This window comes from Nicotiana sylvestris, chromosome 2 (assembly GCF_000393655.2).
Source record: "Nicotiana sylvestris chromosome 2, ASM39365v2, whole genome shotgun sequence".
Lineage (NCBI taxonomy): Eukaryota > Viridiplantae > Streptophyta > Magnoliopsida > Solanales > Solanaceae > Nicotiana > Nicotiana sylvestris.
The window spans coordinates 67,772,094-67,844,182 of NC_091058.1; the positions used below are offsets into that span (position 1 = coordinate 67,772,094).

The window sequence follows — 72,089 nt, forward strand, 5'->3', positions numbered from 1 at the left end:
AGGGGTGCCACACGTGAAGAGCATTAAATGGAAGTGACAAATGAAGCGTTGATTTTGCTATAGCATTAGTGGCGACAAAAATTCCCGTTTTAATGAATTCCACTTCCCAAATATTCAATTGATGAATAAATGGCAAGTGGGGGGACTATCTATATTGGGACAAATTGAGTTTACATATTAAAGTGATTGGAAGATGACGTGTCATGACACGTAGACTGGTTAACGAGTTATGATTGGCAAAGAGGCACGAGTTGCAACAAATACGAGCAGAGGTATAAGAGGAGGCACGAGTGGATACTCAAAAGATTCAACGCCCGTACCTATTTAAGTCCAAGAATTAAGGAGAATGAATCTGACAGCACAAGAGAGTATAGATACAGTATTTAATGAGCATTAAATACGAAAAACGTTAGAGAATCTACATTAAAATACAATGATTATGTAACGTAGCATTTAATGTTTTTAATTGTCTATAATGACCTTATTATGACAAAGGCAAAACGCATATTTCCAAGATAGCTATAAAAGAGAAAGAATGGGTCAATTATAAACACACGAAGTACAATCTGAATATATTGGTTTTACTTTGTTATCTTATTGTTGGCAAAAATCACTTTCTTTTAGATTCTCAGCAACTCGAGTTTTTCTAAATTAAGACTTTAACCGAAATTCCACTTTTTGGTTAAACAGGAATCTCAATGGAAACATCAACCCTCAATCATCCCTTCCTTAAAAAGCTGAAGGAGTCCAATGGATTTGATGAGTAATTCAGAGAAGTATACATTTGTTGGAACATAATTATAGGATACTAGAATATTATGGTAGGGTATGGTCCTAGTAACCAACAATCAAATTATACAAACTACATGCTACCCAATAACCTTAGGTCCCAGCTAATGGTGCAAAGTCTCAATCCGATATGTCCAGTGCTTGTACTTCTTTAATAGGATTGGGTAATATGCTTCAAACCTTACAGCTGAGGGCAAGAATCTTTCTTTGATTTTTCATTTCTTTTGCCCCCACAGTTTTTTGTACTTTACCCTGGAAATTTCTTTGATCCCTTTAGTCACATCCAATGAATTTTTATTTTCTCGATATCAAACCCAACATTTGCAAATTTTTTCCGTTTCATTTTTTCCTCCATCGGGGTAGAAGACATATGAACGAAAATAGGAATAAGGAAGGGTTTTAGTGCTAATACGATAATGACTTTTTCACATATTCAAGACAACAAAACACGTATAAAGTTAATAACAGAGAGGGTCATTGATCTCTATTTATAAAGAATGCTAATCAGTTATGTAATTTTTTTTTTCTTTCTCAATAACGGATGACTAGATATGTAATACTACAACAACAATAACATAAACAATATACTATTATCACAGTGTAGGTCTGTATAGGTTTGTGGAGGGTAATGTGTACGCAAACCTTATTCCAAACCTTGTGGAGGTAGAAAGATTGTTTCCTATAGACTCTTATTTCAAGAAAGCAATTCATAGCAGATTTGAAAAAGAGAAAAACAGTAGTGAAAAAACCATGTTAAAAATAATAAAGATAATTTACCCCGTGGACTATAAATTTAAGATTTTACCACAGTAACTTTCACAAATTTGGTTCAATAGCTTTTGTTTCTTATTTAAATTTTCACTTTTAGCTTATTAGTTTCTCCTGATCTCCTTTCATTTGGATGCATGCATAATTTATTCATTTTAGAAAATTGAGTAATTGAACTGACGAGAAGCTGAAGCAACACTGACATTATGGTAGCACAAAGTAGTAACGTAAATGCTATTCTACGCTTAAGACTAGTTTTCTAGTCTGATGGTAAATCAAAACATTAATTAATTACTTAATGTGACGACCCAAAAGGTCATCTGTGTTCTTATCTATTATGTGCTTCCGAGGCCTTGAAAACCTCATTTAGAGTCGCCTCGATTTGCGTGCGCAGTCCGGGCGCGTAGACGGAAAGCTTAAATATGAAATTCTGTGAAAAATGCTAAGTTTTAAGTTTAAAATGAATAAATTTGACTTCGGTCAACATTTTGGGTAAACGGACCTGGTCCCAAGCACGAGAAATGAATTTTTGAGTAAAATTGTTTTTCTGAAAATGTTAAGGAATTTTGAAATGAAAATTGATTAGAACGTGTTGGTATCGGGCCCGTATTTTGGTTTCGGCGCCCGGTACGGGTCTTATATATGATTTAAGATGTTTTTATTAAGTTTGATTAAAATCGGACGTCGATTGACGTGTTTCGAGCTTAAAGTTCTAAATTTGAAACTTAATGAAGTTTGAAGAAAAACTCTTGATTTGAGGTTTGATTCATTATTTTTGATGTTATTTGGGCGATTTAATCGCATGGTTAAGTTGGTAGGATGTTGTTGAGTTAGTGCATGTGTTTAGTTAAGAGCCCCGAGGGCTCGGGAGTGTTTCGGAGTGGTTTTGGACTTATGAAAAATTGCAGATTTTGCTTCAGTTGTTGCAGACCCCATTCCTTATTCGCGTTCGCGTCCCATCTCCAATGTTCGCGAAGCTTTAAATTTTTCTTTCTTCGCGTTCGCATCCCAGCCCTCGCGTTCGCGTAGTATTAGTTGACGCTGAGGGCTGAGTCTTCTTTTCCTCATCGCGTTCGCGTGTATATACTCGCGTTCGCGTAGCCTTGCAGGATTCTCTCATCGCGTTCGCGTAGGACAATTTCTGGGCCACAACATTTTACTCTCCGCACTCGCATTCCTCATCTCGCGATCGCAATGGCCTGCTAAGTGTTACCCATCGCGAACGCGACCAGCCTGTCGCGAACGCGATGAGTAATTTCGCCCAGTTTAATTTTAAAATTCCAGAACAGTGTCATTACGGGATTCACCAAAAATTTCACAAAACATTTCTTCTCCAAGCTCTTGGGCGATCATTGAAGCAATTCTTCATCAAAACCTCTTGGGTTAGTAATTCTTAGCTTATTTTCTTCCATTTTCTTCAATATCTATTGAAATCCTAAGCCTAAAACATGTAATTAAGGGTAAGAATTAGAGAATTGGGTAGAGTTAGGGTTTTTTGATTTTTTTCTCGATTTAAACCTGGTTTTGGAGTCGGATTTGAAAACAAATTATATATTCGGGCTCGTGGGCGAATCAGTGATATGATTTTGGTCCGAACCTCGTGTTTTGACCAAGCGGGCCCGGGGTCGATTTTTGGGATTTTGGGAAGAATGCTTGGAAAGCTATAATTAGGCATTTGGTTCGCATTATTTAGCATTTATTGATGTATTGAAGTCATTATCGTATAGATACAAACGATTTGGAGCCGAATTCGAGAGGGAAAACGGTAATTGAGGATTGATTTGGCCGTGGAAGTTTGAGGTAAGTGTTTGGTCTAACCTTAGCTTGAGGGATTAGGAGCCGAGTCTTAATTGCTACTTGCTAATTGTCGAGTACGACGTATAGGCATGGTGACGAGTATCTATACGTTGGTGTCTAGCATGATCGTGAGTCCCTATATTGCCGATATTCTGATTTTATTATATCTTTCATGCCTAAATGATGATTTCTATATGTTGTAAAGAGCATGTGAAAGAAATTGTGATCTTTGAACTTTGAGGAGCATTGGCTCGAGTGGTAATACGAATTGTGAAAGTATATGAGATAATTGAACCCTTTGGAGCATTGGCTCAAGTGGTAAAGTGAGTTATGAAGTAAGAAGTGAAAGAAAGAGAAAGAGTTATCGATTTGTTCCCTTGCCGGGATGTTTGTTGCTTTGCTGATTATCTCCCTTGCCGGGATATTGAGATTTATTGATATTGTTCCCTTGTCGGGATTTAGCTGTTTAATTGTATTCCTTTGCAAGGACTTCTATTATTATTTGTTTACTCCCTTGCCCCTTGTTTGTGATTGTTGTTTGGGTGAGGAAGAGCGATAAAGCTCGAAAGGTGATGTCGTGCATTGTTTGCTATTGTGAGGAAAGAGTGTAAATGCACGAAGGGTGATGCCGTGCCGCACAATGTACCATTCCGTGCCGATTTTATTGATTATATGGTGAGGAAAGAGAATAAAAGCACGAAGGACGATGACGTGCACATCTTTATGATACGATTGATTTGGTGAGGACGAGAGTAAAAGCACGAAGGGTGATGCCGTGCATTTGTTGATTTCTGATTCTTTGTTGATATCCGAGTTATGTTTCTTTTACTACTTGTTGTTATTTGATTTACTTCGAGATTTTAGATTCCCTTACCCTGTTTGCCTTGTGATTGTTGTTTGAGTAAGGAAGAGCGTAAAGCACGAAGGGTGATGCCGTGCAAATTGTTGATTTCTGCTTCCTTGTTGATATTCTAGTTATGTTGATTCTTTCCTTGCTTGATGCCTTTCTATTCGGAACTATTATCTCCCCCACAACATGTTTCCCCCTCCCACATTGACTGGTTATTTCTATATCTCTTTTCCGCATATATATATATATATATATATATATATATATATATATATATATATATATATATATATATATATATATATATATATATATATATGTGTGTGTGTGTGTGTGTGTGTGTGTGTGTGTGTGAACTGCACATGTTTATTTGGAGTCTGGTCCTAGCCTCGTCACTACTTCTGCACATGGGGTCGGTTGTGCTGATACTATACTCTGTGCTCTTTTGCACAGATCCAGGTCTTGGACATCAGCAGTAGCGCGTGAACCAACCTTCAGTCCAGTAAGACACCGAGGTAGCCTTGCAGGCGTTCGCAAGCCCGGCGTCTTCTCTATCTTTTATTTCCGTATGTTATCTCATGTTTCCGAGACAAACAGTTTATATTTTTCTTTCAAACGGTTGTATTTAGTACTCTTAGAAGTTCGTGAGTAATGTGACACCAGTTCTTGGGTAGAGGCACATGTTAATTTCCGCATTATTGTTCAGTTTCTTTAATTTAAGTCTTCCGCACATTTAATTAGTTCCGTTATTTTCATGATATTACTGCTAATTGGTAAAAGAAGTAATTTGTTAATGAAGTAAGCAGTTAAGGATTGGCTTGCCTAGCTCACATTAGTAGGCGCCATCACTAGTCCCGAGGGTGAGAAATCCGAGTCGTGACACTTAAAACGTCTTTCTTTTGTATAATTTAGGAAAATTCTTCAAATTTCGTTTATATCAAATTCTGTGAAGATTTAATTTGGCTTGATCCTTATATACTCTAATTTAGATTAAGATGTTCTACTACGTGTCTCAAATTGTCCAATTTTCTTCGTGTAACAAAAGGTAAAATTTGGAAACCCAAAAAATAAACCTAGAAAAGAAAAAGAGAAATCTAGAGTTATGCCTCTTATCAAATACAAGATATAGTCTATCTTTGTTAATTTTTATCACGAATAAAATAATACACAAATTTTTACATATTAGAAGTGTATATAGTTTAATAAGGTTTATCAAATGCTATACCCCGAATTAAATATAGGATTTATTTTTGTACAATCAAGCATTATATTACTAATGTGAAATTTTATGAGTTGGGATTAATTTAGGCAAAAGGAAAAATGCAAGTTTTTCTAAAATTCCGGAGGAAGAAAAAAACAGAAAGAAAATAGTTTGCTATGAAAATAAAAAACTTTATTCACTTCATTTAACAAAATCAGGACCAAATGTAATAAGCAGACAATTCTGATATTTTATATGGTAGTATAACTATATCCAAGTTATTGGAACACCATTTCTAATTTTCGTTGTACATTTTGCCCAAATAAGAGCTTTGAAATTATTTAAAAAACTCTCGTGACCCTCCACACCATCTTCTTTCTCCCTCCTTCACTCCACCACCATTACATCTCTCTTTCTATTTTTCTCTCTCTGGTGGTGGCGATCTTTCATTCTAAGGAAAGCATAATCCCAAAGCTTCTTTTTTTCATCATTTTTTACTTTGGTATTCTCATATATCCTTCACTTACTTACCCTTTTCTAATTTATGAGCTTCTCTAAGTGTGAACAGCATTTCTGCTTAGGAGGTACACAAAGTTCGAAAAAGAAAGGCACTTACCCAGAAGTTTTTATGCTTTTATTTCTGAGCTACAACTGATGTTATGCTGTTTTGTCTACTGGATTTTTGCGCTTTTGATTTGTCATTGTGGGTTTTCGATCTACTTCAGTGGTTATGACTTGTTGTCTTTTCCCCCAATGTGTAATCTTATTCCAAAGTTTGAAATTTTCTAACATTTTCTGCAGTTTTTTGCTTTTGATTCAGTGGATCTCGGTGTAAAGAATTAGTCGGTTCTTTGTTTTAGGAGAAAAATTTGTTGGTTATTTGGTGGCTGCTAGGTAGCTTGCTACTTATCTAATCTTTTGAGTTTTTCTGTGAAGTTTATAGCATATGGTGCAATGCTGATAGTATTTTGTGATTCTGTTATGGTTTGCTCCGGTTAATGATGCTTATGTTTTTGGACTTATGTTGACTATTTGTTGAAATTGGCACCTTCTCTAATGTGTGGATATATTTTTTTGGAATCTGATTCAAAATTGGTGGATCAAGTTATGCTTTTGGGCTTCTTTGATTTCTAATAATCATGGTGTTATTAATTTGGTCAGGTAACTGAGGAAGCTATTGAAGATTAAGGGTCAGCAAAATATTGCTTAATTGAGAAGTTGGATGGTCTTTCTAATAGTTGTATAGAGTTGAGACTATAATTTTGGAACATGACTTCTGATATGCCACCAGTTAGCATGAGGTCAAGCAGGTCTTCTTTTGGCTCAAGTAACGGATATGAAACACCTTCACACTATTCTTTTGCAACCTCAAATGGGGATGATTATGATAGTGATGGTTCCAATTTTGCTCCACCGTAAGTCTCTCCCTTCATTTTTTCCATTTTGATTTACTTTGGTGTTATTTTACATGTTGATGAAATGGGTAGTGTTGTTTGATACTATATAACTTACAAGTTACAATTACCAACTGTGTTTTGCCTTGTGCAATGTGTAGCACCCCAACTACTCTCTCATCAGTTCTGTCACCCGAACTTGCTGGCGCGATACCATATATTGACAGATTCCAGGTGAGACATGTCTTTCCGAAAAAAAGAAAATCATTTCAATCTGTATGCACACAACAAAGAGTCGAAGACTGGAGTGACTTTTTTTTTCTTTTCTGAATTCTATTAAGAATGACGTGACAGACCTCAATTCTGTTTTCCTTTTACTTTAGAGAGGTGATAGAGATTCTTTGTGGTTATAGGTTGAGGGTTTTTTGAAAGCTATGCAAAAGCAGCTTCAATCTGCTGGCAAACGTGGGTTCTTTTTAAAAAAATCCGTTGGGCCACAAGTTCGGGAAAAGTTCACATTTGAGGATATGTTGTGTTTCCAAAGGGTAAGATTAAGCTCTTTAGCTGTTTACACTTTTAATTTCTTTGGCATGTACAAACTAAAAACAACTCCCATCCTGACAGGAACCCATTCCAACATCAATTCTGAAAATAAATGGCGATCTCGTTGGCAGGACAGTTAAGTTATTTCAGTCCATTCTGAAGTATATGGGTATTGATTCCTATGATAGAGCAGCTCCAATCAGCTTGGATGAGCGAATCGAGCTTGTTGGCAAGCTATTTAAGCAGGCGTTGAAGCGGTCTGAGCTTCGTGATGAAATGTTTGCCCAAATTTCAAAGCAAACAAGGAATAATCCGGAGAGGTACTTTTGACATCAAGCTTATTAATTGAGAAATGGGAAGCTGATATTCTCTTCTTCCTGTTCATTCTATTGCTTTTTACTTGACAATGTTCCTCACATGCTTGCTTCGTAAATACAGGCATTCTTTGATTAAAGCATGGGAGCTAATGTACTTGTGTGCATCTTGCATGCCTCCGAGCAAGGAAATTGGTGGATACTTGTCAGAATATATTCATACTGTTGCACATGGAATTAATACTGATTCTGAGGTTCAAGTTTATGCAATAAATACTCTAAATGCGTTGAAACGTTCTATTAAGGCTGGACCTAGGCACACGATACCTGGTCGTGAGGAGATTGAAGCTCTCTTAACTGGTAAAAAGCTTACTACAATAGTGTTTTTCTTGGATGAAACGTTCGAAGAAATTACATATGACATGGCCACAACGGTAGCTGATGCTATTGAGGTATTGCTGAATTTCCATACAGTATACATACGACAAAATGTGCACGGTATTTATAATGTGGTAGAGCTTAGCAAGAGTTAGGAGATCCTTGTTTTTATTCATCACTCTTTTATCCAAAAAGCTAATGGCTATGTCTGACTCAACATGAACTTTACATGACAGTTGGAAAATCTCTAGGCATACGAGGAACATGTAGGGCTCACTAGTTATCCTTTGGTATTTAGGTAAAGTTTAACGAAAAATATTGCACAGGAAAGTGGGACAAGTGTAACTTTTTTGGTGTAGGACAATCTGAATATCCAAGCTAAAACCATAAGATAATATTGGAGTATCCTAGGCTGTTATAAACCCTTTGGACTTATACAACCCATGTGGGATATGTTCTTTAACACCAAAACTTGCATTGCTTGTTTCTCTCTTTTATCTCTTCCTTTCTTCTTTGTTTATGGTTTCTTTATCAGTCTTGTGCTTCCTTCCAGCATACATCTCATGTTATTGTGGATTTGTTATTTGCTTGGTTAATGTTTAAGGAGTAACTACTAAATCAAAAAATGCTTAAGAAGTAACAAATGGCTTCTGATCAGTCAAATGAACAGCTTCTTATAATCTTCTGGAACCTTAATTTTTGTGCTATCTGTCTGTTACTTCTTTTTCTTTTCTCCTTTTTTTCCCTTCTCTTAGACTCAAGAATTTCAAAGTCTGATTTATGTATAGATGGCTTAGTCCCTCTAACTCTGATTTTAGAAAGGTTCTAAGATCATTTGACATGGTTATTTATCACTTTTTAAATTTGACGGTCTTGATTTAAGAAGTTTCTCTTACCGCATTCTAGTTTCTTTGGGAAGCAGATAAATTTAACAGTGGATATGATGGTGATATTTTCCTTTGTAATTTTTGTGTGACATACTTGCTCTTTCAGGAGGTTGCAGGGATAATCAAATTGTCTGCTCATGCAAGCTTCAGTCTGTTCGAGTGCCGTAAGGTTGTTACTGGGTCTAAATCTCCAGATCCTGGAAATGGTACTGATTCCTTTCCACTTCATAAATTCTTTTAAGGTCAAATGTTTTGCATTTTAAGCATGTATGTTTTCTGTAGAGGAGTACATTTGTTTGGATGAAAATAAGTATATTGGAGATCTGTTGGCGGACTTTAAGGCATCAAAAGACCGAAGTAAAGGGGAGATTTTGCATTGTAAACTAAGTTTCAAAAAGAAGTTGTTTCGGGAGTCAGATGAAGCTGTTACAGAACCAATGTTCGTGCAATTGTCATATGTTCAAGTATGTCAGTTTGCTTATAGTGAATTGATATGCTAAATGTTTAAGCTCATTCGTGTACCTTCAAGTCAAAGTTGATTCTACTTTGTTATAATATTTGTTCTGTGGTCACAGTTACAACATGATTACATAATGGGCAATTATCCTGTTGGCAAGGATGATGCAGCACAGATGTCTGCTCTTCAGATACTGGTTGACATTGGATATGTTGATGGCCCTGAATCTTGCACGTCAGTAGTTTTTTATTAACTTTTCTTCCTTTCAAATTATGCCTCATTACTTTTTTCCCATATTGGACTTGTCCCCAGTTTCTTATTCCACTTTACTAGTACTATTTCTTTCAAAGACTGAACGTGCTGTAGTATTTATGCCTGTCCTATATGCTAAGTTGTTTATTTCAGTGACTGGACATCACTGCTGGAGCGTTTTCTACCCAGACAAATTGCAATGACACGGGCAAAGAGGGAATGGGAATTGGATATACTTTCTCGTTACAAATTGATGGTAAGAGCTTTATCTGGGTTTCCTTGGTCTAGGAATCATGTTCTAAGAAACTGAATAGAAGTTGTTTTATCTACATTTTCCTTAATGATGTTTCTTTATGCTTAATATACATTTTCATTCATAATATAAGGTGTTCTCCAATCAATATTAGATGATTTGTGCCTCCTGTATTTCTCAAGGCCACTTTTTGTGTGCAGGAAAAGAGAACTAACAGCAGTGCTTGGCTTTTGTCCTTGAGTTCCTTTCCAGTCGCTCATTTTCTTTCTATTTGTTTTTTTTCTTTTCACTGTGGCAAGTTTACCAATCAGCATTCCATGATTTATGTTGAAATTCCTTAGATTACTTTATGCATGAATTTCCTTTGTGTTTGTGAACTGATACCATGTCAACATAAGGTTCATTCTTTTAATCTCTCTAGGAAAATCTGACAAAAGATGATGCCAAACAACAATTTTTGCGGATTCTGAGGACACTTCCTTATGGAAATTCAGTTTTCTTTGCTGTTCGAAAGATTGATGATCCTATTGGACTTTTGCCTGGGAAAATCATATTGGGCATTAATAAACGTGGGGTAAGATGTAATTCATAGTGATGCTTATCAGGTTGAGAAGATGGATCTGTATTTACTTTACGCATTTCTTCAGTTTTCAAGTATGATCTTTTGTTCCCCACAGGTTCATTTTTTCCGTCCAGTTCCAAAGGAGTATTTGCACTCAGCTGAGTTGAGGGACATAATGCAATTTGGTAGCAGCAACACTGCTGTGTTCTTTAAGATGAGAGTTGCTGGTGTCTTGCATATCTTTCAGTTCGAAACAAAACAGGTTCAAAGCTGGTCTATTATGGAACATGCTTATCTTATTGTGTTTATAGATGGTTGATTCAATCTGGCTCACTATTTTACATATCTTGACATCTTCATTCTATGCAGGGAGAGGAAATTTGTGTTGCTCTACAGACACATATTAATGATGTGATGTTACGCCGCTACTCAAAAGCCCGTTCTGCAGCTAATGGTTGCGTTAATGCAGATGTTCCAAATAATCTCAAAACTGCAAACACTGACATTAATGAAAGACGCATTCAGGATTTGTCTCGCGCCCTTGAAGAATCTCAGAAGAAAGTCAATGATGTGAGTGGTATTTGTTGTTGTAGAAGAAACTTTTATGCTTTATGAGAAGTTCGAACAAAAATGTTTAACATGCAAGGTATATGCTGCTGGTAATATGTAAACATGGACTGTTCTTTTCTGTTACCATAAGTTGAAATACTGGAATTCCCAACTCCTTCTATCAGTTGTGTCTGTGCTGAAGTGTACAGGTCACCCATTTGCTCTACCCGCTATGCATATATCTATCTATCATTTCAATCACAATACAAAGATACAATGTGATGTATTTTTGGCACACATTTGCTTTGATAGCTCATGGTGGTTGTATTGATAAGCAGTTACTGGAAGATTTACATGAAAGGCAAAGAGAAGAATCGAAGATGCAAGAAGAATTGGATAGCTTAAAAGATAACTTGAGATCAGAGAAGCAAAATTTAGCAGCTGCTGCTTATGATTGTGAAAAATTTAGATCTCTATGCAATGAAAAAGATGCAGAGCTTCAGGTGTTTGTTAAATGTGCTTAAATTTGGTGTATTGAGGCGGCAATCATCTCATTATATTAGTGCCTTCTTTACAGGCTGCACTAACGGAGAAGCAGAACTTGGAAATGCGACTTTCAAAATTAAGTTCTAAAGGTTTGGAGAAAAATATTACAAAGGAGTTGGTTGAAGCGAATAACCAGGTAGCTATAAATATGTGTTTGGCCTTAGTTATCTGTCCAAATTAGTTAGTTAGTTTGATCAACCTAAAAAAACACAAACTTATGTGGCTTTACATGCAGGTCTTACAGAAGATCCAGGAAGAGTTGAGAGCTCGTACTATGGAGTTGCGCGCTGCAGAAGAAACAAAGAGGAAGCTTTTGAGTGAAAGAACATCACTTGAGGAAAAAATCATAGGGCTAGAAAAGAAGAAATCAAGTGAGGTATGTTGCATTCCATGTCTTTGTGTTTAACATGCATTCTGCATTTATATTGATTTTTTGTTGATTTGCTCTGATATTTTGGGTATAGATGGAAAACCTTCAGAAAGATTTTGAAAAAGAATGCAAGGCGCTGAGGCTCCAAGTCTCTGAACTTCAAAGGAAACTGGAAGAGGCCAAACATGATTTGGTTGTCGCACGGTCAGGGCTTGAAGCTAAAGACAGGGAACTAGAAATGCTACAGAATAATTTAAAGGAGCTCGAGGAGCTAAGAGAAATGAAAGAGGTGAATATCTTGTACAAAGTATTTACAACTATAACTATACCTTCTTCCCAAGCTAGTTGTGATCGCCTATATGATCCTCAATATCTATTGGTTCATTATTGTGAGGATTCATTTTAAATTAACTAATTTTATGTTGATAGTGAACTTACAAAATCCTCCTCCTTTATATGTGCTTGGAACTAGCAATGTGGACAAGCTCTCATAGGCAGAGTTTACAAATATTTGTGTCAAAAAATGTATTTATCATGCTGCATGGAATATTGTATTTTCTTTTTTATTTGACACTTACTTTACTCAGGACATTGATCGAAAAAATGAACAAACTGCCACCATCTTGAAAATGCAAGGGGCTCAATTAGCTGAAATGGAAGCGCTTTACCGAGAGGAACAAGTTCTAAGGAAAAAGTACTTCAACACAATAGAAGGTATAATTACCTGCCTTTTTTATTTTGTGCTACTGACATTGCAATTTTGAAGGTCCTTGTTTATTTTTTATTTGAAATTTCTTTTTAAAGTGTAATACTATGGACCATACTCATGTCTCAGATATGAAAGGCAAGATCAGAGTCTACTGCAGATTAAGACCTCTTTGTGAAAAGGAAATTATAGCGAAGGAAAGAAATGTAATGAGAAGTGTTGATGAGTTTACTATTGAACATATATGGAAAGATGATAAAGCAAAACAACACATGTATGATCGTGTCTTTGACGGAAATTCCACTCAAGATGATGTGTTCGAAGACACTAAGGCAAGCAAAAAGTCAATTGTCCTCTTATAGAACTTTGCTAGGATCTAATATATGCATATTGCCTAGCAGCTTCTAAGTTAGACGTGTTGTTGTTGCAGTATTTGGTGCAGTCAGCTGCTGATGGATATAATGTTTGCATATTTGCATATGGACAAACTGGATCTGGCAAGACATTCACAATCTATGGAGCGGATAGTAATCCAGGACTGACACCAAGAGCTATATCTGAACTCTTTAGAATTATGAAGCGAGATAGTAATAAGTTTTCTTTCTCTTTAAAGGTAAACTCTTCTAATGCTTTAAAGGTTATGGTAGGCTTTTATTCCGGCTTCAGATAATATAGTTAGTGCATTAATTATGCTTCAACTTTCTAAATTCCGATTCTCCGGTGGAACATCTAATTATAAAAACTGTCAAACTATGAGTAATACCATGTTGTCACCTTCCTTTTTTCTTTTCATATGATTTCTCTCCTTATCCAGTGCTTGTGAAGTGAATAGATGTACGTCCTGAAGGCCCATTATAAACCATTGTAAACTTATGACTGATGTGAACTTGATCAGGCATACATGGTAGAGTTGTATCAGGATACATTGGTGGACCTCTTATTGCCAAAGAATGCAAAGCGCTTGAGATTGGATATAAAAAAAGATTCAAAGGTGATTGCTATTTAGAGCCTCACAAATTATCAATACTTCTTTAGTCAATAATTCTTTTGCACTTCTCTTTTCATTATGTCCAAGCTTGAACGAGCTTATGTATATCTTTTTATTTTGGCTGTAACAATTAGCAAAATTTGGCATAAACAGGGCATGGTTTCTGTGGAAAATGTGACAGTGGTGTCTATTTCAACGTATGAGGAACTTAAGACAATAATCCAAAGAGGATCTGAACAACGTCATACGACTGGAACCTTGATGAATGAGCAGAGTTCAAGGTCTCATCTTATAGTTTCAGTTATTATTGAGAGTACCAATCTTCAAACGCAGGCAATTGCCAGAGGGAAGGTGCGTGCATCACACTTTCTACTTTCTTGCGACAATGTGAACTTGCACGACTTATATGATATTGGCATGGGTGGCTCAATAAAATGTGGCCTAAAACCAAATTTTAATAAGAGGCCTTAAACTTTTTTAACTGAACTTATATATATACACACATGCACAAAAAATACTGTTGTGTTCTTTTTAACTTGTTATTTATATTGTAGTATTCTTATAACACGTAAAGCCTAATTCCACAACAAACATATGATAATAATATTATTATTTGTATTGGTAAGCACTAATTCACGTTAATAAGATGTTAGCCATGTGTATTACTAAGATGTTAGCAATTAGGGTGTTCGTCGGTTGGTACGGTTCGATATTTAGACATTTCGATTTGGTATATTCGGTTCCTTAAAATGCTATACCAATACCGCACCTAATTAAATTTGGTATGTTTCGATTTTTCTCCTTTCGGTTTCGGTTTATTCGGTTCGGTAACTTCGGTAACTAGTGTATAGAGCCATAAACTGTAATATTCTTAATTAAAGTACTCAAAAACAAATATAAAAATCTTTCTTGATAAAATCTTTGTCCAAAATCAGCAAGTATCAACTCAATGAGAGAAAATGACACATAAAGGAATATTTGAGCATTGAAAATGTCTTGTTACTTGTTTAGAATCAATTGCTGAACTTAGAGAATAAAGGAAAGTATTTAGAATTTTTATATTTATGTTATAATTAATAATATGTGTATACATACCCCCTCCGTCCCAATTTATGTGAAGGTGTTTGACTGGGCACAGGGTTTAAGAAATAAAGGAAGACTTTTGAAACTTGTGGTCTAAGATAAACCACAGAAATTTGTGTGGCTAGAAATCATCTCATTAAGGGTAAAAAAGAAAATTTAAAGTTGAATTGTTACTAAATATTATTTAGAAATGTGTCATTCTCTTTGGAACCGACTAAAAAGGAAAGAATGTCACATAAATTGGAATAGAGGGTGTTATATATATTTCGATATGGTATCGGTATTTCGGCAGTTCTTTTTTGAAATATTGAATACCGTACCTAATACCAAATTTTTTAAAAACTTAAACCAAATACCATACAAGATACCAAATTTTTCGGTTTTGGTACAGTAATTCAGTGTTTACCAAATTATTCACAACCCTATTTGCAACACATTAGCTTGGATCTTGGTATTTTAACTTCATTTACTGTTGGTGCGGTATCTATTTGAGTACGGTAGTCAGTCCCTCCGAAATACCTAAATCTTGTTATTTACCAATAAGTGTATAATGTTCAGGAACTTTACCAATATAGAATCACCAAAAGTTTTGCTTTGTTTCTTTAGTTTCTGCTTTATTCTTTTCTATGTGTGTGCAGCTAAGTTTTGTGGATCTTGCTGGCTCAGAAAGAGTTAAGAAATCTGGCTCAGCTGGCAATCAATTAAAAGAAGCTCAAAGCATTAACAAGTCACTGTCAGCACTTGGTGATGTGATAAGTGCATTATCTTCAGGAAATCAACACATTCCTTATCGGAATCACAAGCTAACCATGTTGATGAGCGACTCGTTAGGTGGAAATGCTAAAACTCTTATGTTTGTAAACATCTCTCCAGCAGAATCAAACTTGGATGAGACTCACAACTCCTTGACGTATGTTCTTACTTGTGCATATGTTCTTTATCGTTGAAATAGGTCATATTGTTTTATTTTTCGATCCTGTTATTCTTATAATTTTCCTTTCTTAAATTGAAATGCTCTCTTTTAAGCCTTATTTGATCATACGATGGAGCCGACTTGTAATCAAGGTATAACATAAGTATAAATTTGGTTTCCAGGTATGCATCAAGAGTCCGTTCCATTGTAAATGATCCCAGCAAAAATGTTTCATCTAAGGAAGTCGCTCGGTTAAAGAAGCTAGTGGGATATTGGAAGGAACAAGCTGGTAGAAAAGGGGATGATGAGGATTTAGAGGAAATCCAAGATGAACGGCCAACTAAAGACAAGACTGATGGTCGTCATTCGATGTAAAACATCTAGAATTGAATGCGAAGAACGAGTGAATCAAGTTGAGCATCTTGTTTAGTTGCCTCCAAAATATGAGGAGGAATGGTGAACATTTGAACTGCTTGTTCAGCTGGTTTGTACTGCAGCTAAATGGTTGAGATTTTCCTTCCCAGAATTTTGTTGTCATATAGGGAGGCTTAAAGTATTTAGCTTAGGGAGTCCTCAATCCTCATGTTGTATAGAGCTATATGTGTATATTGTACTTTACAATCAATCAATGTTTACTTCATTCTTTCTCCCCCAAAAACTTGTTATCTTTGCTTCAGATGTGTGAAATTTCTTCTTGTTGATAAATAGGCAAAGCAGCCCCACTTACCAACTGTATTAATCTGAAGTATTTCTTTTCTAATTTCGTTTATAAATGTTTGGATCTGAATAAAGTCACCTAGTCCTCGTTAGATACTTACTGATCTCAATATGTAACTGAAGTCTATACTTAGCTAATTTATATTGGTCATTTAACAAATAGGATTGTTAATCTGTCCCTTTCGCTTTCTGTTTTACATAATCAAAACTCATCCTCAATTAGCAACTTTCCTTAATTTCAGCAGAATGGTCCACTTCCCTAATCCCTATCAAATTCTCAACGTTCTTTCTAACTTGCTTAAGTTCATGCACTCTGATAAAAAGTTCCCCTAAAAGGGTCAGCCGAATAAGAAATCACTTCGATTGAGGGCTTTTCCTTAATTGTTTTATGACCTATAATAGCAGCGTTAGATAGTCCTAGTACACCCTAGTAAACTTTTTTATATATTGTAAGTGAGCGGAAACTTCTCTATTTTCATTTCTTGATTTTTGTCTCACCAAAAAGATAATTTTATGTTTTACAAAAACAAGCTTAATAATGTGATAACAAAGACATAATCAAGCACGGGATTGACCTCTAACGGTAAGGGCAACTTGTGATCGTTTCTAATAAAGGGAAGGGTTGTAACCTATTTAGTTATTATGTATAACAATTTATATCTATATTATATTAAAAGGAGAGTAGTATGCATTGTGGTTAAGCCAAGTGGCAAGCTAAATGGAAGCCACTTGGCAATTTTAAGATAATATTAATAATTAGAAATTATATATAGAAACATAATTAATGGAAGTAGTTTAATGAATCTTATACATAATCTAAATAGATCTTAGACAAATCTAATCTATATATCTATAATTAAATTTATATGTGTATTTGTATCTATATCTATATTTATATTTATATATTGATCTACTCATAGATTTTTTTCTATATTAGCTAGAAATATAGAGGTGAAAAATTAATTAAAAACTATAATAAAAAAATAAAAATATATAAAGACGTAAATTGAGTATACTTTGGAGTAAGTTAAAATATAGAATTAAACTAAAATTTACTTAAGATATTAATGATTTATTGAGTTTAAAAATTAAATAATTTCAAGCAGCAAAATAAGATCTTACATAAAGTATACAAATTATTTATAAGGTAAGAGAAAAATTAAATAATCAATAAAAGATATTTTAATAACAGGAATAACAAATTCATATTAATACTGATAAATCGTGCAAACGAATATTTTATACGTAAATATTACTACAACATTTAAATATAATGTGTTCGAACAATTAAGAAAAATATTTTTCTATGATTATATTTGAATTAAGTTCAGTTAGTTTAAATTTGAAAGCATAACATAATTTTTTAAAAATATGGTCCAATTAAAAAAATAGAATGATAAAGATTATTTGAATTTGAGATGAGAAAGTTTTTAAATTTTTATCTATATTATATTTAGAATGAGTGTGGCAAAAATAAATACTAAATTCAAACAGGCTAATAAAAATTCATATGACAATGTAATAATATTAGGTATTGAATAATATAAAATCAAAAATAATGAATAAATAAAGAAAAAATAAAAATTCAGATTTTTTATCATAGGAAAAAGGGTCAAACTTATTTAAATTTCAGATGAGAAAGTTTTTTATATTATACTAAGAAAAGTCATAATATAAGTCCATTTAACTCAAGTCTAATAGTTAAAGTCAAAAACTAAAAAAATTAAACAATAAAAATAAATTAGAGATAATGTAAGGACATTTATAAATCATAAGTTTAGAAAATAAAATAAAATAAATGTACAATACTTAAAAATATTATTAAATTTTAAATAATTTAAAATTTTCGAGCAATGTTTTTAAAACAAAACAAATATTTATTTCATAATTAAAAAAATTATATATTTATCTTATGTTATTAAAGAAAAGTAGTTGATAATGATATTAAATAAATTTACAAGTTAATGAAAAGCCACATAAAATATAATAAGACTATATATTAGATTAAAAAATAGCAAAATTATGTTAATTATTTGAAATTTACTATTAGAAATTAAAAGAAAAGGCTATTTGAATTTGAGATTAGAAAGTTCTTAAAACTATGATGCGAATGCTCAAATTATGGATAATACCAGGAAATTGAAGTCTTACTTATGAAAAATAAAACAATAATAAAAAATAAAAATTTTAAATGACAAAATAAATTTCTAATATAGGTTATTTTACAAAAATTAAATTTGTATCTTAAAACTAAAAAAGAAAGAAAATTTATGTAAAGAAATAAAATGATAGTTAAAATACTATTATAATATTTAGATATGTTAAACAATTACGAAAATATTTTTCTATGATTAATATCTGAATCGAGTGCAGTTAGTTTGAGTTTGAATACATAGCATACTTTTTTAAAAATGCGGTCCATTTTAGAAAATAGAATGATAAGAATTATTTGAATTTGAGATGAGATTATTTTTTTGTTTTTTAAAATATTATGTAAAGAACTAAAATGATAGTAAAAATATTACTACAATATTTAGAAATATTGTGTTCAAACAATTAAGAATTTTTTTCTATGATTAAATAAAATTTTAAAAATACAACATAAATTTCTAATATTGGTAATCTTACTAATGAAAATTAAAAATTAAATTGTATCTTATAGCTAAAAAAGGAAGAAAATTTAACTGCATCTAATACAAAATTAATTATAAGTTAACTCAATACATTTGGAACATGATAATCAAATAACTTATGTATTAATATTTTAAACTAATTAAAAGTTACAATTTAAAACAAAATATGACATTATTTTGGCTCTAGGTAAAACATTAATATAAAAACTAATTAACATTTGTAGTAGGAAGAGAATGTACATAAAAAAAATAGAGGTAATGTGAGGATACTTATACTTTAAATTAATTTAAAAATAGATAAAATAAAATAATTAAATTATATTTAAAAATATTATTGATAAATTTAAATGATTAAAATATTATGAATAAGAGGATAAAAGCATAAAAATATACCGAATTTCAAGAAAAAAATATTTATTTTTATTAAATACTATTAAAAGGATAAAAAGTAAGACATTAATTTAATTATAAGATAATAAACAAATTATATGATTGTATAATAATATTAAATATTAAATGATACAATAACTATAAGAAAAGAACAAAAAAAAAAAAAAATTATGTAAAAGTGATGTGATGAATAAGATATATTTGACTTCTAGATAAAAATAGAGTTATAATAAGAATTTTGTTAAGATAATATGATATATTGTGCTCGAACAAGATAGATCACAATATGGCATATTTAGTATTCTTTAATATCGACAGCGGAACGAAATATAAGTACCAAAATCAAGGGTTAGGTTGTATATATTAAAAAGATTGGTTGTTCACTACGTGATTTGAACAATAATATCATATCATGTTTCATAATTAAATTCTCATGTTATATAATTTTTATCTGAGAGGTTTATATTTTAAGGTTATTTGTACATGATTCAAACAACCTACATCGCAATTTGAAATAATTTGTCCGTGCATAGCGTGGGTACTGATACTAGTTATATTAAAAGGAGAGTAGTATACATTGTGGTTAAGCCAAGTGGCAAGCTAAAATGAAGCCACTTGACAATTTTTATGACAACTTTAATAATTAGAAATTATATATGGAAACATAATTAATGGAAGTAGTTTAATGAATCCTATACATAATCAAAATAGATCTTAGACAAATCTAATCTATATATTTATATTTATATCTATATATTGATCCACTCATAGATTTTCTTCTATATTAGCTAGAAATATAGAGGTAAAAAATTAATTAAATAAATATAATAGAAAAAATAAAAAATATAGAGATACGTAAATTGAGATAACCTATGACTATGTATATTTTGGAGTAAGTTAAAAGATAAAATAAAACTAGAATTTATTTAAGATATTAAAGATTTATTGAGTTTAAAATTTTTAAAAATTCAAGCAGCAAAATAAGATCTTATATAAAGTATACAAATTATTTATAAGGCAAGAAAAAAAATTTAAAGAATCAGTAAAAAATATTTTAATAACAAGAATAATAAAGTCATATTAATATTGATAAATCGAGCAAACAAATATTTTATACATAAATATTACTATATTATTTAGATATAATGGGTTCGAACAATTAAGAAAATATTTTTATATAATTAATATTTGAATTGAGTGTAGTTAATTTAAGTTTGAAAGCATAACATAAATTTTTAAACATGCGGTCCAATTTAAAAAATAGAATGATAAAAAAAATATATGAATTTGAGATGAGAAAGTTATTTAATTTTTATCTATATTATATTAGAATGATGTGACAGAAATATATATTAAATTCAAGCAAGCTAATAAAAATTCACATGACAATGTAATAATATTAGGAATTGAATAATATAATATCAAAAATAAAGACTAAATAGAGAAAAAATATAAATTCAAATTTTTTATAATAGAGAAGAAGGGTAAAACTAATTTAAATTTGAGATAAGAAAGTCTTTTATATTGTGATAAGAAAAGTCATAATATGGGTAAGTCCACGTAACTCAAGTCTAATATACAAAATCAAAAACTAATAATATTGAATAATAAAAATAAATTAGAGATAATGTGTGGATATTTATAAATCATAAGTTTAGAAAATAAAATAAAGTAAATATACAATACTTAAAAATATTATTAAAATTTAAATAATTTAAAATTTTCAAGCAATATTTTTAAATCAAAATAAATATTTATTTTATGATTAAAAAATTATATATTTATCTATCTATATATATATTAAAGGAATAAAGTTACCATAAATAATTGGTATTGTGGTTAAGCCAAGTGGCAAGCCAATAAATGTCAATATTATATGGTAACTTTATTCTATATTTTACTATGTTAATCAAATAGAAATACATATATATATATATATATATATATATATATATATATATATATATATATATATATATATACACACACACACACACATATATATATATAGAGAGAGAGATAAAGTTTTAAAATTTATATTCTTCTATATTTTACTATGTTAATCAAATAGAAATACAAATATATATATTTGTATATTTGAAAAAATACAATTTTAAATTTATAGATAAAGTTTTAAAATCTATATATATATATTAAAGGAATAAAATTACCACATATAATTGACATTGTGGTTAAGCCAAGTGGCAAGTCAATATTATATGGTAACTTTATTCTATATTTTACTATGGTTTTATTATTTGTTGCAAATATATATATATATATATATATATATATATATATATATATATATATATATATATATATATATATATATATATATATATATATATATTTGTATATTTGAAAAAGACAATTTTAAATTTATAGATAAAGTTTTAAAATTTTGAATTGAAATTAAAAAAAATTATCTTTTGTTATCATGTTATCATACTTAATTCGGTTAATGATCATGTGCAATCATGTTAGGAACTTTTGTTATCTTTTCTAATTATTTAAATGCTACTTTGCCTTTGGTAAAAAAAAAGGTAATTGCATATAACTATAAAATTCTTTAACATTTAAAGCCTTATAATTGTAGTTCTCTAAAACACATAGCTATATTTGAATAAAGTAAATTTCTTTTAAAATAATATAATATATATGGTACATGTCTATATTTATGCAGATGAAAAAAGAGAGTTTAAAATCGTCTATATATATATAGGGTTGCACGCCGGGTGGGAGCGGGTGGTACGCCTACCCACAAGATAATGGGAGAGGGTGGTACGCCTACCACAAGATAATGAATTGGATCGGGTTGCACGCCGCAACTGCTATATATATATTGGATCGGGTTGCACGTCACAACAGATATTATATTGGTTCGGGTTGCGCGCCGCAACAGCTATATATATGTGGATCGGGTTGCACGCCGCAACAATGTTAAATGATAAGGGATCGGGTTGCGCGCCGCAACATTATTTTTATTGTATCGTTGTAGGTATTGAGCTGTCCTTTCATATTTTAACAAGTTTCTTTTGTTGGTCTCGATATGTTTCCCCGAAGCATGTACCCCTTCCATTTTAAACTGCTTATTCCTGTTTATTTTCCACAACATATTATATATCTGCTCAGGTTTATCTGGAGTCTGGTCCTAGCCTCGTCACTATCTCGCCGGGGTTAGTCCAGACACTTACTAACACATGGGGTCGGTTGTGCTGATGCTACACTTCTGTGCTTTTTGCACAGATTACAGTACCAGAGCAGCTTTAGGACCGAAGCAGTAGCGTATTGATCGGGAGCTGACTTCAGTCCAGAGACTTCAAGGTAGCCTAGCTGACGTTCGCAGGCCGAAGTCCTTATCCATGTTTAGTTTGTCTTCATTGTACCGAGACAGATATTTTGTATTTCCATTCAGACTTGTGTGTAGCACTCTTTAGCAGTCCGTGAGTTAGTGACACCAGATTTTGGGTAGAGATTTGTCTTAAACTTCCGCATTTGAATTTCAGTTTTATAAACTTAAAGTCTTCGGTTTCTTTTATTTAATTGCTTTCGTATATGGTTATTGTTGAGAAGTTATCAGAGAATGTTTAAAGTTTGGCTGGCCTAGCTCCGTTAGTAAGCGCCATCACAACTCCCGATGGTGGGGAAATCCGGGTCATGACAATATATGCAATGTTATATTATAACAATTAACTAATTTAACATTTAATGATTCAAAGAACAAAAAATATGTATATAGAGTATTCAGAATTCAAAATATGTGGTTAGAGATATCAATAAACTAAAAATGGAGTCATATTGAAATAAGTTTCATCGGCTAAAGAATAATTTAAATTTTTAGATAGCTGATTAAAGTGAATTTCAAATTAAGGATAATATTTTCACTTGCATCATTATAAACATAATCATTATTGAAATATATATAATATTTTAGAAATTGAAATTTCAAAATAGAAATACTTTTAAAAAAAAATAATAACATACCAAATAAAAGTTCAAGTCGTAGTAAAAGAGTAGCGTCGTAACCAAAGAATCGTTCATATAGTGCCAACCTTTGTGCTTTTCCATAAATACAAGTTATTATTTCGCTTTGTGACTATTTTTAGGTTCCAATGAAACCAATAAGAATGGTGCAAAAATAAAATTATCATTAAGAGATTTGAGAAAATGTTAGTTTTGAATTAAAGGATAATTTTTAATTCATAGATAAAGTTTTTAAATTTAAATTAAAATAAAAAAAATTATCTTTTGTTATCATGTTATCATACTTAATTTGGTTAATGATCATGTGCAATCATGTTAGAAATTTTGTTATCTTTTCTAATTATTTAAATACTACTTTGCCGCTGGCCAAAAAAAAAAAAAAAACAACAACTGCATATAACTATAAAATCCTTTCACATTTAAAACCCTATAATTATAGTTCTTTAAAACACTATAGCTAGATTTGAATTTGAATAAAACGAATTTATTTTAAAATAAATGTAATATATAGGGCACACGTCTATGTTTATCCAAATAACAAAAAAGAGTTTAAAAATCGAATAAAAGCTTACTTACATATATATAATGAAGTAAACTTACATGTTGGAGAAAAAAACATCACAAAAATCATCCAATATTCAATTTTTTTTTTCCTTTTTGAAGAATGTTTGTTTGAAGAGTCAATTTATATAAATGGACATCAAACAAATAACAAACTTTGGCTATACAATGCTATCATTAATTTCAATTTAGCACCTTCAAGGAATTAAAAGATATAAGCTGAAACCTCTTCAAGCCAACATTGCAAGGGTATAATATTTTTTTTTGTTGAAGAATATTAAGTTTGAATCATTTAATTATGTGAAAGGTTTTTTTTTCTCGACTTCAACAAGAGGGATATTTATTTCTATTTGATAGTTTCTATAGCGATTTTCAAGCGTAACAAAAAGTATATTTTAAAATCTATATATATAGGGTATTCAATATTCAAAATTCAAAATCCGTGTGGCTAGAGATATCGATAAACTCAAAATGGAATCATAGCGAAATAAAGATTCACCGGCTAAAAAATCATTTAAATTTTTAGATAGTCAATTAAAGTGAATTTTAAATTAAGGATAATATCTTCACTTGCATCATTATAAAGATAATCATTATTGAAAATATATAAAGTTTTAGAAATTGAAATTTCAAAATAGAAATACCTTTTTTTTAAATAATAACATACAAAATAAGAGTTCAAGTCGTAGTAAAAGAGTCGTATCCAAAGAAGCTTTCATATTGTGTCAACCTTTGTGCTTTGCCATAAATACGAGCTATTATTCCGCTTTATGAAATTTTTAGGTTCCAGTGACAACAATGAAAATGGTGCAAAAATAAAATTATCAAAACGAGATTTGAAAAAATATTAGTCTTTTTTCATGTAATGTTTCTTAATTAATATCTAACAATTATCTATAATTATCTAGAAGGTTTAAATTTTAATGTTATTTACATATAATCCAAATAACTCAGATACTTAACATGGTTAATATCAAATATAAAAATGGAGTCATACTGGGAAAAACATTCACTGGCTAAATTTTTTTTTAAATTTTTTTAGATAGCCGACTAAAATGAGTTTTGAATTAAGGATAATATTTTTTACTTACATTATTATTAAAAAATTATTATTTACTAATAAAGTTTTAGAAACTGAAATTTTAAAATATAAATATTTTTTAAAAGATACCAACACACCAAATAAGAGATCAAGTAGTACTAAAAGAGTCAAGTCGTATCCAAAGCGTCCTTCATAGTCTCAACCTTTGATCGTTTTGTCATAAGTATGAGTTATTATTTTGCTTCCTGAATATTTTTAGGATCCAATGACATCAGCAAGAATTATACCCAAAAAGAAAAATAGAATTATAACTAGGAGATTTGAGAAATGGTTAATTGTTTTCATGTAGTATTTTTTAATTAATATTCAATGATTATCTATATTTATCGAGAAAGTTTAAATTTTAAAATTATTTGCATATAATCCAAATAACACAAATATTTGACATAATTAATGTCCGTGCATCCGTGCGGGTGCTAATAATAGTATTACATTAAAGAATAGTAGTTGATAATGATATTAAATAAAGTTACAAGTTAATGAAAAACCACACAAAACATAATAAGACTATATATCAGATTAAAAAATAGCAAAATTACGTTAAATTATTAAAAATTTACTAATCGAAATGAAAGGGAAAGATTATTTGAGATTAGAAAGTTCTTAAAACTATGATGAGAATGCTCAAACTATAGATAATACCACAAAATTGAAGTCTTATTTATGAAAAATAAAATAAAATAAATAAAAATTTAAAAATAAAAAATAAATTTCTATATAGGTAATTTTACTAATAAAAATTAAAAATTAACTTTGTATCTTAAAACTAAAAAGGAAAGAAAATTTACACAAAGAAATAATATGACAATGAAAATATTGCTACAACATTCAGATATAATATGTTCAAAATAATTAAGAAACATATTTTTATGATTAAAATGAAAATTTAAAAATACAAATTAAAATTCTAATATAGGTAATTTTACTAATAAAATTAAAAATTAAATTTGCATCTTAACGCTAAAGAAGAAAGAAAATTTAACTGCATCTAATACAAAAATAATTATAAGATAACTCAATACACTTGGAACATAATAATCAAATAAATTAATTCAAAGTTATAATTTAAAATAAAATATAATATTATTTTTGTTATAGGCGAAACATTAATATAAAAACTAATTAAAATATTGTAGTAGGGAAGAGAATGCATAAAAAATAGAGGCAGTGTGAGGATACTTATACTTTAAATTAATTTTAAAAATAAATAATTAAATAATTAAATTATATTTTAAAATATTACTTTAAATTTAAATGATTAAAATATTCCGAATAAGAGGTTACAAGCGTAAAAATATACCAAATTTCAAGAATAAAATATTTATATTTATTAAAGACTATTAAAGGATAATAAGCAATACATTAATTTAATTATTAAGCTAATAAAAAAATTAGATGATAGTATAATAATATTAAATAATAAATAATACAATAACTATAAGAAAAGAACAAAAAAGAGAATTTGCATAAAAATGATGTGATAAATAAGACATATTTGACTTTCAGATAAAAATAAAGTGGTAATAAGAATTTTATTAAATAATATTATCTAATGTGCTCAAACAAGACAGATTATAACATGACATGTTTAGTATCCTTTAATATTGACAGCAAAACGAAATGCAAGTACTAAAAATAAGGGTTATGCTACTACACATATATATTAAAAAAAATAGGTTGTCCACTACGAGATTTAAACAATAATTTCATATCCTTCTTCATAATTAATATCTAATGTTATATAATTTTTATCTCAGAGGTTTATATTTTAAGGTTATTCACACATGATTTAAACAACCTACATCATAATTTGACATGATTTTTGTCCGCGTATCGTGCAGGTACTAATACTAGTAACTATTAGTAGCACATAATGTAGCTTGAAAAACAGATTAATAATTTGATATAGCTGGTTATTGTTGTTTTAAAATATAAGGGGCTGTTTGGTTCACAGACAAAGTTATCCTGAAATTATAATCTTTGGTTCATTGGACTAAAAATGGGATAACACTGTATACAATCCAAAGCATGTGTTTGGTTTGAAGGTGGATAATCTTGGATAATATTTTGTTTCCTATTTTAGCCTTGATTCAAAAAACAAAAAGGTTACGGTGAGAAGGGAAGAAGGATAAGCTCATTATTTCATAACTTCATATTAGTTATCTAACTTACAAGATGGGATAATTTAAGGGAAATTTTCGTTCCTATACCATATAAGAAACTATATTACCAAATATGTTCATAGTTTGCATATTACCCTTCATGCTAATAATATTTCTACATAATATATACAATGCATTAAATAAGGAAATATTATAGTTGTAGGATTCCTTATTTAGGCGCGCTAAAAAAGGGGAATTAAATATTTTCCAGATCTTTCAACGCAGATCACGCACAGTAATCACTATCGTCGACTTCTTTACAAAATTTTCGTACTCTGTTTTTGCGCTAAACTCTGTTTCAACATTTTCTCTGATTTCACAAATCAAAATCGACAAAATCTTCTACAATTCTTCTGCAACAAAAGCAATTATGGCAAAAATACAAAGCAAAGGAAAAGAGAGCAGCAATTCCACCATTGACAATCATTAAAAAGCTTTGAATTCAAATTTGGGTTTTTTAAAAATCATTATTTGTTTGGATTGGGTGTTGTTGAAAATAATTGGGAATATGGTTTGGAGTTTATATCTCAATTTTGAGGGGTTTGGTAAAGATTAGACTTGGTTTTGACTGAATTTCAAATTGAAACTCCTCGAAGAAGAAGAAGACGTATATTGCAGAAATTATAGAAAAATTGTAGATAGTTGTTTATTTATTTTTCTTTTATTCATTTACCTATTGTATGAAAGTTGAACAACATTGCATAAAAATTGTATTTAAGTGGATGATTTAGTACTATTTTGGACAAAAATATGTATAAAAAATGTGAAACATATATTTCAGGGGAAGCATTTCGAGTCCAAATATGTACCCAATTTGTAGATATTTTGTAGATAAATTATAGATTATTTATATTCTGATTGTAGATGCTTTATTTTATGTTTTAACAAATAAAAAAGTGACTAAAACTTCTACAAATCTTCTGAAAAAACGCAATTATGTCAAAAATCCCAATTATGCTACAATTGAATGAGAATTGGGATAATAAAATTCAATGTACCCAGTTTGTAGATATTTTGTAGATAAATTGTAGATTATTTGTATTCTGATTGTAGATGCTTTATTTTATGTTTTCACAAATAAAAAATAACTAAAACTTCTACAAATCTTCTAAAAAAATGCAATTATATCAAAAATTCCAATTATGCTACAATTGAATGAGAATTGAGATATTAAAATTCAATGTACCCAGTTTGTAGATATTTTGTAGATAAATTGTAGATTATTTGTATTCTGATTGTAGATGCTTTATTTTCTGTTTTCACAAATCAAAAACGACTAAAACTTCTACAAATCTTCTGCACAAAACACAATTATGTCTGTAAGCACGTGATTTTTGCCCTATGAAAGAATTACTCCCAAAAAATTCAAAATAAAATGATTTTCCTTTGTGTGCAATTTTGAGAATTTTTGTGACATTTTAGATAATCATTTGTATTTGTCTGTGTATGTTTATTTGTTAAATTAATAAAAAAAACAAAAAAACAAAAATATGTCGCATTTGCATTTAGGATTTAATTCTACAATTAGGAATAATTAAGTTTATTTTACAAGAATGAAAATTACAAAAAAATATGCATCGTTTGCATTTTTAGCATTTAATGTCCAATTGTACAATTTTATGCTTAATTATTACTTAATTATGTGTTAATTGTTATTGGGAGTTAATTTGCGCTTATATAATTTAATTTAGTTCTATTGGATAATTTAAGGATTTTAGAATTTAGTTTCAGTTTAAGGAAAATAAAAGAAGAAAAGAGAGCAAAAATATAAAGAAAATCGGAATTGGGCTCTTCTTCAAATTCAAACCACAGGCCCAAAAAATACCCAACCTTCCCATGACCCGGTCCATTTCAACCCGGGTCAACCCGGTCCGCCCCATAACTAAACCACCCGCCCAACCCCTTTTCTTGATTTTCATTTTTGTATCCCCCCAAACCCTAAAAAACCTATCCGCCCCACCCTCTCTTCTTCTTCTCCAAGACAACACCCCAAAACCCCAAGCAGCCATGGCTGCTGCCCTTTCCCCCTCACGCCTCACCCTCAACACACACACACACACGTCGTTCTTCATCACCCTCACGACCCCAGCTCGAACAAACAACCAACACCATCTCCATCGTCGTCCTCAAGCTATGAACGACCAAACGACCACCTTCGAGCTCCGTCTCGACATCCATGGCAGATATGAACCAGCTACTGCTTCACCACTGTTGCTTATGCTACATCCAAACGGACCCGGCTGCCACTGTTTCATCTTCTTCGTCAAGCTCGAGCTTGAGCTCGACACCCATGGCTGCTGCTGCGTCTTCGTCGTCAACCCGTCACCATGGCTGCCATGGATAGCTCCCTGCTGCTTCATCTTCTGCTACGTCCAAACAAACGTCGTCGACCACTCGTTGCCAGCATCTGTTTCTACTGCTTCTACTACGTCCAAACAAACCTCGTCGCTGCTGCTCCAAAACCAAGCTCTTTCTGCTGCGTTGCTGCTGCCTTAGCCCGTCCAACGTCTGCTTCTGCTGCGTTGTTGCTGCCACGACGAGCAGCTGTTTTAAAACCAAACTCCATCGCAGATTGCAGCTGCTTCACTTTTGTTTTCGTCGCCTTCAGTCCAAAACCAAAACGAGACCACACCATTTTGTTTATTCGAGCTTTGCTCGGGGTCGTCGAAACAGTTCATACGAAGTCGAGGTCCGGATTGTTAAAGGTTTTAAGGTCCGTCTCATCTTCCTTTATCATTTTTATGATCTGTATGTGAGTAAGATAAGAGCCGCTAAAATCTGTTTAAATATTATGAGTTAAGGAGTTTGAATCGTTCTTGGATTGAATCTTGGTTGTAAGAAATTCGTTGAATTCTGTTTAGTCGAATTTAAGTTTGATTGGTTTGTCATTCGTGGTTATTAAGTTGTAGAATGTATAGTATCTTTGCTAATATTGAGTTGGTTCGGATAATTTCATTTTGTGTATTGTTTGGTTTCCTGCTTTTTGTTGTTCATCATATGATTTCAGTTTGCATTTTGTTTCCGTTAATTGTGATTCATGTTGTTTCATGTATCTTTGTTGTTAATATTGTTGTCTCCTTGCTCATTCATTTTTGTCTAAGTTAACCAGGATTGGTTCCCAATATGGTTAACTTATTCCCATTAATTTGATGTTGTTCAATCTGTGTTCATGTGATTTGTTGTTTGAATTTGTTTAGAAATTGGTTATATTTGCTATATTTTGGTTGGAATTGATTAGGTGAATTGGTTATAGCTGATGGGGGTAGATTGGTAAATTGGAGTACGTTCAGGGGGTAAAATGGTAATTTCAGTAAGGTCGGAGGGGTATTTTTGGAATTGAACATTTGAACAATTATTTAATCTGAGTGCTCTGTTCACTAGGCATTAACAATATTAAAATAATACATTGTGGGAGACAAGACATAAATTAGTGGGGAGATGATATAATTGTTTAATATAGGGGGGACAAGACATAATGTAGCGGGGGGAATAATGTAATTATTTAAGTTAAGCATGCGGGACAAGATATAATGGGGTGGAGTTGATATATTTATTTAATGTAGTGGGGGACAAAACATGTGGGCATGGGGGACAAGGGTTTAAAATAAAGAAGACATAGGGTAATGGGGAACAAAGCATGCAATTAGGGGAATATTTCGGGTTGGGGATTCAAGACAAGAGTCTTGTTATAAATAGAGTCATTTGACACATTTTAAGGAGGACATTTTTTAGGAGAGAACATTTTGGGGAGGACTTGGACTTGGAGAGAAAAAAGGAAGAGATTTTAGAAGAAGAAACAAAAAAGAAAGTTGAGAGTGTTGACTGAATTTTGAGAAATCAGAACTGGAGAGCAAAAGAGAAAAACAAGTTGAACTTTTACTTGAATAATTTCCGTTTGCCTTTCCTTGAGTGTTATTTAAAATCAGTAAACTACTGCATCTTGTATTCGTCTCTCTTCTGCTTTGACTGCGATTGCATTCCGGTACTACTGGTTTTTCAATCTATTACTGGGTTATTCTACTGGTCGTTACTGGTTTTGCTGTGTTGCTAAACCTGTTGTTGCTGTGTATTTACACTACTGCTGCTTCTACTGATCTTCATCTTCTTTCCTTGCTTTCCAAATACCAGGTACACAAACTGATACACTGGTTCATCTTGTAAGCTACTCGAAGCATGAATGCAAAAATGAGAAAGATTTGAAGTTGTAGTTTAATGTAGTTTTTTCTTTCTTTTACTGTCTGTATGTAGAACATTCTATGCGCTGCCCATGTAAACTCTTTAAGCGACTCACTTTCGAAACTTAACTATAATAACTCGAAAGTATGTAAATAAAGTAGGACCTTTTCTTCATTTATTTTAGAGAAAAACAAAAAATAGAAAATGTAGTCATTCTAAGATTATCATTTTTTTAAAAAAAAAAATAATCAGACGAGCCTCGCCAAGTAAAAATGCAAATTGCGGGGACCTCAATAATTGGTCATAATAAATACTTAGAATTTGGGATGGACTGTTTAGTGAATTTCACTGCCTTCCCCAAAGATAATAACACGTTAGACTCTTTAGACGTGATTTAATTAAATTACATTCTTAAACTCGGGTGCACATTTATGTGACCCAAATCCAAATCTCAACGGAGTCTAAATGTGACTCTAATCACGGGTACATTGATTGTGACGTGGTCCGAGATGTATGTCCATGACGTTGCAAATCCCTTTAAAAAATAAGAATGAGATGAGCCTCGCCGAATAAAAATACAAAATTGCGGGGCCCTCGGTAAATATTTGCTTTAAAATTGCTTAGACTTCGGGATAGGCCGCTTAGCGAACTCCATGGCCTTACCCAAAATAATAATACGCTAATCGCTTTAGGCGCGCATTTTAATAATCTTACCTTCTTAAACTCGGGTGCACATTTATGTGACCCAAATCCAAATCTCAACAGAGTTGAAATGCGCCAACAACCACGGGTGCATTGATGTGACGTGGTTCGAGATGTATTTCCACGATGTTGCAATTCTTGATAAAAATAATAATAATGACAAAAGCGGTTAAAAGTTAAAATTCGCATATAGGTTCAACATGTATTAAATCAGATAATCAAGCCGAATATGACAGTTGAGCGACCGTGCTAGAACCACGGAATTCGGGAATGCCTAACACCTTCTCCCGGGTTAACAGAATTCCTTATCCGGATTTCTGGTTCGCGGACTGTTAAACAGAGTCATTCTTTTCCTCGATTCGGGATTAAACCGGTGACTTGGGACACCCTAAATCTCCCAAGTGGCGACTCTGAAATAAATAAACAAATCCCGTTTCGATTGTCCTTTAATTGGAAAAACTCCTTCACCCCTCGCGGGGACGGAAAAAGGAGGTGTGACAATGTCGAAAATCTCAATTATGCTACAATTGAATGAGAATTGGGATATTAAAATTCAATGTACCCAATTTGTAGATATTTTATCGATAAATTGTAGATTGTTTGTATTCTGATTGTAGATGCTTTGTTTTCTGTTTTCATAAATCAAAAGCGACTAAAATTTTTACAAATCTTCTGCAAAAAACGCGATTATGTCGAAAATCCCGATTATGCTACAATTATGTGATTCTCCTATAAGCTCTTGTTACTCCTTACGAAACTGCTATGCTAAATATGGAATCCAAAAAAATATTTCTACAATTTTTCTTCAAGAAAAATAAATAAACAATAGTCTACAATTTTTCTTCAATTTATCTACAATTTTTCTATAATTTCTACAATATACGTCTTCTTCTTCTTCTTCTTCTTCAAATTTCAATATGAAATTCAGCCAAAACCAAGTCTAATCTTTATCAAAACCCCTCAAAAATTGAGATATAAACTCCAAACCATATTCCCAATTATTTACAACAACACCCAATCCAAATAAATAATGATTTTTGAAAACCTAAATTTGAATTCAAAGCTTCAAAGCTTTTTAATGGATGTCAATGGTGGAATTGCTGCTCTCTTTTCCTTTCCTCTTATATTACTGAAGGAACCCGAAATCATAACCATCCAAAGTTATTGCTGTGTATGAAACTTTGAAGATTTGACTTCAATTTTGACTGGTTGTAGAAGAAAAAACATTAATTTTGGACGTTAATGGTAGAGGGTTTCAATTGTTTTTCTGGTTTTTCTGTTTCTGGGTGTTTGGTGATACGTGGGTGAGGATGCGGGGTTGGGAGAGAGAAACGTGGGGGGGGGGGAATTTGGAGGAATATGCGGTACCATAAATGTAGGAGTGATATAAGGTACAATTAATGTACAGTTAAAATATCTTATGGTATAGAATTGGTAATTAGGTATACTAAATGTAATTATATCAAACCTTAAACATTGAGGGTAATATAGTTTCCTATATGGCATAGGAATGTAAAAATTCCTTCCCAATTTTATACCACCTTATCCCATGGTCCAAATGACTCCTCAATATACAAGGGTGCCACCAGAATATTTCATACGGGTTCGGCGGAACCCAATAGCTTTGGTTCAAACTTTATATCTATCTTTAAGAATTTATTGAAGATGTACAAATTATTCATGTAGAACCCATTAACTTAAAAGGATTAGAAAATTTTCATAAATCACTATCTTTTAGTGGTAATTAACTATCTATAGATAACATTTACTATATTACGGATTGTAGATATATTTTCTGCTGTTATAAGATGTATTAGATGTATTTAAGCTACTGTATTCATGAATACAGTAGGAAAAATAGGCGTGAATCAGGGAAGTCCAACTAATCAGTTGTTGTATTCAAGTGTATTCGACTATATTCATGGCGTGAAACATGGGATTACAGCTGGACAAATTATTGTATTCGACTGTACGTATTCACGGCGTAAAACAGGGGATTACACTGTTTTTAAATGGAAAATGAATCAATTAACATAAAACCCTTCGTGTTTCCGAACAAAGAGGGGCAGCTGTGAGCACGTGATTTTTGCTTCACACGACAATCGCTCCAAAAAGAAATAAAAAAATATATAATTGGCCCCGCTGTACAATTTCGGATTTCTGTGCGGCACCTTGTGGATTTATTTGTGATTTTGGCCCATTCTTATTTATTTACTTTATTAAAATAAAATTCAAAAAATATATATGTGTCCTGCGTAATTCAAACCGTAATTCGGTCGTTAAATAGAAAATCGTGAATAGGCATTTTTCGTCCGTGATTTTGTTTGGTTTGACTTTACCGGTTTTGAAATATTTTAGTATGTGTGCAAATAATTGTATTTGAGTGTGTATTTAATTTTAATTTGATTTTTTTGGCTTAGTTTTGTTTTAAAATAAATAAGAAAAGAAATAAAAATAAAAAATAAAAAAAAGAGAAAGAAAAGGCCCTTTCCGGACTTGGGCCAATTTGTTAAAATTGGCCCAACAAACTCAGCCCAAACGGACAGCCCAAGCCACCAGTCCAAACAGCCCACCCCCCAGGCCATGAAACGACGTAGCTTAACACCAAAACTACGTCGTTTCGATGCCAACCCATCACAACCGTTTAAACCAAGCCGATCCAACGGTCCAAGATCAATCCCCATAACCCACCAATAAACCCGACCCGTCTCACCCGGACCGACCCTAACCCTTCACCCTTGGAACGACGTCGTTCCCTGTTAGCCGAAGGATCCTGGCCCTTCATCTCGTCTCATCCAACGGCCAGGATCCACTTGCCCACTAACTATATAAGTGCATAACACTACCCTACCCCCCTATCCAATACCCCAGCTGCGTCGTCTTCACCCAAACCCATCCCCTTCAAACCCTAGCCGCCCCTGCACACCTTCACCAGAAACCCGGCGGCCTGAACGCCGGTGACCTTCCCCTTAACACCCTAGAAACCCCTTGCCATCCTGAACATGGATCTGCTAACCATGTAGTTCGAATCATCCCCTAGGTCCTCGAATCTTCGTTTGAAGATTCGAGTCAAAACTCGATCCACACGGTTCAACCCCAGCTTCACACCAGATACTCCCCAGACCCCCCTCGTGACCAAACCATACTTGGTTTGGTCCGAATCTGATCAGGGAAGCCTGAATCCCAGATCTAAGTCTGAAGGTTTCGTGTCCTTCATCACTGGTTCATACCGGTTCAACCGAAGAGATTAAGGTCTAATGGACTTCAATCAAAGTGTTTCTCATCTGAGAAACACTTCGATTAAAGTCCATTCAGCCTTAAGAAAAGTTTGTCCAAATCCGAGTTCAAACTGTTAAACTTTTCAAGTTTTAAGGTAAGTCTGCCTTCTTTTCCTTTGTTTGTTTTTAGTCCGTGTGATTTGTTCTAAAAAGTTTGTTCATATTTGTTTTAATTTTACCAACTTCTGTTTATCCATTTTGCCTGAACTTCTGTTTGTTTGAATGAGTCTTTCTATTTGCCCTGATAATGTGTATGTTAAGTGGTGTGCAATTAGCTGATTCTCTACATTGAACTGATCAAATGGCTTCCCGAGCACCATTTTGTTTATCCAGTACAATTCAAATCATATGTCGATACTGTTGAATGTTTGATTTTTGGTTACAGTTGTATGTGTTATGATTAATATAGTCGAGTCGACATATGTCGTCAATTAGTTTCAACTGTCCGAACAATAACAAATTGACTTGCTTCTGTTGAACATTTGCCTAAATCAATTAAGAACCAATTTTGTTTACTTATAGCTGTTGATTTGGATCAGTAATGTAAAAGGGACGTTTGGTTTAAATGCTTAATTGGAGGGCATGTGCACTCTTGCACAGCACTTGCACTGGTGCACCTCATGTGCATTGGTGCACCTCATGTGCTTTGTGCACAGCCTGTGGCCTGCATAAAGATCCTTGTTTAATTTTAAAAATAGTCTGACAACATCCTGCTGCCCATGCTTGCTTTTAGTTAATAAAATGGGAAAGTTTAAGCCTGCCAGGGGAAGGATGGGGTTTAATACTTAATTAGCTAAAGTGGAACTGAAAATGGAAGGCACATGGGAGGAGTATGGTGATATTCTAAACAGGCTGTTAAAAGGGGGTAATGTGAGGGCTTATAAAGGGGACACAGATAGAGATAGAAAGGGACAGAATTAGGAGAAGGAAAAAAGATAGAAAGAATCAGAACTAAGAAAGAAAATACACACACTGTGAGGAGTGTTGAAAGAGAAAGCTTGAAAGACATACAAAGAGATACAGAAATTATACAATCCACAATCAGAAATTGTTTCTTCCTATTTGTTATTTGGATTTTCAGTTGTTTAACTCGCTGAAATCCATTCTGATTGTTTGAAGTTCCAGCTGTGTCTATTTAGTCAAGTGTTTTCCATTGGTTCACTATTGGTTTGGTCTGCTTGGAGTTCTTGATTCTACTCCACTGGGTTGTGCTCTCGTTTGGCTATTTCTTTCTATTGGCCATAGCTGCATTTCTGCACTTGAGCCCCTTTTCTGCTGTTCGTTTTGTTCTGCTGCTGCTCTGTCCTGCTGCTATTGCTAGTCCTGTTTATTTTGCTGCTGATCTCAACATCTTCTTCTTTTTCTCCTGTGCACATTCAGCATTTCCAGGTACACATTTCAGGCCCATATTGATGTAATTGAAACAGCTTGAAAGCATGAAATGAAAAGGTTGAAGAAGTTCAGAATCATTTGTTGTAATATTCATGGCATATTAAGGGGCCTGTGTAGTTGTTAGTTCCCAGTTCAATAGTATGAAAATGTATTGTTAACTAATACACTTCTGAGCTTGGTCCTTCATGTTTTAGTTCGTAGCTATTTGTTAATACAAGGTATGGATACTCCAAACTTACACTATGTTGACTTGTTTCATTTTAGTCTTTGCTGGGTCTCGTTAGGCAGTACATAATATCATGTTCAAATCCCATTAGTAACAACGCCCAGTAGTTAATTCCTTCATTTCAGCCCCAATAAGTCTAGTAAAATTCAATTCAAGAAACGTTTGGACACAAGTATAATATTGGGTCAATCTCGAATGTAATTTCTTTGTCCAATTAAAGTATGTTTCATAAGTTATGGCATCCCTCCGCTTTGTAAATAATCAATCAGAAATCGATAAGAATCCGGATTAGACAAAAGCATATAGTTAATTTAGCATTTTTCTTCTCTTTTAGTTTTTTTTTTTTTTAGTTTTTTAGGGACAAATATATTAAAATGTAGCCACTTTAGGATATCCTTTTCTAAAATAGAGACAAGCCTCGCCAAATAAAGGTGCAAAATTGCGGGGCCCTCAATAAATAACCTTGATAATTATCTAGAATTCAGGATGGGCCATTTAATAAATTTCATGGCCTTCTACAAAGATAATAGCGCGTTAGACTCTGTTGGCGCGGTTTAATTAAATCACATTCTTAGATTCGGGTGCACATTGATGTGACCCAAATCCAAATCTCAATGAAGTCCAAATGTGTCGACAATCACGGGTGCATTGATTGTGACGTGGTTCGAGACGCATTTTCACGACGTTGCAATTCTGTAAAATAATTGATAATAGTAAAAGCGATTGAAACTTAATAAAAGCACATAGGTCACAACATGTATTTAAATCGGATATTTAGCCATTATAACAATTTAAGCGACCGTGCTAGAACCACGGGATTCGAGGGTGCCTAACACCTTCCCTCGGGTCAACAGAATTCCTTACTTAGAATTTCTGGTTCGCAGACTTCATTTGGAAAAGTCGAAAATTTCCTCGATTTGGGATTCAAGATAAACCGGTGACTTGGGACACCAAAAACCAAACCTTTCCCAAGTGGCGACTCTGAATTAAATAAATAATCCCATTTCGAATATTGTCACTTAAATTGGAAAAAACTCCACCCGCGCATCTAACCCCTCGGGGCGGGCGCGCAAAAAGGAGGTGTGACAGCTCTGGCGACTCTGCTGGGGAAAGAAACCCAGAACCACTGGTTCAGGGTTAAGAATTCGAGCTTAGAATAATTGTTATTATTTGGCTTTATTTATTATCTGATTTTATTACATGTTTTGAGCCTAATGTGCTAAATGCTGCTTTTACCGCTTTGATATTATTTGAACTGTACATATCAACTGTGCCGAAACCCTTCTCTTCTTACCTCCGGGGAGAAGCTCGCTGGTCGAGACTCCCTATTCTGTTAATGTCAATACCTAAAATAAGAAAGAGGACGGACAAGTTACAAAGCCGGACGATCTCGCGGGTCCCCGGTACGTAGCCCCTCCTCGACTCGAGTTGGTCCGCTCGGGTACACAGTCTAGAACAAATACCAAGGTTTAAACCTAGTATAACGAAACTTCATGCCGGATCCCTAGTAGGAACGTTTATTTGCATCATGATGCACTTGACTTAGGGGGCTCAACACAGGGGTTGGGTCCGTCTAGGACAGGCAACCTGAATTGAAAAGACCACCCTGCTGCATCCTATTTGTTTTGTGCATTTATTTGCTTCGGTTCCGCATGCTGACCGGTTTCTAAAAAAAAGAGGAAAATAGCAACGTGGAAGGATAATTACTTATTTTGGAAAAATAAAACCAATGTTCAAGTATTGTCAAAACCTCACCGGAATTGTTCTAAAGAAAAAAAAAGAATAAAAACAAAATTTGTCTTCTTAGTTTGAATTATTAAAAAAAAAGGGGGGTATATATAAAATAAAAAAAAAAATTTCTTTCACTTTCAAAATCAAAAAAAAAAGAAATGGTATTTATTTTTAAAAGTAAAAAAAATGGAAAACTCATAATTCAAAAAAAAAATTTTCTTTCTCTTGTAATACCCTTTTTATAAATTCAGACTGATAGTCCAAATATTGCAAAAATTATTTTTTCTTTAGTCTTTATCTTTCTTCAAAAATAATAAAAAAATACTTATTTCTGATTTTTAGGTTTATTTAATTTTCTCTATTCGCGGTATGCCCCGAACTACGCCGGTTTGATTCTCACCGGATGTGAGATACGTAGGCAACCCTCGTCGGGTTCAACCCCCATTTTGCTAAAATAGCCAAAATCAAAAAAAAATATGTTTCAAATTTTTAAAGAGTCATAAATAAGTCAGGTGATGCTGTTTTGACATGAATAGCCGAATGTTCCCGAAAGGGACGCCGGAAGGCTGACTTTGCATAAATAGCCACTTTTGGGTTTTGCTTAGCATTTTTTAGACCCACACAGCCTTAAAATCTTCGTCCCCGAAGTGCTTAAAGGCCGTGTTCAAAGCTTGGTCCCCTCTGTAAAATATTTTGAGTCAGTCATTTTTGTTAAAATCACCTTAATAAATGTGCAGGATGAGCACGATGCAAAATGAACATTTTTCAATAATGACCAAAATCCCTATCAAGTTACGGCTATGGTGGAATGATCTAGGTGTTGAAGGGCAAAATGAGGTTAAGAAAAATCTGAAAGGTCTTGTGGGTCTGTTGGAAATCCAGCCTCGGGGAGATATCATAAGAGCTTTGGTTACCTATTGGGACCCGGCGCACAATGTTTTCCATTTCTCTGATTTTGAGCTCACCCCAACTTTGGAAGAAATGGCCGGATACATCGGGAATACTGAACTTCCGCTGAGGGAAAAATACTTGGTCGCCCCAAGAGTCGTCACAGTACATCGGTTCCTGGATTCATTGAAAATACCTAGAACAGTCCACAACCCGGATCTAGCAGCCGGATTCTGTACTCCATGCTTCATATATGATAGATACGGTCACGAGGGGGGATTCAATAATCCAATCAACAAACTGTGCAGCAAAGGAGTTCGTCAGAAGTGGGACGAGCACAGACGGGTGGCGTTCATGATAACGTTTCTGGGACTTCTGGTATTTCCCAGGAAAGATGGAAACATTGATTTGAAGATATCGGGGGTCGTCAGCACTTTACTCACGCAAAGTGACAGTACTCTCGCGCCTATGGTGGTATCCGACATCTTTCGAGCTCTCACAGCTTGTAAAGCTGGGGGAGATTTCTTCGAAGGTTGTAACTTGCTCCTGCAGATATGGATGACCGAGCACCTTTGCCATCATTCCGAGATTTTGAGCCATGGTTCCCCGGAAAAGACCCGCATAGAAGAATCTTACGCGAGAGCCAAAGAGATTAGTTTGCCCGAAGGAGTCCTGGCTTGGACCTCGTTCTTTCAAGCTCTTACTGCCAGCCAAATACAATGGAAGTTGGGATGGTTGCCCGTTGATGAGGTCTTATATATGTCAGCGGCTAAAACTCATTTCTTGCTGATGGGGCTTAAGAGCATTCAACCTTACGCACCCGGCCGAGTTTTAAGACAATTCGGAAAATGCCAGACAGTACCTCATGAGGAAGATCTAAGCACTCAAGCAATTGAGATAAGTCCTAACGGACAGTTCCCAGAAGCAAAGATTCGCCAAATCTGGAATGAGGGTCAATATTTGAAATCAGATACTTGCGTGCGGGATCAAGCCAAAGGAGAAACGGCGCCAGGTTACCTTGCATGGTACAGAAGGGAACTCGAGCATGAAAGGCCAGCTAAGAGACCCCACATCCGGAATTTTACCGAATCATCACAAAAGCAGTGGGATTGGTTAGCAAAAGAAAGAGGCTATTGCACCGAAATCAGCAGGTTAAAGCAACAAGTGGAAAAATTGAAATATGAACACAACGTGCAAGTTGCTACCGATCTGGGAGAGCGGAACAGGTTGATTCAAGAAAATGAAATGCTCAGAGCCCAGATCAAACAGATAAGGTTGGATGCAGATAGACAACCAAGGCGTCGATCGGACGAGCAGCTGATAAAAGGGCTAAAAGGTGAAATCAGGGAATGGCGAGATGGTTTGGAGAAATCTGAAAACATCATAGCAGAGCTCAAGGCACAGTGGGATACAAGAACGGACAAGCATCGCAGGTACCTGAATCGATTGGAAAGCGACCATGAGAAGACTGTTGTTAAAATAAAGAGAGAGATGGCTGCACTTGAGATCAAGGCAGCTAATCAGGCCAAGGATTTCCAAATTGAGAGCAGATACTGGTATGACTCAATAGCCCAGATGAAGTTGGAAGTACGACGACTGAAGCATCAGCATGTACAAGATGCTCAAGTTTTCAAGATATGCAGCGATCAGACAGAACGCCTGCTCGTAGAGAAGAAGCAAACCAGAGATAGGATCAAGGCCATTGCCCATGCCATCACCAGACGATGCCTACAATGTGAGAACATGTCCAGCGCTACCGTCCTCTCGGCAGTAATGGGTTATGTCAAGCAGACTATGCACGAGCTAGAGCAACTTGAGAGGGATCTCACGCCTAGGACTGCGGCGAGGCCGAACGACGCCCCGCGGAAACCAATTTTTAAAACCATAATGCATTCATAGGTCAAATCTGTATCTTAGCATCTTCTGCCTGTTTTTTTTCATCAGGGTGATTTTTAGTCTATTTTTGAGCCTAGGTTTATTTCCAAAGTTTGCTTTTTCTTGTGCAAAATGTAGTTTGTAATAGACTGCTTCAATAATAAAGAGTTTGTTTCTTTCACGCTCATTCGTGTTTTCGAACTACGTAATGATCTGATTCACGTGAGTATCGTGATACGTAGGCAATCCTCATCGGATCCGATCGCATTTTATTTTGCTACAAAAAAAATATAAAAGAAAAATAAATGAAAATAAAAAAAAAGAAAAAAAGGGGGGAAATAAGAGGAAAATACCGGAATGACGCATGCTCTCGTAGCAGACATATAGTAATCCACTTAACTGTATAGGTGCATCATGCCCAACGTGAGATTAACTATCTGTTATTTGCTGCAAATTAACCGTGCGCTTGTCATTGAGCATGTTTCCAGGGTTTTTGAAAAGACGGTTGGTTTGGTGAAAGTCTGGCCTCGCACTCATACTTCACGAGGTCAAGGAGAGGTGTTCAACTACCTATTGTTAGGACCAGAAACAGTACTCACACCTACTTCACCAGGTCAAAAGGAAGTGTGGAAATGTCTTCGGAAATTCCATTGCAAACAGTCCCCGTCTCTGAGGAGAGCTCAATCTCAGCCGTCCTCACGCCTGAATCCGCAACTGCAGAAGAAAACAGAATCCTACGGCTCCGCATGTTGGAAATGCTGGATGATTGGAACAATGGGAAAGAGCCGCCAAGTGTCGTCCCCGGATTCCCTGAATTATTCTCCAGGTCAGGTGGGACTTCTAATGTCCCCATAAATTACCATGCTACCCCATTTGGGTACCCAGCTAACTCCGTTCTCTCCGCCGGATCACCTTCTGAGCCTCATCCCCGAATGTCGGCCACCGATGCAAGCATGAATATCTTTACTGCATCGCCTTGCCCAGCTACGGCACAGCCTGCCACATACAAGCCAAGCTTTGACTCATCCTCTTTTACATTCCAAGCACCATCGTTCTCAATGGAACCAACCAGGTTCGCTACCAACAATAATCCTCTACCGCCTCAGTGCGAACTCGCACCGGGACAGGATCAGAACCCCAGGATTGCAGAACAAAATGAGATTGCTAAGAGAATGAGAAGCCTTGAACAAAGTTTGAAGAATATGCAAGGTTTGAGCGGGCAAAAGAGCGTCTCTTACGCCGACCTGTGCATGTTCCCTCACGTGCACCTGCCGACGGGTTTCAAGACCCCCAAGTTCGAGAAATACGATGGGCACGGTGACCCCATTGCACATCTTAAAAAATACTGCAACCAATTGCGGGGAGCCGGCGGAAAGGAAGAACTGCTAATGGCATATTTTGGGGAAAGCTTAGTAGGGATAGCTTCGGAATGGTATATGGATCAGGAAATGTCCCGATGGCATATATGGGATGATCTCGCCAGAGATTTTGTAAAGCAATTCCAGTATAACATCGACATTGCGCCAGACCGAAACTCTCTGTCGAATTTGAAGAAGAAGCCTTCGGAAAGTTTTAGAGAGTATGCTATTAAGTGGCGTGAACAGGCGTCGAGAGTAAAGCCTCCCATGGATGAAGTGGAAATGGTCACTACCTTTCTCCAGGCTCAAGAGTCTGACTATTTCCAAAACATGATGTCGGCCATGGGTAAGCCATTCGCGGAAGCAATCAAGATAGGAGAAATGGTAGAGAATGGGCTGAAAACGGGTCGGATTCTGAGTCAAGCAGCCCTAAGGGCAACCTCTCAGGCCATCCAAAGCGGGTCTGGAGGGACGACAAGGGGGAAGAAGAAGGAAGAAACGGCTATGGCAGCCTCTGAAGCAAGGGAGTATCGTCATCACAGGCCCCATTTTCCGGAAAGGGCCTCACAACACTACTACCCCCACTCAAATGCGGCATATGCTCATCAACCTTATATGGTCATGAATGCCCAACCTTATAACCATTCACCACAACAAGCCAACCGAGGCCCAGCTCCACCTCCCAGAAATCAGCCTCCTTACCGCAACCACTATAACCCACAACCCCCGCAAAATAACTACCGCCCCCAGGAGCCACCTCGACGGCGGACTTTTACGCCCATCGGTGAACAATACTCCACATTGTTCCCTAAGCTAGTCCAGTTGGGTTTCTTGCAACCAATTCCCCAAACGAGGCAAAACCCGACATCTCCTTCTTACAAAGCCGGAGTCAGATGCGCCTATCATTCAGGGGCCGAAGGACATGATACAAACGACTGCTGGTCATTGAAAAGAGTGGTCGAAAATTTGATAGAGCAGGGGAAGATAGTGCTAAGGGACGAAGAGATCCCAAATGTAACTAACAATCCATTGCCCGCTCACAATAATGGGCCGCTGATCGGCATGATTTGTGAAGACAAAGAGTTCGACCCTGCCTTGAAAGCCATAATTGCCATTGTCGACACAGCGAGGAGGCCTGAAACAGACCAGAAATCAGAAAGGGGGGAGGAGGCCAAGGCTGCAGAAAGCAAGCCCGAAAAGAAGGTGGAGAAGAAAGTAGTACCAGCAAAGGGTGGAGTTCTTTACATACCACGAGGTCAAGCCAAGAAGACGCAGAACTTCGGGATCAAAAAGACAAAACCTATGTATGTGCCAAAAGGGGCCTATGTGGTCCGGGGGACGATTCAACCACCTCGGCTGAATGAGCCAGTGGTTATCGGACGCGTGCCACAAAAGCCAATGACCAACCCGTCCACAGTGCCGTGGAATTATCAAAAGACTTTGGTAACGTATAAAGGTAAGGAGGTCAGGGAAGAACTTCCAGAAAATACTTTCGTTGGAGGGTACTCAAATACCCAAGAACTGAACAACGCCACACAAAGGCGCTTCCCTCCAAAGGAGCCTGTGAGTGTTGAAGAAGCGGAAGTGTTCTTCAAGCAGATGAAGATGCCGGACTACGAAGTGATAGACCAGCTGCGCAAGCACCCTGAGCAAGTATCCATGCTGTCACTATTAATGAGGTCAACCGAGCATCAAAAGATCCTGCTGAAAACCCTGAATGAAGCATACGTACCGGTCGAAACCTCGGTGGAGCAACTAGAGCGGATGACAGAACGATTCTTCGCCGTCAACCAAATCTCCTTCAGCAAGAACGATCTACCCCCGGAAGGAGCAGCACACAACAAGGCATTGCATTTGACAGTCAAATGTGAGGACTACTATGTCAAGCGGGTGATGCTGGATGGGGGATCAGGTGTTGACATCTGCCCGCTCTCCACGCTGCAAAGAATGGAAATTGAGACCGGAAGAATCCGACCCAACAACGTCTGCGTGAGAGCTTTCGATGGTATCAAGAGAGACACCATGGGAGAAATAGACCTGTTGCTGGTCATAGGGCCAGTCGAATCTCGAGTCACTTTCCAAGTGATCGACATGGACACATCTTACAATTTCCTCCTTGGCAGGCCTTGGATCCATGCGGCAGGAGCCGTGCCTTCTACTCTTCACCAGATGGTGAAGTTCGAGTATGAAGACCAAGAGATCGTGGTCCATGGAGAAGATGAACATGCCATTTATCGGGACCCATCTATCCCGTATCTTGAACCAAGAGAAGGGAGTGAGCATACGGTCTATCAAGCTTTCGAGGTGGTATTGGCAGAGCAGCACGAAGAGGGAGTACCTTGCCCCCAGCCTTTCTTGTCTAACGCTTCGGTTATGGTGGCCAAAGAGATGATCCGACACGGATTTAGGCCAGGGAAGGGGCTTGGACGAAATCTTCAGGGAACGACGGAACCCATTACTTTACCAGTCATCAAGAAACCTTTTGGACTAGGTTTCAAACCTACTCCAGCAGACGAAAAATGGGCAAAGAAAAGGAGAAATGAGGGCTGGAAGTTGCCTCAACCACTGCCGGATTTACATGCGACTTTTGTCAGGCCAGGGTACACTGAAGAAGAAGAAGATGAGTTCTTCACAGTTGAGGAAATCGAGGAAATATGTGGGGCAATGAGGGAAATGCTCTACGAGGTCCACATGGTTCAACCAGGCGAAGGCGCGAGCACTGCTGAGATGATATACATGGGGCCAAACGCCAAGCTCCAAAACTGGGAGATCACGCCATTCCCAACTAGACGGAAGTCCGGGTAGACCTGTCCTGCCACCTTTCCTGTATCACAAGTTATCTCCGGGACATAACTTGAACGTTTTCTTCTTTTCATTTGTTATTCCGAATTCCTAGTTGTAAACGTTGTTGTCTTCCAATTTTCAAAAGAAAATAATAAAAAAAATCATCATTGTTTTCCTATTCTTTCTTTCGTTCTGATTTTATTACTTTTCCTCTTATCTTCCTTTTCAGTCCTAATAATGCGGCTTTAAATATGACATGCTTGCGGACTTCACGCCCGGATCACAATGAGCTATTTAACTGCGAATTAATGAATCCAGAACCAGAATATGATGCGGAAGAGGCTTTTAGGGAGATAAACCGAGAGTTGGAATATTTCGAGAATAAACCTAAGCCGAATCTGAATGACACTGAACCGGTAAATTTAGGAACCCCGGAAGAAATCCGGGAGACCAAGATAAGCATTCACACGGACAAGAAAACGCGAGAGGCGATAATTCAACTTCTTCTTGAATTTAAAGACGTGTTTGCTTGGTCATATGATGACATGCCGGGACTAGGTGTCGATCTAGTGGTTCACAAATTGCCGATTCATCCTGATTGTCCTCCGGTTCAACAAAAGCAACGAAAGTTCAAAACCGAGGTCAGTGACAAAATTAAAGAGGAGATCACCAAGCAACTGAAAACAGGAGTGATCCGGGTAGTCCAATATACAACATGGTTGGCGAATGTGGTTCCAGTACCGAAAAAGGACGGGAAAACTCGAGTATGTGTAGATTACCGAGATCTGAACAGAGCAAGTCCTAAAGATAATTTCCCGCTGCCCAACATCCACATCCTCGTTGACAATTGCGCCAAGCACGAGATACAGTCTTTCGTAGATTGTTACGCTGGGTATCATCAGGTATTGATGGATGAAGAGGATGCCGAGAAAACTGCCTTCACCACGCCTTGGGGCACCTACTGTTATCGGGTCATGCCGTTTGGTTTAAAGAATGCTGGGGCTACTTACATGAGGGCCATGACCGCCATTTTCCATGACATGATGCATCAGGAAATAGAGGTGTACGTGGACGATGTAATAGTCAAGTCCAGGACACAGGATAATCACATCCAAGACTTGAGGAAATTCTTCGAGAGACTAAGGAAGTATGACTTGAAGCTAAATCCAGCAAAATGCGCTTTCGGAGTTCCGTCAGGTAAACTTTTGGGTTTCATCGTAAGCAGGAGAGGTATCGAGCTAGATCCGACTAAGATAAAATCTATCAAAGATCTACCTCCCCCAAGAACGAAGAAAGACGTGATGAGTCTTTTGGGCAGGCTGAACTACATCAGTCGGTTTATTGCCCAGCTGACGAGCACGTGTGAACCCATATTCAAGTTGTTAAGAAAAGATGCGGCGATTAAATGGACAACGGAGTGTCAAGAAGCCTTTGACAAAATCAAAGAGTACCTTTCGAATCCCCCAGTCTTGGTCCCTCCCGAACCAGGGAGGCCACTTTTCTTGTATCTGACAGTCTTGGAGAACTCCTTTGGCTGCGTCCTGGGGCAACACGACGTGACCGGGAAAAGGGAACAGGCGATCTACTACCTGAGCAAGAAATTCACCAGCTACGAGGCCAAATACACTCTGTTGGAGAAGACATGCTGCGCTCTCACATGGGTTGCTCAAAAGCTGAGGCATTATCTCCAAGCCCACACTACATTCCTCATAAGCAGGTTGGATCCCTTGAAATATATATTTCAGAAACCAATGCCTACTGGGAGACTGGCTAAATGGCAAATCTTGCTTACGGAGTTCGACATAGTTTATATCACTCGCACGGCAATGAAAGCCCAGGCGTTAGCAGATCATTTGGCCGAAAACCCGGTCGATGAGGAATACCAGCCATTGGATACCTATTTTCCAGATGAAGAGGTAAACACCGTAGAAGCGATCTCGGAGGAAGCTCATGTTTGGAAGATGTTCTTTGACGGAGCCGTGAATGCCAAGGGTATAGGGATCGGGGCAATTTTGATCTCACCTGCCGGTCAGCATTATCCCGCCACAGCTAGACTTCGTTTCTTCTGCACAAATAATACAGCTGAATATGAAGCCTGCATTATGGGCATACATATGGCAATCGATCAGGATGTCAAAGACTTACTGATTATGGGAGATTCTGACCTGATCATCCGGCAAGTTCAAGGCGAATGGGAAACTCGGGATGTCAAACTTATCCCATACCGACAACATGTGGAGGACCTCAGCAAGCGCTTTACCTCAATAGAATTCAGGTATATTCCGAGGTTTCACAATGAACTGGCAGATGCACTTGCTACTCTAGCTTCTATGCTACCCTACCCGGGCGACGCCCACGTCGATCCTTTGGAAATCCAAATCAAGGAAAGACACGGTTACTGCAGTGTAATCGAGGCGGGATCAAATACGCAGCCTTGGTACCATGACATCAAGAAATTCTTGAAGACACAAGAATACCCCGAGCACGCAACTGGAGATCAAAAGAGGACCATTAGGCGACATGCAAGTGGTTTCTTTTTGAGCAGTGAATTGTTATATAAGAGGACTCCGGACCTCAATCTCTTAAGATGTGTCGATATCGAGGAAGCGAGAAAGATCATGCACGAAGTACACGCAGGTGTGTGTGGACCTCACATGAACGGGTATGTCTTAGCGAAGAAGATCCTTAGAGCAGGTTATTACTGGATGACCATGGAAAAGGATTGCTTTAGCTTTGTCCGGAAGTGTCATCAGTGTCAGGTGCACGGTAATTTGATTCATGCGCCTCCCACGGAACTGCATCCCATGTCCGCACCTTGGCCATTTGTCGCTTGGGGCATGGACGTCATTGGACCAATTGAACCAAAGGCTTCGAATGGACACAGGTTTATACTGGTTGCCATCGATTACTTCACAAAGTGGGTAGAGGCTGTCACTCTCAAGTCGGTCACCAAGAAAGCTGTAGTGGATTTTGTACACTCAAATCTTATCTGTCGCTTCGGTATTCCTGCGACTATCATTACAGATAATGCAGCAAACTTGAACAGTCACTTGATGGGAGATGTGTGCGAGCAATTCAAGATAACACACAGGAATTCCACTCCTTATCGGCCAAAAGCCAATGGTGCTGTAGAAGCTGCAAATAAAAACATCAAGAAGATTTTGAGGAAAACAATACAAAGTTCCCGACAGTGGCATGAGCAGTTACCTTTTGCGTTATTGGGGTATCGCACTACGGTGCGCACATCGGTGGGAGCGACTCCTTATCTTTTGGTTTATGGAACCGAGGCCGTAATACCGGCAGAGGTAGAGATTCCTTCACTTCGAATCATTGTCGAAGCAGAAATCGAGGACAGCGAGTGGGTTAAGACTCGACTGGAGCAATTGACGTTGATTGATGAAAAGCGGATGGCCGCAGTTTGTCATGGACAGTTATACCAGCGAAGGATGGCCCGCGCCTACAACAAGAAAGTCCGCCCCCGGAATTTCGAAGTAGGACAATTGGTACTGAGGCGTATTCTGCCGCATCATGAAGAAGCAAAAGGAAAGTTTGCCCCAAATTGGAAAGGCCCATACATCGTAAGGAAAATATTGCCAAGAGGAGCATTGTATTTAGGTGATATCGAAGGAAATGACCCTGACACAGCGGTGAATGCAGATGCAGTCAAGAGGTACTACGTCTAGATCATACTCCAAGTGGTCCTGACACGTTGAAAAGGGCGAAGGTGTTTATTCCCCACTACTCCCCAAACACTACCCAATTCTCGCTACCACCTTTTGAGCCGTTATAAAAAAAAAAAAAAAAAAAAAAAAAAACATTGATTGAGGCCTGAACTACGTTTGACTTGATTCCGAAAGGATACGTAGGCAGCCTCTCCCTGAGGTTCAGTCACACCAACAACAAAATCCCATTCACCCTGAAATTGAAAACCGGGGCATGTCAGACACTTGAGAAGTTTAGTATCAGCTACCTCTCTTCACCAGGTACAAGCCTTCAAATCAATTACCAAAGATGGTGGGAAACCAATAAGCATCACAAAAGGAAACCAGCACACCCTGAGTTGAGAGAAATAAAATGAGAGAGTCTCGGCGGTGAAAACCTTCGGGCACCACGAGGCGACGGGAGAAGAGAAACCAAAATGAGAGAGCTTGTTTAGTAAAAACTCGCAAAGAGTGCTATCAAGCGACGACAGGAAGAGAAATGAGAGAGGTCAGCCAGCGAAAACCCGCAAAGGGCGCTGTCGGCCGAAAAGGAATGACGCCACTCCAAGAAGGTCTCGGCGAAGTTCCACCGGTTTTGGAACCACAGATCTGTTCTGGTTCAGGAAAACGCAAGTTCATGGAAGGTCGGACGTCCAGTCCAAAGAGCATGTCATGTCATTTAAAGCCAGCGTTATCTTCCTCAGATAAGTCTTTCTCTCCCCGAAAAGGGTATTTCTTTTCTGATTTGTTTTCCCCTGCTTTGTTTCTTTTCGAATCCCTTTTGCATTTTAACCCCGAGTTCAGGACACACCGGAAAGGGTAGGTGGCATGGTTTGTTTGCACGGAATCCCGTCTCATGAAGGAAAGCACCTCATCTCGTTGATATGATTACCCAAGCATGATGAATCATGACGTTTGATGGTGTTCCGGAGTAAAGGAAAAGAGAGAAATCTTGAAATCTTCCCCAGCAAGTCCACCTTCGGACAAATCCCCACAGAGTCTCCCCCTGTACAAATCCCAACAGAGTCTTGTACAATCTCCCGCAGAATCTCCCCAAATTATTAAAAAAAAAAAAAAAAAAAAAAAGAGAAAAAGAAAAATGGAATCTCCCCAGCACATCCCAGCGAGTTCTTTTGTAGACATCCCCAACAAGCTTGCCCCAACAAATCCTAGAAATCCCACTTTGAAATAAATTCCCAGCATGCCCATTGTACAAAAATCCACACACAAAGAATCCACTTTGTAAATATTCCCCACAGAGCTTCCCTTTTGTACAAATCCCCACAAAATACCTCCAGTAAAATCCCCGTTGAGGACCTCCAAGCAGAACGGGACACAAAAAAAAAAAGAGCCTTACGAGGCAAATCATCACAGAATCTGGAAATACAAGCCTGAGCGGTCTAAAGGGTTTCGGCATATGAATCAAATCAATGGCGGGACTTCACAACAGAAATGAAGACGCAACAAAGCAACCGGGAACGATCGAGGTCACCAAACCGACCGTCATTTCCGAACTAACAATTGTCCTTTGTCTGAAAAGTTGAAACAGGTGTAATCCAAGACAACCGTGCAAGGAGCAGGTGTCGCCCAAAGAAGAAGGTACATGGGTACAAGAAATATTTTGGCAATAAGGAATTCACTCGAAAGGTAAGTTTCCACGAAACTCCCTTGTATCTTCTACTAAAACAAGAAAATTCAAAAAAAGAGGTCGTTTAGTATTCTCGAACTTTGCCCCTAGCCAATCAGCATTAGGGTTTTTAAACCCTAAACTGAATTTTCCTTTAGTCAGCATTAGGGTTTTAAACCCTAAACTGAACTTTTTCTTTTAGCCAGCATTAGAGTTTTAAACTCTAAACTGAGCTTTTCCATGCAATCAACATTAGGGTTTTAAACCCTAAACTGAATTTTCCTTTAGTCAGCATTAGGGTTTTAAACCCTAAACTGAACTTTTTCCTTTTAGTCAGCATTAGAGTTTTAAACTCTAAACTGAGCTTTTCCATGCAATCAGCATTAGGGTTTTAAACCCTAAACTGAATTTTCCTTTAGTCAGCATTAGGGTTTTAAACCCTAAACTGAACTTTTTCCTTTTAGCCAGCATTAGAGTTTTAAACTCTAAACTGAGCTTTTCCATGCAATCAGCATTAGGGTTTTAAACCCTAAACTGAATTTTCCTTTAGTCAGCATTAGGGTTTTAAACCCTAAACTGAACTTTTTCCTTTTAGCCAGCATTAGAGTTTTAAACTCTAAACTGAGCTTTTCCATGCAATCAGCATTAGGGTTTTAAACCCTAAACTGAATTTTCCTTTAGTCAGCATTAGGGTTTTAAACTCTAAACTGAACTTTTTCCTTTTAGCCAGCATTAGAGTTTTAAACTCTAAACTGAGCTTTTCCATGCAATCAGCATTAGGGTTTTAAACCCTAAACTGAATTTTCCTTTAGTCAGCATTAGGGTTTTAAACCCTAAACTGAACTTTTTCCTTTTAGCCAGCATTAGAGTTTTAAACTCTAAACTGAGCTTTTCCATGCAATCAGCATTAGGGTTTTAAACCCTAAACTGAACTTTTTCCTTTTAGCCAGCATTAGAGTTTTAAACTCTAAACTGAGCTTTTCCATGCAATCAGCATTAGGGTTTTAAACCCTAAACTGAATTTTCCTTTAGTCAGCATTAGGGTTTTAAACCCTAAACTGAACTTTTTCCTTTTAGTCAGCATTAGGGTTTTAAACCCTAAACTGAACTTTTTCCTTTCAGTCAGCATTAGGGTTTTAAACCCTAAACTGAACTTTTTCCTTTCAGCCAGCATTAGAGTTCTAAACTCTAAACTGAGCTTTTCCAGCCAATCAGCATTAGGGTTTTAAACCCTAAAACTGAATTTTCCTTTTGATCAGCATTAGGGTTTTAAACCCTAAACTGAATTTTCCTTTAGTCAGCATTAGGGTTTTAAACCCTAAACTGAACTTTTTCCTTTCAGTCAGCATTAGGGTTTTAAACCCTAAACTGAACTTTTTCCTTTCAGCCAGCATTAGAGTTCTAAACTCTAAACTGAGCTTTTCCAGCCAATCAGCATTAGGGTTTTAAACCCTAAAACTGAATTTTCCTTTTAGTCAGCATTAGGGTTTTAAACCCTAAACTGAACTTTTTTCCTTTTAGGCAGCATTAGGGTTTTAAACCCTAAACTGAATTCTTCCTTTGTTTGGCGTAAGGGTTTTAAACCCTACACTGAACCTTTCCCCAGCTAGTCGATATTAGGGCTCCAACCCTGAACTGAGCACGCATATCCTCTTTCATCAATTTTATGAACTTCCTGGTGAATAAGTAACGAAATTTTCCTAGTGAAACTGGGGCAGAAAATTTCGTTTGTTTGTTTCTTTTCTCCCGCAGGTCTGACCTCGAGCCACATGGATCGAAATGACCCACGAGATAAATCCCAGTTCGGAATCAAAGAAGAAAAAGACAAAAAGAGATATCCCGAGATATCAGAGTAAAGGGAAAGCAGATCGACTCCAACATTTGACTAAGGTCCTGACCTCTGCCGGTCACATTTTATTCGGTATCCTGGGGATTAAAAAACAAGTCGCCGCAACTCGCAAGCATCAAGATTCAGATCAGAGTCTACAAGCAGAATCAGCTAAGACCCAAGATCAAGTCGTAAAAGAATCATAGATAGGAATCTTGTAACTAGCAGTTGACATACATAAAAGTAGTTAGTTCAGTTTCCAATTTTCGCTTGGTTGTAATAAGGCGGTCAGTGACATAGCAGTGACAACAGCAGCAGCAGTAACGGCAAGCCTTGCAGTCCCATGGTAGCCCCAGCTACCAAAACTTCTCGAACTACATTGACCTGATTCCTGTTTAGCCCAGGATATGTAGGAAATCTTTGAAGCAAGATTCGGTCAGATCTTTCAAAAAATGCTTCATACGGAGTGGTCTATAGGCAAAAATCGCTCATACACGCTCACTTGATCTTTGCACGAAAACCCTTCGTGTTTCCGAACAAAGAGGGGCAGCTGTGAGCACGTGATTTTTGCTTCACACGACAATCGCTCCAAAAAGAAATAAAAAAATATATAATTGGCCCCGCTGTACAATTTCGGATTTCTGTGCGGCACCTTGTGGATTTATTTGTGATTTTGGCCCATTCTTATTTATTTACTTTATTAAAATAAAATTCAAAAAATATATATGTGTCCTGCGTAATTCAAACCGTAATTCGGTCGTTAAATAGAAAATCGTGAATAGGCATTTTTCGTCCGTGATTTTGTTTGGTTTGACTTTACCGGTTTTGAAATATTTTAGTATGTGTGCAAATAATTGTATTTGAGTGTGTATTTAATTTTAATTTGATTTTTTTGGCTTAGTTTTGTTTTAAAATAAATAAGAAAAGAAATAAAAATAAAAAATAAAAAAAAGAGAAAGAAAAGGCCCTTTCCGGACTTGGGCCAATTTGTTAAAATTGGCCCAACAAACTCAGCCCAAACGGACAGCCCAAGCCACCAGTCCAAACAGCCCACCCCCCAGGCCATGAAACGACGTAGCTTAACACCAAAACTACGTCGTTTCGATGCCAACCCATCACAACCGTTTAAACCAAGCCGATCCAACGGTCCAAGATCAATCCCCATAACCCACCAATAAACCCGACCCGTCTCACCCGGACCGACCCTAACCCTTCACCCTTGGAACGACGTCGTTCCCTGTTAGCCGAAGGATCCTGGCCCTTCATCTCGTCTCATCCAACGGCCAGGATCCACTTGCCCACTAACTATATAAGTGCATAACACTACCCTACCCCCCTATCCAATACCCCAGCTGCGTCGTCTTCACCCAAACCCATCCCCTTCAAACCCTAGCCGCCCCTGCACACCTTCACCAGAAACCCGGCGGCCTGAACGCCGGTGACCTTCCCCTTAACACCCTAGAAACCCCTTGCCATCCTGAACATGGATCTGCTAACCATGTAGTTCGAATCATCCCCTAGGTCCTCGAATCTTCGTTTGAAGATTCGAGTCAAAACTCGATCCACACGGTTCAACCCCAGCTTCACACCAGATACTCCCCAGACCCCCCTCGTGACCAAACCATACTTGGTTTGGTCCGAATCTGATCAGGGAAGCCTGAATCCCAGATCTAAGTCTGAAGGTTTCGTGTCCTTCATCACTGGTTCATACCGGTTCAACCGAAGAGATTAAGGTCTAATGGACTTCAATCAAAGTGTTTCTCATCTGAGAAACACTTCGATTAAAGTCCATTCAGCCTTAAGAAAAGTTTGTCCAAATCCGAGTTCAAACTGTTAAACTTTTCAAGTTTTAAGGTAAGTCTGCCTTCTTTTCCTTTGTTTGTTTTTAGTCCGTGTGATTTGTTCTAAAAAGTTTGTTCATATTTGTTTTAATTTTACCAACTTCTGTTTATCCATTTTGCCTGAACTTCTGTTTGTTTGAATGAGTCTTTCTATTTGCCCTGATAATGTGTATGTTAAGTGGTGTGCAATTAGCTGATTCTCTACATTGAACTGATCAAATGGCTTCCCGAGCACCATTTTGTTTATCCAGTACAATTCAAATCATATGTCGATACTGTTGAATGTTTGATTTTTGGTTACAGTTGTATGTGTTATGATTAATATAGTCGAGTCGACATATGTCGTCAATTAGTTTCAACTGTCCGAACAATAACAAATTGACTTGCTTCTGTTGAACATTTGCCTAAATCAATTAAGAACCAATTTTGTTTACTTATAGCTGTTGATTTGGATCAGTAATGTAAAAGGGACGTTTGGTTTAAATGCTTAATTGGAGGGCATGTGCACTCTTGCACAGCACTTGCACTGGTGCACCTCATGTGCATTGGTGCACCTCATGTGCTTTGTGCACAGCCTGTGGCCTGCATAAAGATCCTTGTTTAATTTTAAAAATAGTCTGACAACATCCTGCTGCCCATGCTTGCTTTTAGTTAATAAAATGGGAAAGTTTAAGCCTGCCAGGGGAAGGATGGGGTTTAATACTTAATTAGCTAAAGTGGAACTGAAAATGGAAGGCACATGGGAGGAGTATGGTGATATTCTAAACAGGCTGTTAAAAGGGGGTAATGTGAGGGCTTATAAAGGGGACACAGATAGAGATAGAAAGGGACAGAATTAGGAGAAGGAAAAAAGATAGAGAGAATCAGAACTAAGAAAGAAAATACACACACTGTGAGGAGTGTTGAAAGAGAAAGCTTGAAAGACATACAAAGAGATACAGAAATTATACAATCCACAATCAGAAATTGTTTCTTCCTATTTGTTATTTGGATTTTCAGTTGTTTAACTCGCTGAAATCCATTCTGATTGTTTGAAGTTCCAGCTGTGTCTATTTAGTCAAGTGTTTTCCATTGGTTCACTATTGGTTTGGTCTGCTTGGAGTTCTTGATTCTACTCCACTGGGTTGTGCTCTCGTTTGGCTATTTCTTTCTATTGGCCATAGCTGCATTTCTGCACTTGAGCCCCTTTTCTGCTGTTCGTTTTGTTCTGCTGCTGCTCTGTCCTGCTGCTATTGCTAGTCCTGTTTATTTTGCTGCTGATCTCAACATCTTCTTCTTTTTCTCCTGTGCACATTCAGCATTTCCAGGTACACATTTCAGGCCCATATTGATGTAATTGAAACAGCTTGAAAGCATGAAATGAAAAGGTTGAAGAAGTTCAGAATCATTTGTTGTAATATTCATGGCATATTAAGGGGCCTGTGTAGTTGTTAGTTCCCAGTTCAATAGTATGAAAATGTATTGTTAACTAATACACTTCTGAGCTTGGTCCTTCATGTTTTAGTTCGTAGCTATTTGTTAATACAAGGTATGGATACTCCAAACTTACACTATGTTGACTTGTTTCATTTTAGTCTTTGCTGGGTCTCGTTAGGCAGTACATAATATCATGTTCAAATCCCATTAGTAACAACGCCCAGTAGTTAATTCCTTCATTTCAGCCCCAATAAGTCTAGTAAAATTCAATTCAAGAAACGTTTGGACACAAGTATAATATTGGGTCAATCTCGAATGTAATTTCTTTGTCCAATTAAAGTATGTTTCATAAGTTATGGCATCCCTCCGCTTTGTAAATAATCAATCAGAAATCGATAAGAATCCGGATTAGACAAAAGCATATAGTTAATTTAGCATTTTTCTTCTCTTTTAGTTTTTTTTTTTGTTTAGTTTTTTAGGGACAAATATATTAAAATGTAGCCACTTTAGGATATCCTTTTCTAAAATAGAGACAAGCCTCGCCAAATAAAGGTGCAAAATTGCGGGGCCCTCAATAAATAACCTTGATAATTATCTAGAATTCAGGATGGGCCATTTAATAAATTTCATGGCCTTCTACAAAGATAATAGCGCGTTAGACTCTGTTGGCGCGGTTTAATTAAATCACATTCTTAGATTCGGGTGCACATTGATGTGACCCAAATCCAAATCTCAATGAAGTCCAAATGTGTCGACAATCACGGGTGCATTGATTGTGACGTGGTTCGAGACGCATTTTCACGACGTTGCAATTCTGTAAAATAATTGATAATAGTAAAAGCGATTGAAACTTAATAAAAGCACATAGGTCACAACATGTATTTAAATCGGATATTTAGCCATTATAACAATTTAAGCGACCGTGCTAGAACCACGGGATTCGAGGGTGCCTAACACCTTCCCTCGGGTCAACAGAATTCCTTACTTAGAATTTCTGGTTCGCAGACTTCATTTGGAAAAGTCGAAAATTTCCTCGATTTGGGATTCAAGATAAACCGGTGACTTGGGACACCAAAAACCAAACCTTTCCCAAGTGGCGACTCTGAATTAAATAAATAATCCCATTTCGAATATTGTCACTTAAATTGGAAAAAACTCCACCCGCGCATCTAACCCCTCGGGGCGGGCGCGCAAAAAGGAGGTGTGACAATAACACACAAAATTTGTATTTCCTTGTATAAAAAAGATTCTCGACCAAACAATACTCCAAAAACATAGTAATCTTCAGAGAAATTATATAATACATCTGAACACATAAATTATATTAATTAAAAAAAATATATGAATACATTTATGGCATATAGAGAGATAGTGAATACAATGAAATACATGGAATACAACGAGATACATTGAATTACAATGAAAAAAAGACAATGAATACATGAAAATACAGCATGATACATTGAAAATACATTGAAATATATAAACAGAAAATCAAGTGCCCAGCTTTAACGACCCGACCGGTCGCTTTGAGCTTTTGCATTTTCGCCCGCCAGTTCTCGGGCATGACTAGCCCCGTGTGGTGTATTATGACTTATGTAAATCGTTGGTGTTGGGTTTCAGGTTAATCAGAATGAATTTGGAAGAACAGTCTCAGTTGAAAGCTTAAAATTTGAAAGGTTTGACCAAAATTTGACTTATGTGTATTTGATCTCGGATGGGAATTTTTATAATTTGGTTAGCTCCTTTAGATGATTTGGGACTTAGGAGCGTGATCGAAATGCATTTTGGAAGTCCGTGGAAGGCTTAGGCTTGGATTGACGAAATTGAGATTTCGGTGATTTCCGGTTGATAGGTGAGATTTTGATATAAAGGCCGGAATGAAATTCCGAGAGTTGCAATAGCTTCGTTGTATCATTTGGGATGTGTGTGCAAAATTTCAAGTCATTCGGACGAGATTTGATAGACTTTTTGAGCGAAAGCATAATTTAAGAGTTCTTGGAGTTCTTAGGCTTGAATCCTATGTTAAATTGGTGATTTGATGTTGTTGTGAGCGTTCCGAAGTTTTGAGCAAGTTTGAATGATGTCATGGGATGTGTTGGTACAATTAGTTTGAAGTTCTAGGTAGGTTCCGGGATATTTTAGTGCGAAAATCATAGTCGTAGAAGGTCCAGAAGAGTTGCAAGCCCCGAAACTCACCCACGCGGTCCGCACAAAATAAGTGCGCCCGCGGTGAGTACTGTGCAAACCGCACAAAAACGGGCACGGCCGCGGTAGGTGTCGCGCGGACCGCACAAAAGGGGGCGGGCTGCGGTGAAGAACCTTCCCGCTGGTCCAATTTTGGAAGCTCATATCTTTTGATCTACAAGGAATTTTGAGGTGATTCAAAAATAAAAGTTGAAGCCCTTCGTGTCCAGTTTCCAGAAAAGTAAAGATATCGCAATTTGGACATCTGTAGAAAAGGTTATTGCCAAAATGCTAAAGCCTATCACTGTAGAGGAAGGCCTGTGCGGCCGCAGTTGTTTTTGTGCGGACCGTACTGGCTTGTGCGGACCGCGATCGAAGTGGTGCGGCCCGCGGAGGCTGAAATCTGAGGAGTGCCCTATAAATACAAGGTTTTGGATTTTATTTAATGTTCTAACTTAGAGAGCTCGGATTTTGGCGATATTTCAAAGGTTTTTAAAGAAATTCATCGAGGTAAGTGATTTTAACTCAGATTTGGCTAGAATACATGAATCTACCACTGAATTCATCATTTAATTCGTGATTTGGGATGGAATTTGGGAAGAAAAATTGTGAAACCTTTCAAAAATATAAAATGATGATTTGAAGGACCAAATGGTATCGGAATTGGATAATTTTAGTATGGTTAGATTCGTGAGGGTATGAGGATTCTGAAAATGTATATTTTACATGATTCTGAGACGTGGGTCCGGGGCTCGGGTTTTGCTAATTTCGGGATTTTTGATATGTTTCGAATGTTTTCACTTGGGCTTTGTTCCCTTGGCATATTGTGACGTATTCGTTCTGATTTTGGATAGATTCGACGCGTGGAGGCCAATTCGAGGGTCAAAGGCATCGCGAGCTAGAGAATTAGCCCGTTCGAGGTGAGTGCTGATTATAAATGATGTCCTGAGGGTTTAAAACTCCGGATTTGCACATCGTAGTGCTATATTGAGGTGAGACACGCGCTGGATGATGAGCGCGGGTCTTTTACTACTGGGGATTGTGACTTGGTCCATCCCGATTGATGATTTTACCACATATTTGATTGAAACTTATTTGTTATCATCATGATTTTGGGCTGATTGCCATACTTGGGCTTCGTGCCAATTATTTGAATACTTCAGGAATTTTTATCACTATTTCCTCACTGTTTTGACTTATATTTAAACTCAGTCCTGGTGATAATTATTGTTTTACAAACTCAGTCACTTTTATGCAGATTTGAAAACTCAAATGATATTTCTAAATGATATTTTGGGCTGAGAACTATTGTTTTACAAATGCCCGAGGGGCTTATGATGATTTCCGGACTGAGTGAGGCTGAGGGCCATATGTGAGGATATGCTGAGTGGTATGAGGCCGAGGGCCTGATATACTAATTATGCCACGCGGTGGCTTGAGTGATGTGAGGCCGAGGGCCATATGTGAGGATATGTTGAGTGGTATGAGGCCGAGGGCCTGAGATACTATTTATGCCACGCAGTGGCTTGAGTGATGTGAGGCCGAGGGCCTGAGATACTTTATATGCTATGCGGTGGCTTGAGCGATGTAAGGATATGCTAAGTGATGATGCCACAAGGTGGCTTGATATAGCGCTTGGGCCGTAAGGGGCCCTTCCGGAGTCTGCACACCCATAGTGAGCCGGGTACCCATTATTCTGAGTGATTGATACTATGCCCAAGGGGCTGATATGAGTGATTGTGAGGTAGCCTGAGGGGCTGACACTATTCTGAGAATGAGCCCGAGGGGCTGTTACTGATCTGATATTGAGCCCGAGGGGCTGTTACTGTTCTGATATTGAGCCCGAGGGGCTGTTGCGGTGAAGAACCTTCCCACTGGTCCAATTTTGGAGGCTCATATCTTTTGATCTACAAGGAATTTTGAGGTAATTCAAAAACAAAAGTTGTAGCCCTTCGTGTCCAGTTTCCAGAAAAGTAAAGCTATCGCAATTTGGACATCCGTAGAAAACGTTATGGCCAAAATGCTAAAGCCTGTCACTGTAGAGGAAGGCCTGTGCGGCCGCAGTTGTTTTTGCGCGGACCGCACTGGCTTGTGCGGCCCGCAGTCGATTTGGTGTGGCCCGCAGAGGCTGAAATCTGAGGAGTACCCTATAAATATGAGGTTTTAGATTTTATTTAATATTTTGACTTAGAGAGCTCGGATTTTGGCGATTTTTCAAAAGTTTTTCAAGAAATTCATCGGGGTAAGTGATTTTAACTCAGATTTGGCTAGAATACATGAATCTATCACTGAATTCATCATTTAATTCGTGATTTGGGATGGAATTTGGGAAGAAAAATTGTGAAACCTTGCAAAAATGTAAAAGGATGATTTGAAGGACCAAATGGTATCGGAATTGGATAATTTTGGTATGGTTAGATTCGTGAGGGTATGAGAATTCTGAAAATGTAAATTTTACCCGATTCCGAGACGTGGGCCCGGGGCTCGGGTTTTGCTAATTTCGGGATTTTTGATATTTTTCGAATGTTTTCGCTTGGGCTTTGTTCCCTTGGCATATTGTGACGTATTCGTTCTGATTTTGGATAAATTCGATGCATGGAGGCCAATTCGAGGGGCAAAGGCATCATGAGCTAGAGAATTAGCCAGTTCGAGGTGAGTGATGATTGTAAATAATGTCCTGAGGGTTTAAAACCCCGGATTTGCACATCGTAGTGCTATATTAAGGTGAGACACGCGCTGGATGATGAGCGCGAGGTCTTTTACTACTGGGGAGTGTGACTTGGTCCATCCCGATTGATGATTTTACCGCATATTTGATTGAAACTTATTTGTTATCATCATGATTTTGGGCTGATTGCCATACTTGGGCTTTGTGCCAATTATCTGAATACTTCAGGAATTTTTATCACTATTTCCTCACTGTTTTGACTTATATTTAAACTCAGTCTTGTTGATAATTATTGTTTTACAAACTCAGCCACTTTTATGCAGATTTGAAAACTCAAATGATATTTCTAAATGATATTTTGGGCTGAGAACTACTGTTTTACAAATGCCCGAGGGGCTTATGATGATTTCCAGACTGAGTGAGGCCGAGGGCCATATGTGAGGATATGATGAGTGGTATGAGGCCGAGGACCTGAGATACTATTTATGCCACACGGTGGCTTGAGTGATGTGAGGCCGAGTGATATGAGGCCGAGCGCCTGAGATACTTCATATGCTATGCGGTGGCTTGAGCGATGTAAGGATATGCTGAGTGATGATGCCACGAGGTGGCTTGATATAGCGCTTGGGCCGTAAGGGGCCCCTCCGGAGTTTTCACACCCATAGTGAGCGCGGGTACCCATTATTCTGAGTGGTTGATACTATGCCCAAGGGGCTGATATGAGTGATTGTGAGGTAGCCCGAGGGGCTGACACTATTCTGAGAGTGAACCCGAGGGGCTGTTACTGATCTGATATTGAGCCCGAGGGGCTGTTACTGTTCTGATATTGAGCCCGAGGGGCTGTTGCGGTGAAGAACCTTCCCGCTGGTCCAATTTTGGAGGCTCATATCTTTTGATCTACAAGGAATTGTAAGGTGATTCAAAAACAAAAGTTGTAGCCCTTCGTGTCCAGTTTCCAGAAAAGTAAAGATATCACAATTTGGACATTGGTAGACAAAGTTATGGCCAAAATACTAAAGCCTGTCACTGTAGAGGAAGGCCTGTGCGGCCGCAGTTGTTTTTGCGCGGACCGCACTGGCTTGTGCTGACCGCGGTCGATTTGGTGCGGCCCGCGGAGGCTGAAATATGAGAAGTACCCTATAAATATGAGGTTTTGGATTTTATTTAATATTTTGACCTAGAGAGCTCGAATTTTGGCGTTTATTTGAAGGTTTTTCAAGACATTCATCGGGGTAAGTGATTTTAACTCAGATTTGGCTAGAATACATGAATCTATCACTGAATTCATCATTTAATTCGTGATTTGAGATGGAATTTGGGAAGAAAAATTATGAAACCTTTCAAAAATGTAAAATGATGATTTGAAGGACCAAATGGTATCGGAATTGGATTGTATGGTAAACTCGTGAGGGTATGAGGATTCTGAAAATGTAAATTTTACCCGATTCTAAGACGTGGGCCCGCTCGGATTTTGCTAATTTCGGGATTTTTGATATTTTTCGAATGTTTTTGCTTGGGATTTGTTCCCTTGGCATATTGTGACGCATTTGTTCTGATTTTGGATAGATTCGACGCACGTGGAGGCCGATTCGAGGGGCAAAGGTATTGCGAGCTAGAGAATTAGCCAGTTTGAGGTGAGTAATGATTGTAAATAATGTCCTGAGGGTTTAAAACCCCGGATTTGCACATCGTAGTGCTATATTGAGGTGAGACACGCGCTGGATGATGAGCACGGGGTCTTTTACTACTGGGGATTGTGACTTGGTCCATCCCGATTGATGATTTTACCGCATATTTGATTGAAACTTATTTGTTATCATCATGATTTTAGGCTGATTGCCATACTTGGGCTTCGTGCCAATTATTTGAATCCTTCGGAAATTTTTATCACTATTTCTTCACTGTTTTGACTTATATTTAAACTCAGTCCTGTTGATAATTATTGTTTTACACACTCAGCCGCTTTTATGCAGATTTGAAAACTCAAATGATATTTCTAAATGATATTTTGGGCTGAGAACCACTGTTTTACAAATGCCCGAGGGGCTTATGATGATTTCCGAAATGAGTGAGGCCGAGGGCCATATGTGAGGATATGCTGAGTGGTATGAGGCCGAGGGCCTGAGATACTATTTATGCCACGTGGTGGCTTGAGTGATGTGAGGCCGAGTGATATGAGGCCGAGGGCCTGAGATACTTTATATGCCACGCGGTGGCTTGAGCGATGTAAGGATATGCTGAGTGATGATGCCACGAGGTGGCTTGATATAGCGCTTGGGCCATAAGGGGCCCCTCCGGAGTCTGCACACCCACAATGAGCACGGGTACCCATTGTTCTAAGTGATTGATACTATGGCCGAGGGGCTGATATGAGTGATAGTGAGGTAGCCCGAGGGGTTGATACTATTCTAAGAGTGAGCCCGAGAGGCTGTTACTGATCTAATATTGAGCCCGAGGGGCTGTTACTGTTCTGATATTGAGTCCGAGGGGCTGTTACTGTTCTGATATTGAGGTCAAGGGGCTGGCACTATTCTGATATTAAGCCCGAGGGGCTGGTTCTGTTGATATTATGCCCGAGGGGCGGTTTGTTGTACATGTTTTGCCCGAGGGGCTGTTTACATTTCTATCATTTTTGTTACTCACTTGTAAACTACTTGCTTTACTTGTTGGAAAAAGGGATTTTCACTTGATTTGTCACTGCTTTACTGTTTAAAGTGATTTTACTGTTTCAGTATGGAATGCCTTGTATTTTGTGCGATTTCTTGCCTTCAGTATTTATTTATTATTATTACTCACTGAGTCGGAGTACTCACATTACTCCCTGCACCTTGTGTGCAGATTCAGGTATGTTTTGGCTGATCGGAGGCAGAGTTATCAGAGTTTAGCAAGGTAGCTGTCGGCGTTCGCAACACTACTTTTCTCTCTCCTCATTTAATTAGTCTATATTTGTACACTCCAGGCTTTCAGTTGTATTTATACCCTAGTAGATGCTTGTGACTTGTGACACCCCGGTTAGAGCTGTGTCGGGCTGGATTTCCGCATTTCTTATTCATACTTTCCGCTATTTGGTACTATTAAACCATGTTTATACTATATTTGTGTTAAATTACTGTTTTAAAGAATGAGTTGGGTTAGACTGGCTGGCCTTGTCTTCACGAGAGGTGCCATCACGACCAGGGTAGGAATTTGGGTCGTGACACCAGCTCCAAAACTCCGTCGTCTTTGTTCAAGAACAAACCCTAATTTCTGGCGAATCCGTCAATAAACCCTAATTTCCGGCGAATCCACAATTGGTATCTCTTGTTACTGGTCTCCCTTGGATGATAATATCGAGGTTTCTTTGCCTTCTTATGGTGAAAAATGTTCTTCCAGAGATGATGTTGATGCTCATATATAGACTGGTCTTTCTTCTGTTGAATTTTCTGAGGAGTAGTTGTGCCGTCCCAAGTCTCTCTTCTTGCCATCAACTACCAATAAGGTAATCAAGGGATGTTAGTGACTTCCTTGTATTTAAAAGGGATGTAATTGCTTTTATTGCATTGCAGATTTGACAATTCCATGAGTAATACTATCACAACAAAGACAATATACTGTCAAATAATATCTAGGATATGAATGGACAATTGGACATGGATCATCAACATAGAATTGTTCTTTCTCTCATACTATTGAACGAAACCAATTAATAATTTCTCTCGGATCATTCTTTTAAGGATACATAAAAGTTAGTTAAGGTTCCGATAGAGTGAAGGATGGCGGAACCGGCAAGTCCAGGCGGCGGCGGCGGCGGAAGCCATGAGAGTGGCGGCGAGCAGAGCCCTTAGTCGTATTTTCAGGGAATGGGGAAGATAATGACTGTGAGCAAGTGATTTTTGCCCTACATGAATTACTCCCATAAATTCGAGAAAAATAAATTTTTCCCATTATTTGCAATTTTTGTTAGATTTTTCATAGGATTTTTTTGTTAATCGTTTGCATTTGTCTGTGCATGTTTATTTTATTTAAATCATGAAAAAAATATATACAAAAATACTCTGCATGTCATTTGAGTTTTTTTTTACATTTGTAGGTTAATTTATAAATTAGTTGTTTTATAAAAATGAAAAAAATCACAAAAATGGATCACTTTTGCATTTTTAGCCTTTTAATGTTAAATTTGTAGTTCTTCTTCTATTTTAGGAGTTAACTAATTTGTGTAAATATTATAATGGGTAATTAGCTTAATTTAGCAAATTATTTTAATTTAAGGGTTAATTTGGTTTGTTAAGTAATTCAAAAGGAAAAAAAAGAGAGAAAAGAGAAAAAAATTCAAAAAAAACGGAAGAGCAAAAAAAAAAAAAGGGGGAGGGGAATGATTTTAATTTGGTAATAACCAAGTTAGGCCCAATTTGGGGCTGTCCCAAAACGTCCAAAGCCAGCCCCTGACCCGCCCCAAAACCCGTGACCCGTTTCCCCCCAAACCCGCCCCGTTTCCCCTCATATATAAACCTTCTTATACCATTTTCCCCCAAAACCTAACCCTAAATTAAACCCCAGAAGCGGAGCCCACCCTCTATCTACGATTCTACTCGCCCAAATCGTCCCCAACTCATCTGAGTTTTCAGACGAGTTCTTCCCTAAATTGAGCGCACATGGTCTCCTCATCTCTCTCCAATGTGGCTTAACCGTTGTCACGCCTCCTTTTTACCGCTTTTATTATTGTTATTATTATTTTTACCAGAATGTGGACATTGTTTAAAACATGTCTTTGGATTACATCACATGAAATGCTCCAGCAATCCGGAACACATTTTTATTCAATGTTTTGGGATTTGGATTTGGGTTGCATGAAATACGCACCCGAGTTTAAGAAGATAATATTATTAAATACGCGCCTAAAGCGACTAGCGTATCATTATTTTGGGTAGGGCCGAGAAATTTGCTAAACGGCTCCTCCCGAATTCTAAGCAATTAAATGTACATTTATTGAGGGCCCCGCAATCTATACATTTTATTAAGCGAGGCTCATCTCATTTATTTTAAATGGACAAATCTTAAAGCGACTACATTTTTCTATAAAAATTAGTCTCTAAAATAAAGAAAGAAAATCCTAATTAATTACTAGCTTTTATTTTATTTATTTAAGAAAACATGACACACTAATTGCTAGATTAATACAAATATTGATGAAAATGAATTTTATTTAAAAAAAAAATAAAAAACAAATTCGAAATTATAAATAAAATAAAAATTTGACAACAAATATTCAAAAGAATCAAATACAGCTAGATTAAAACTCGGCATTGATATAAAAAATACTATTAAGATTAATTATTCACAACCATTTGAAACTAGATTTTTACCATAATTACTAAATCTTTTTAGAAAGTCTTTTAAACTTAAACGAAGTTTCTAATCTTGCCTGAACTCAAATGCCTTAATGCCTAATTTTCGAAAATTAATTCAAATTCATGCCTTAACTAAATTTAGCTACTTATTCATGATTAACCTACTGTTGATAATTTTGAAACCTTCATAACTAGTGAATTAACCCGTTTTGCCAAACCGATTCATTAAAGACTAACTTATGTTATTTTTTTCTTATTTCAATTATTATTCAGTAATACATGAAATAGTTTAAATACAATCGATAAAAGGAAATAAAAATGATATTAAAACTTCAAAATTTCATTCTTCATATGTATTCATGCTTTCCACATTATTAGCTTTGCAATAGCTAGTATTACAGTCGTGTACCTGGTATTGGAAACCAAAGAAGATGAGAATCAGCAGCAGTAATAACAATACAGCACAACAACAACAGTCCAGCAGCAGTAACAACCCAGGAACAGAGTTTGCAAACCAGTGGAGCAATAATCCCAAAAAACAAAAGCTTCAAGCTTTGATGAAACAACAACAATTAATGCTGATTTCAAACAATGAAAGAAAGCAGAAGATTTTTTTTAGTTTTTTTTTTATTTGAAAGTTTTAATATTTTTCGGAATTTTTCTTTCTCTCTTCAATATTCAGCTCTTTTTTTTTCCTCTTATTCTCTGTTATTCTCCTTATCTCCGTCCTATAAATCAGTTTCAAAACTTCTATATATATCTCATCCCATAAATCTTTTAATCAATTAAAATCAACCCATTTTCTCTACCAAACCCATTATCTTTCCACTCATCCCCATTACATTAAATAAATATATCACACCACCCCATTATATTTTGTTCCCCATGCCTAACATAAACAAATACAAGATTCCCCCACACTAAAATTTGTCTTGTCCCCCTTTATATTAAATAACTATATCACAACCCACCCCATTTCATTTTGTCCCCCATGCTTCACATAAAAAATTACAAAATGTACAATTCCTAAACTACCCCTCCGACCTTATTGCAATTACTATTTTACCCCTGAACGTACTACAAATTACCAAACTACCCCATCAGCTATAACAATCAATTAATCAAACTTAACCAAAATATAGACAATATGATCAATTTCTAACAATGTTTAAACAACAAATCACATGAACATGATTTCTTCAATATTTCAACAACAAATCACATGAACATGATTTCTTCAACATTTCAACAACAAATCACATGAACACAAATTGAACAACAAAGAACAACTAAAATTTGATTGAACAATATTTTAGCAACAAACAAACCTATTTTCAGATTCAACAACAACAACAACAAACAAGTATATTCAGATTTCTAAATTCAATAATATTGAACTTAAAATCAACTCTAACAACATTACAACAAACAATTCTTATATTAAACTTTAAACAAGATTATGAGACCAATTCAAGAAATAATCACAAATGATAAACAAGAAATAAGAAAATCAAACTATACAAATTTCGGATTCAAGATCAATCAAACAAAGTATGAACATGAATGAAAAGATTCAACCACAATAACAAACTTTATTCAAATTTCGAATTGAACTTAAACAAAACAAATAAACATATTCAAATCACTAATCTTCAAATAATCAATTAATCTTTCTTAATTAAATCCAACAAAAAAATATAACAAAGATACATGATCATGAATGAAATCTATATTAAACAAACAACGGATTCAAGCGATTTAAACTAAATCTAACAATATTAAACCTAAACTAACAATTCCTTTTTTGCAAAAATTAAATTAACATGAAATAAACTGAAAATCAATTAATTAAATTTTCATTTGAATCTGAAAATTAAACCAACCAAACATATAAACAAACTAAAAAAAATTATTTCAATGATGAACAAACAAAACAAGAATTGAATCATTTATCGATTTTGGATCCGAAAAATATCAAACAAATTACGGGCAAAAAATGAAACTCAAAAACCCACTAACCGGATCGAAACAATGACGAACTTGAACGGAAACAAATCTGCCCGGAAACAAATATCGCACCAAAATCATTTGACGCCGAAGACGATCACGAACGGACAAACGAAGAGCTTGAAGGAGAGGTAGCAGACAACCGTGAAAGCGATGCCGGACGGGGCAGCAGCAATGCAAAACGTGAGCAGCAGTAGATGCTGGACGAAGCAGTCACGCAGCATCATGAAGTGAGGAAGAAGAAGAAGCAACGATCAACGTGAACTTGAAGAAGAAGAAACACTCGCGATCTTGAAGAAGAAGAAGAAACACGGGCGGCGGGTGTGTGTGTGTTGTGTTGCCGTGGTTGTGTGTGTGTATGTGAAGGAGAAGAGGTGGGGGAAGGGCAGCCATGGATGGGGTGTTTGGATGCTTGAAGAAGAAGAAGAAAAGAGAGAAAGAGAAGGGGGGGGGGGGCGGATGAGAGAGAGGGATTTTTTAGGGTTTTCTTCCTTTTCTTTTTTTTGTTTTGTTTTGTTTTGCTTTGTTTTTTTTTTGAAATGCAAGATAGGGGGTGTTGGGTTATGGACCGGGTTGACCCGGTTTGAAATGGACTGGGTCGTTTGGGAAGATTGGGCCATTTTTTGGGCCTGTGGCTTGAAATCGAAGAAGAGGCCCAATTCCGACTTTCTTTATATTTTCGCTCTCTTTTCTTCTTTTTATTTCTCTAAAACTAAATTATAAAAATACTTAAATTATTATTAAGAACTAAATTAAGTTATAAAAGCGCAAATTAACTCCCAATAACAATTAACGCACAATTAAGTAATAATTAAGCATAAAATTGTATATTTGGACATTAAATGCTAAAAATGCAAACGATGCCTATTTTTGTAAATTTTTATTTTTTTGTAAACAAACTTAATTACTAACAAATTGTAGAATTAAATCCTACATGCAAAATGCGACATATTTTTGTATTTTTTATTAATTTAGCAAATAAACATGCACAGACAAATACAAATAATTATTCAAAATATCACAAAATATCACAAAATTGCACACCAAGGAAAATTATTTTATTTTTGAATTTTTGGGAGTAATTCTCATATTGGGCAAAAATCACGTGCTTACAGCTGCCCCTCTTTGCCCGAAGACACGTAGGGTTTTCGTGCAAAGATAAAGCGAGCGATTTTTGCCCATCCGAGTACTCCGTGTGAAGCATTTTTGAAAAAGATTTGACCGAACCTTTGCTTCAAAGGTTTCCTACATATCCTGGGCTAAACAGGAATCAGGTCAATGTAGTTCGGGAAGTTTTTGGTAGCTGGGACTACCGTGGGACTGCATTGTTACTGTTGTTGCATGCTATTACTACTGCTTACCGATCTCCTTGTTACACCTTGCTTAAAAGAAAACAAGAAGCTAGGCTATACTGCAATTTTTCTTGTTGCCTTGCTTTCTTGTCTGCTTGCATTTTTTCCGGTGCTTTTCTTCCGATGCTTTTCTTCCTTTCGACACATGCACTTGAGTTTTTGCTGGGACCTCTTATTGCAACCTTCTGCTTCCTGATGCTGGGGATTTTTATTGTTTTCTGCTGGGGATTCCTGTTGTAACCCTCTGTTTTATTGTCCTGTGACTTGATCTTGAAATGTATGCCTCTGTTCGATGGGCGGGCTCCCAACTTTAATACTTGAAAATTAATGCTGAATGTGTTCCTCTGTTATATGGGCGGGCTCCCAACTTCAACACTTGAAATGAAAAGACTGAAATGTATGCCTCTGTTATCTGGGTGGGCTCCCAACTTCAACGCTTGAAATATAAAGACTGAAATGTATTCCTCTGTTCTATGGGCGGGCTCCCAACTTCAACACTTGAAATAAAAAGACTGAATGTATGCCTCTGCTATCTGGGCGGGCTCCCAACTTCAACGCTTGGAATGTAAAGACTGAAATATATGCCTCTGTTATCTGGGCGGGCTCCCAACTTCAATGCTTGAAATGAAAAGACTGAAATGTATGCCTCTGTTCTATGGGCGGGCTCCCAACTTCAACTCCTGAAATGTAATATCTCTATTCTCCAGGCGGGCTCCTGACTTCAACCAATAAATCGCCATTCTATTATTCAGGGGGGCTCCTGACTTCAACCAATACTTGAACTGTGTGTCTCCGTTCTTCAGGCGGACTCCTGATTGCTAAATTTAAAATTGAATGTCTCTATTCTCCAGGCGGACTCCTGACGTCAAACTTGAAAAGTATGTCTCTGTTCTCCAGGCGGACTCCTGATTGCTAAATTTGAAATTGAATGTCTCTATTCTCCAGGCGGACTCCTGATTGCTAAATTTGAAATTGAATGTCTCTATTCTCCAGGCGGACTCCTGATTGCTAAATTTAAAATTGAATGTCTCTATTCTCTAGGCGGACTCCTGATTTCAACAACAACTTAGGAGGAAATGCCTCTCCTATGAGTAAAATAAACTTAGGAGGAAATGCCTCTCCTATGGGTAAGACTAAACTTAGGAGGAAATGCATCTCCTATGGGTGAAACTAAAACAAACTTAGGAGGAAATGCATCTCCTATGGGTGAAACTAAAACAAACTTAGGAGGAAATGCATCTCTTATGGGTAAAACTAAACGTAGGAGGAAATGCGTCTCCTATGGCTGAATCTAAACTTAGGAGGAAATGCATCTCCTATGAGTCAAAGTAAACTTAGGAGGAAATGTGTCTCCTATGGGTAAAACTAAACTTAGGAGGAAATGCCTCTCCTATGGGTGAAAGTAAACTTAGGAGGAAATGCATCTCCTATGGGGTGAAACTAAAACAAACTTAGGAGGAAATGCATCTCCTATGGGTGAAACTTTAATGATTTCAAACTAGGAAGTGCGTCTCCTATTAATGAAATCTTCACTTAGGAAGTGCGTCTCCTATGCGTGAACCATTTCCTTCTTCCTGAATTATTTACTTACCTGTGTTGTCTTCCCTCGAAACTGCTGGGGATTATTTTGCTGGGGATGACTTTTCCTTTTCTTCCTTACCCACTCTGGGTTGCCCGAAACTCTGTCGAGGATGCTTCTACATCTCGATGATCCACTGGGGATAACACTGCTGAGTAAATATGTTATCTTACTCCTTCCAAAACTACTTTCTTTTAAGTAGGATGTTTCATTCCTCTGCAAACTACTTCCCCCTTTTTCTTTTTCTTTTCTTTTTTTTTTTTTTGTACATAGCTTCTTCCTTCGAAGACTACCTCCCTTACGACTCATTTTGCCTTCTGCCGGAACCGCTGAGGATACCGATTTTCACTAAACTTGTGTTGGACTCCTTGAGACTGTTGGGGATAACACTGTTGGAGAATTATTTACTTACCTGTTGGGGATAAAATGTTATCGGCTGTGGATAACGCTGTCGAAGATAACACCGCTGGGGGATTTTGATTCCTTCAAAACTAGTGCTTCACTCTTCGAAAGGCTGTTGAGAATGATACTGGCCTTTTGCTTTTCTGAGCACAAGCTTCATCCCTTTGTTCTGTCTGCTAGGGAACAACTTCCTCCATTGAAACTTATTATGTTGGGGGCAACACTGGTTCAGAGACCACTTCCCTTGAGACTGGTGTTATCTTTATTCTTCCTCGAATGGGTACCTGACTTCCAGAAAATTTTCTAAATGAAAGGAAAATTTTCTGCCCCAGTTTGACAGTCTCCCTTATGGCATGCATTTCTGTCATCAATGCCATTTCCTTTACCTGTTTCAAATCAAACAAAATTTGTTAGTTTAAAACGTGGTGGTTGGTTGTGATACTCCTACTGGGATGGCTTTTCCTTTTCTCCTTCCTTGCTCTGCGCTCCACAACTTGTTGGGGATGATATTATTTGCTGGGGATAATCCCTTTCTGCTGGGGATATCCCTCTTCTTTTGTGGCATAGCTCGGAAACTGGCATTTCCCTGACC

General features: G+C 36.5%; 1 protein-coding gene across 4 annotated transcripts; it reads left to right on the top strand.

Annotated features, from left to right (window-relative positions):
- The first annotated feature begins 5,717 nt into the window (after nt 1-5,717).
- LOC104224515 (kinesin-like protein KIN-14E) lies at nt 5,718-16,240 on the top strand. 4 transcript variants are annotated; one of them, XM_009776193.2, is made up of 24 exons: nt 5,718-6,013; nt 6,567-6,820; nt 6,961-7,033; nt 7,213-7,344; nt 7,424-7,662; nt 7,781-8,108; nt 9,028-9,127; nt 9,204-9,385; nt 9,497-9,612; nt 9,784-9,886; nt 10,305-10,457; nt 10,561-10,707; nt 10,815-11,015; nt 11,333-11,497; nt 11,572-11,676; nt 11,776-11,916; nt 12,005-12,199; nt 12,498-12,624; nt 12,746-12,948; nt 13,047-13,229; nt 13,512-13,607; nt 13,758-13,955; nt 15,326-15,597; nt 15,783-16,240. In XM_009776193.2, the coding sequence occupies exons 2-24, from the start codon at nt 6,675-6,677 to the stop codon at nt 15,973-15,975; spliced, it is 3,798 nt and encodes a 1,265-aa protein (XP_009774495.1). In that variant the 5' UTR covers nt 5,718-6,013; nt 6,567-6,674; the 3' UTR covers nt 15,976-16,240. The 4 variants fall into 4 exon arrangements, with proteins under 4 accessions (XP_009774495.1, XP_009774494.1, XP_009774493.1 ...); XM_009776192.2 differs by having other exon boundaries at nt 5,718-5,989; XM_009776191.2 differs by having other exon boundaries at nt 5,718-5,907.
- The last annotated feature ends 55,849 nt before the right edge of the window (nt 16,241-72,089 follow it).

Excerpts from the sequence above, each read along its gene's own strand:
- LOC104224515 (XM_009776193.2), top strand. The coding sequence starts at position 6,675 with ATGACTTCTGATATGCCACCAGTTAGCATGAGGTCAAGCAGGTCTTCT. Across the intron at positions 7,034-7,212 it reads CATATATTGACAGATTCCAG|GTTGAGGGTTTTTTGAAAGC; the intron begins GTGAGACATGTC and ends TTGTGGTTATAG. Across the intron at positions 13,956-15,325 it reads AGGCAATTGCCAGAGGGAAG|CTAAGTTTTGTGGATCTTGC; the intron begins GTGCGTGCATCA and ends ATGTGTGTGCAG.